The 72,089-nt window shown below is 38.8% G+C and overlaps 1 protein-coding gene across 2 annotated transcripts; it reads right to left on the reverse strand.

Moving 5' to 3' along the window:
- Nucleotides 1-11,505: 11,505 nt before the first annotated feature.
- Nucleotides 11,506-45,870, reverse strand: LOC149178589 (hexosyltransferase GAUT11-like). Of its 2 annotated transcripts, none has more exons than XM_089420393.1 (3): nt 45,163-45,870; nt 44,512-44,734; nt 11,506-13,466 (listed from the first exon to the last, which is right to left on the reverse strand). In XM_089420393.1, exon 3 carries the CDS (start codon nt 13,372-13,374, stop codon nt 12,019-12,021), a length of 1,356 nt encoding a protein of 451 aa, XP_089276519.1. In that variant the 5' UTR covers nt 13,375-13,466; nt 44,512-44,734; nt 45,163-45,870; the 3' UTR covers nt 11,506-12,018. The 2 variants fall into 2 exon arrangements, with proteins under 2 accessions (XP_089276519.1, XP_089276518.1); XM_089420392.1 differs by having other exon boundaries at nt 11,506-13,470; nt 45,163-45,864.
- Between the last annotated feature and the right edge of the window lie 26,219 nt (nt 45,871-72,089).

Raw genomic sequence — 72,089 nt, forward strand, 5'->3', positions numbered from 1 at the left:
CACCTTCTATGTGAGATATCAAGAATTCAATCCCTTGTGAGTATTGCTAGGAACTATTGCCTCAAAATCTAGCAGCTCTTGTGAGATACCTCACAAGGCAAAAGCCAGATTAAGATACAACAATGAGGTGGATCCCATTATCACCTCAACAATCCACCTCCTGCTCTTTCATGGAATTTCACCACACGAGAGGCTTCCCAGTTTGGGTCACCTAAAAGATATTCTAGGTCTAGGGTTCAAAAGTGACACTTCAATAAGCTTACCCAAGGTACTCCATGTTAAAAAATCAGAAAGGCAGAAAGATTTTCTTATACTTGATAATCACTTGTAATGTTCTTGATTTCTTATTAGGTTTCTTTATATCTTCTTTCTTTAGCTCATCAAGCAATTACCAAATCAATAGCAAATAAATCAATGGACACCAGATATAGGCACACAACCAGGGCAAAGCCCCTCTCTAGGGGAAAACCCAATCACCAATTCTTCCTTCAATAGTTTTCCTGAGATATTTCAAGGCTCTAGACCTTAACACAATTTTTTCTCTACACCAAGTCAACGTTATTTTTCCTTTGCAAATGATCCTACTTGACCTGGCAACAGTAGTAGCACTAGCAACACTTTCTTGGACCCAGCAATTTCTATCTTGCTTTGGAGACTTTGAACTTCACTAAAAGACTTTGATCTTCATTTAGAAATTTCGATCTTGGCCCAATACAACTTCTTGAGGCAACAACACCCAATAATAGCAACTTCGACCTATACTTGATCTAACCGCAACAACTGGCAGCAGCATCAACAAGAGAACTTTGATCTTCTAAACTAGGGCACGAGATAGAGAGAGACTCGAGAGATGTACCAAAATTTCATTTTTCCTTCCTTCTTTCTCCTAGACCAAACTCGCACTCCTTTTGCCTTCTTCCTTCACTTCGTACTTTTCCCAACTTCAAAGAGATATCGAACTTGCTAGAGATGATGTCCTCCAAATGGAATTTGAACTGCTTCATTTATAGCCTTTAGGTGAGGTCGAATAGCCTTCCTTGAGGCCGACTTGGTGTGGAGGTAACATAAATCATTTATGACTCAATACTAAACCTTTTTACATGATTCAAAATCCCAAGAAGGGTCTCATTAAATGTACAATGACTCTATTAACTCAGAATAAATCATAAAGGTCCTCAATGGGGACTTTCCTAAAACATGATGACCCAAACATGAAACCTATGCTTTAATAAGTCATAAAAATAATAAAAATTATTATTTTCTTTATTCATTACATAATGACTCAAATACATTTAATGAAGACCACACCTAGTTATATTTTCCAACACTCCCTTTTAACTAGAGAGGTATTCATCACATACAAGTACCTGGAAGATCTCAACTATATGAACCATGAAGAACTTTTAAGCACCGCAATGCTATGGACTAGATTCCTAACTAGGGCAATCTATCCATTGGTCTCTTATCAATTTTGGCACTGCAATGCCATGGACTAGATTCCTGACCAAGGCAATCTATCCAAGTGGGACTAAGATGGACTCAAGCTTTTAGCCTCTTTAGGTACCATCAAGCTTACTTGCTAACCATCAACCTAGGGACCCAAGTGTGTATCTAAGGTCAGAGCTCTATGACCAACACCACCTTTCCAACTTCAGGACCTAGACATCAACACAAAGTGTCGGCCAGATGTCCTCCTAGGCAATGCTTCACTCACAAAGCCTCAACATTCCTTGATCCAGCAGATCAAGGACAACAAATCTCTCCCAATCAAACTGATCGGTAACCAGCATGCTATCAAAACTTCGAGAGATTTACAAACACAACCCCAATCAATAATATACTTTCACATGTACATAATCAAATACATACCTCTGGGGTCTTTCAAAAAATTGATGTTGCTTCTCAACACAATAGGACTATCAACCGAATCTTTGACAAAAGATTCCACAATCATACACTTTCCTTTCCTGCTTCACATGCAGCAACATATCCTTCAAAATGCATTCTCCAATCAAAACCATGTTATGTCCTCCCTCTCAACCAGGGATTTTTCCTCTATCCAAGCTCCCTCTTAATCTCAGGAAGATCTTTTCTATCCGGGCTCCCTCTAAACCCAAGGAGATCAGCTTCTTCTTTTCGACATCGAAGAATCTTTCATGGCTTTCATTCATCTCATTAGAGTTATTATTACCATCACCATTCACATCATGCTTATCACATCAACTTTACTTTACAAACATCTTCACCATTTTGAAGATGATGTACCTGCACAACTTAGATAGCAAGTACAACCAAAACTATAGAAGCATGAAGTTAGCCATATCAAAATCTTATAATAACGAAGCATTAGACTTTATAAACATAATCAACAAGAGACTATACTTCAATACTTCAACTTCTTGCCCAGGTTTTGTTACAAACCCAAGTCACATCCATAGCTCATCAAGATATCAAACTCATTATATCTAGGGTTTCAATATTTTTTCAATGCCATAACAAGTTCTTTCACATAGCAAACCCTAGAAACAAATTAGATCAAAGAATCTAACAACTTTCAGAATTCGTAAGTTAGACTCCTCACTAGGATTTTATACATGAGCTTCAATAATCAAAACCAATCATAGCTTAATTAACATAACTAGCTTCTACTAGGGTTTGATGTACACCCCATATTTCATATTTGCACAATCTCAACAATCACTATATAGATAGATTCCAAATTGTCATATTTAACTACTACTAGAGTTTAGCTGCAAAACCCTAGATTTCTCAAACAACATCATCCTAGAATATTAAACTCTAAGACTTATGACCATCAATAATTAAGTCAACACACATCTAGGAATTCATTATCAGGTATAAGCATATCATATGACAGAGAATATTAATACATTAGATATACACTAACCTAGACCAAGCTAGGGTTTCAACCAATGGACACATATATATACCTAGGGTTTCATTCCTAGGACTTCAAATAAATAACAAGGGTTTTGCTTATAGGCCCATCCAAACCCTAAAGGTCTAGGGTTTCATAACATAGCAAAGCAAACCCTACTATATCAAAACTTCAAAGGTTCGGGATTTCAGACAACACCATCTCAACCCTTAACAAGTTATGGTTTTCATGATCATATCAAAATCCCAAACATGACATCAACAATATATCAAACATAATTTTCTTTAGACTTCATAAATAACCCTATGTAGGTTAGGGTTTCATTCATTGTCAACATACCATTAGATTAGGGTTTTCCACAAAACATATCTAGGGTTTTATAAGAGAAATCAAGAATGTAGGGAGGGTAGCTTTATCAAATGATGAATTACCCAAAACAAGAATCATTATGATTTAATACAACTATACATAACGATGTTAGTAATAGATGATCAGATGAATAAACATTTATTACAAGGAGATCAATGTTTTGTGATTTAAGGCATACCTTTGTTCCTTAACAAACCTTGTCTTCGAAGGCCCTCTTTCATTCTCCTTGAGGATATAGCTAATGTTTTTCCTAATCGAGACAATAGAGGGAGAATGATGATTAGTATTTAATATAATCAAAACTTATTTAAGTACATGAAACCAGAAATTGAAAGGAAATGAGATACTTAGCTTTGAGAGATGTTGGGGGCTCCCTACAAAGCTCGAGGGATACCTATAAACTTATAAAAACAATAAAAATGTTTTTTCCAAAAACATGTTAAAACCTATAAATACTAAACATCAAAAATACAAAATAGAATATCTAAGACTAAAAGCAAAGGACTTAGTAGTGTAAGTCCCTTATGTCAGATTCTTCGGGTTTGGCTTTCTTTAGGTCTTCTTCTTTAACAATATTAGCTTGATCTCTTTCTCTCTTCTTATTCCTTGGATTGTCGGGACAGTCACTCCTGTAGTGACCCTTCTTATGACATTGGTAGCATTCTACCTTGGACATGTCTACCTTCCTTTTTGGTCCTTTCGATTTCTTGAAGTTTCCTTTGTGATGAGCAGTGTAGGCATTTGAAACTCCTTCAAGATTGGCAACTAATGAGATCCTTAATTCTTCTTGGCTGCAAGCAGTCCATAGTTCTTCAAAAGTGGGAGCTTCCTTCCAACTGTTAAGTCTTGCAGCAAATGCACCCCAAGTAGGTGGCAATCCTAATAGAGCAGTGATCACAAGTTCCTTATCTAGAACAATTTCATCAATGGCCAGAAGATCATCTCTGATTCTTGCTATTTTCACAAAGAAGGAGGCCATTGTGTCTTCTTTAGTCATCTTTGTGGTCCTTAGTTCATTCTTCAAGCTTGCTACTTGACCAATGTTCTTAATAGTGAATAACTTTGACAAGGCCTCATACATTTCTTGAGCATGATTAATGTTGGCTATAAATGGGACAAGGTTGTCCTTTACCATTAGAGTCATGGCCACTAATTCTAATTCTCTGAACTTCACTTTATCAGCATCACTGGAGTCTTCTGTAGGTTTCTTTACTTTTCCTTTGACCGAGTCTAGTACCTTGTTCTTTTCAAGGATGTGGTCAATCCTCTTTTTCCAAGACTTGTAGTTTGAGGCTCCTTCAAGTTTGTTCTCTCCCTTGATTGTGTTAGACATTGTCCTTGAAGATAGTAGACTTCTTCCCTTGAATAATCCTTTTGAATGATTCCTTGAACAAGTGCTTGAGAACACTTAAGTCTCAAAGATTATACTTAGGAAGCAATAAATTCTCTTATGACAGCAGCTAGATTTCTCACTAAAGACCTTCCACAACCAAACAGCGTCCCAAGAGGCCATACTTTCAGCTATGTATTTGGCCTCAACGGTGATCAAGGCAACCGACTTCTGTTTCCTGCTCATCCAGGATATCGAAGCAGAACCCAAGGAGAACTAGCACTCATAAGTGCTTTTGCGATCCTCCACACTACTTGACCAATCAACATCAGAATAATAATGCAGCCTCACAGCTCCAGCAGTGTATCTCAGTCCATAAGTGATTGTGCCCTGAAGATATCTCAGAAGATTCTTGGCACCAATCCAATGTGAGTGAAGAGGCTCAGCCATATGTTGGCTCAACATGCTAACTGCAAAACATATATCCGAACAGGAGTTCACCAAGAACATCAATGCTACTATGAATATATGAAACTCAAGGCATTTCCCAAATCAAATTCGGCAGCACTACCGCATAACTTCTTAAAGTTTAGCTCCATCGGGGTAGTCACGGGCTTACAGTCCATCATTCCAAATTCGAAATCATAGAGAGCTTGCTCTAAATCATAGAGAACTTTCTTCAACTTGCATACATGAGATTCTCGATCATGATTCGCAAACCCCTTGGATTGGTCCAGATCTGTGGTCTTGCTATTACATGAGGGGAATGGTCCCCTTGTAAGATTTCCTTTAGTACATCTCAAACATGTACCTTCATGCTCTTCTTTGAATTCAAGCATCCCTGTCACCATCTATCTCACATCGGGAAGGGCCTTACAATGAAGATGTGCAGACCTCCGGTGTCATTGAAGAGATGTGTCACAAGACATGGTCCCTAATGGACTTCCTGCAACTTGATACAAAGTGCCAACCATGAACCTAAGAGTAAAAGCCTCTTTAAAATTCCTTTTCCAAACATGTACCTTTCTATCGATGAATGCCACCTTGTAACCCTTGTCTTTCATTGCGGAAATGGACACTAGGTTCTTTTTAGATCAAGTACATAAAGAACCTTTTGTAAATGAATCATGTTGCCCTGATTCAATTGAAGGGTAACATTCCCTACACCCTTTACGGTATAGGTGGCATCATCTCCAAGAATAATGTCCAAGTTTGTTTTCCTTCTCTATCAGATTAGAGAGCGCTTCCTTGTATCCAGTGAAGTGCCTTGAAGCACCACTATCAATAAGCCAATTTCCCAACGAGTCCGGCGAAGAGGCAGTGGAGAGGGTCAAAATAAGATAATACTCATTTTGCTTGTCAAAAAAAACATTTGATTCTTCATACCTGGAGTTCCGTGCTTTCTTGGAGGGTCGACCATTCCCTTGATGTTCTGCATTCCTTTTTCCTTTGCCATTTAACCACTCATTCCTTCGATTGAAGTTTCCCCTAGAATGATTGTGATCATCATCATGTGATGTGTCCCTTTTATTTGGACACTCCCTCACATAATGGCCAAACTTATTGCAAGCAAAGCATCTTCCTTTTCTTCCACCCTTGAATCTGAGCTTTCCATTGAAATGACCTTTGCACCCTGCATTGTTTCTCCTTTTGGCATGAGCAGAGAAAGCAGTAGGGTTTCCTCTATTAGAAGGCATTTCTTGTTCCACCATCCTGGTTTCCTCTTGAATGCATCTCGACATCAATTCTTCAAACCCAATCTGTCGTAGATTTCCTTGGAGGTGTTTAGATCGGAGATGTAGGCCTCCAAACGCTTGTCAATGGAATCTCTGATAATCTTCTTTGCTTTGACTTCACCCTTGGTGTACTTGTTCTTTGAAGCAGTCGGTGCATTCGATGAAGGCTCAGGGATTTTACCCTTCACATAATCCAACACTTCCTGTTCTTCCAAAGTTGGATCAAGAGACATCTTCCATCCGTGATAGTCAGACTTTTCGCGGATCTTGTCTTCAGCCAGGAAGTGGGATGAGGAACCCATTGAGCCTTTGACCTTGTCCAATTGTCTTCAGTGATTGCTCTTTCACTCTTGCTTGGGCTTTGTCTTCACCTCAGCACTGATACCATGTTAAATTTTGGTATGTTCTATGCTTAGAGCAATTTACTTCAATTTTCTTATTAGCTCAACATCAATATCCAGATTAGCAATCACATTAGCATGATAGTAAAATAAACATAAAACATAAACACAAACAGTAGAAGACAAGCCAACACAAGAGAATACAAGATGTGGCACCAGCCAAGGACAAACCCCAATGTGGGGAAACCCTTGATCAATTCTTCTTATATTCTTCAATAGTTCAGCAGAGAGAGAGATAGTACAAATACATTTGGAGTCAATGCTTGACTTGCCAAAATAGGAGTACTGACATCAAAGATCTTCACCATGAAGATGACACAATGAGGTTGCAGGTCTGATGACAAGGACTGAAGATATGCAGCAGATGATTAGCCTAGAACAGCTCAACCAATTACCCCAAAATACTGAGGCTTTCCTTCAATGAGATTCTCCTTCCTTCATTGCTTCACTGATCATGACAAGGCTGCTCATCTTTCTGAATGCAACACTTAGAGACCTTCAACTGCTGGCTATGGCCTGCGGCCTAGCCCAGCAGTGGACTGTAGCTTTAGTCCCTCCAAACAATGATCCAAACAGCCCTTAAGCAGCAGTCCCTAGCTCCTCCCTATTGCGGATACTTTTGCCCAGCATACCGAGTTCAAGAACAGCTTGAACATACCCAAACAGTACTGAAATGGCCACGCTGTCACCTACAACAATGTGGCATTATCCATTATGACAGCGGCTAGGTGACTGCAGTTAGGTTGTGTGTAAGGCCTCCTTCTGGACTGCAACTAAGCCTTCTTATGACAGTTGTTAGGACTGCCTTTGACCATCCTCCTGTAGCTGCGTATTAGGGTCTAGATGCTGCGGAATAGGATCACTCTCTAGCTGTGAATTAGGGCTCAATAGTCTGCGGATTTAGGCCACCTTAGGACAGCGTATAAGGGCCTCTTTGAACAGCGAATAAGGGTCACCCTTAACTGCAGATTGAAGCCTCTAAAGACAGCGGATCAAGGTCTCCTTTATGCTGCGTTTGAGGGTCTCTTGTGACAGCGAGTTAAGGTCCCTTCATGACCTGCGGCTAGGGCATTTAGGACAGCATATGAGGGCTTCTCCTTCAGCTGTGTATAGGCCTCCTTTACTGCGGCTAGGTCTCCCTCTAGGACAAAGAATTAGGGCCTCCTTTGATCTGCGTTGAAGCTCCCTTAGACAGCGTATAGAAAGCCTTTTCTTGACAGCGTTTAGGGCTTACACTTCATTGCTAATTAGGCCTCCTCCTTGACTGCAGCTAGGGCACGTTTAACTCTAAGTTATCGAAAACAACTGAAGAATTTGCCGGAAATGCGGATCCCCATTTCCAATACAGAAACAGATACGATTCTTGCCTGAAACGCTGTAAAAACGGTTTTGTGCCGTTTCAAAAAATTGGAAACTTCAGATTTGGAATTGGATATGTTTCCAAGGGATTTAAATTTTTTTGGATCCGTTTCCAGAAATCCAAAAAAGGATCCACGAAATTCGTGATCTGAATCCACCCTTAAAATGTTAAAAAGCGTGAAAATTTGTATAGCATAAATAAATAATAAAAATAAAGAAATCAGATTTGCAAATAAACTCACTATAAACATAGTCTCATCAACAACACTCCATATATTTATCAAGGATTCTTACTAAGAAAAAGGTAGATGTTCAAAAATGCAAACAAAAGGGTTTGATCAATGTCTTTGTAAAGAGATTTATTTGAGCGATTTCAGTTTGGTTAAGGTTTTGTTATTTGTCATTGATTTTGCTCTTGATTTCATAAATCCCTCCAATATAAGAAATCTTCTCTAGCCAATCTTTTGCCTGCATATAGTCGAGACCAAGTTGACGTTAAGAAGATTGAAATGTTCAAATATGTCTTGACGGAATATCCCAATGATCCCATGGGTCTTTTAATTGCCATGCATGACACGTTCTCCAAAGGAGTTGGACTCAAAAGCACAAAGGCTGTAGAATTCTTGATTACCTTACTAACAATGATGATAATATGTTGAATGTTATAATAATCACTAATGATGATGACAATGTTTATGCTGAATTGATGATGATGATTTGTTTATGTTGAATTCATGACGATGATTATGTATTTTTAGATATAGATTCTAGATACTAAAAGATGAATAGTAATATATAGATACGCATGCCGTTTCCTTGCCATATCGTATCTTGATTTTTTGAAAATTTGCCGTATCTGTTTCAAACCGCGTATCCGCATCCGTTCCCGTATCTGTTTCAGTGCAACTTAGCTTTAACTGCAGCTAGGGCACCTCCAAGACTGCAGCTATGTCTCCTCCTTCAGGACTGCGTATAGGGCTATCCTTTAGACCTCACCTTCCACTAAAACCCAAACGAGTGGAGAATGAGATCACAAGAGATGAGTGTCAAAATGACTTGAAGACCTCTTCTATTAATAATAAAACGTTGAGGATAGGTTGGGGTAATTTGGTTGCTGGCCGACCTTGACGAATTGTCACATAACACAAATAAATTCATATCTCCATGAATACATGTCGGAATCAGATGATCTTTAAATCAATCCTACACCTCTCGACGAGAGGAATCCAAGAAAAATATCAGCTGCCATAAATAAATATACCCACATGGAGTTTGGCCCTAGTTGCAAAAATTCATTGCTGTTGTGACCATTTTGAGCTATGAACAGTGAGGAGTCAGGACAGTTTTCTGAGCTTGAAGTTCTAAGATGCCATGTTCCCAATAGCAGATAGATTTTGCAATCAATGAATATTTTCAAGTCACATGCCAGAAAACTCAAATAACAAATGACCCTTATAGAAGCAGTGGCACATATATGATAGAAGATGTTATTTTCTTTCAGTCTGTAATCCATAAGGTGGAATAAGGGTTTCGATGTATGAACAGTTTTCAGACTTTAGTATCAACACAGATCTTGTCCTAAATGACAAGGATACACACTTAATGAGGTCAAGCATGCCACCATTTTGTGTTTTTTTTCTTTTCCTAACTAGACCTCCTGGTAACACAGGAAGCTGGTGAGCCTAGAGTATCCATGGAAAGATGGTTCTTTATTGTGGCTTTCCCTCTCTGAAATATTTCTTCCCCTTTGGAGTCTCTCTGGAAAAGAAAAATAAACCAAGGAATTCACGTAAAATGTAGTAGCAGTTGAAAAAGCGAACGATGCCTCAACCTTTATATATATAGATAGTATAATTCAAAATTCTGTTTCAAACCTATGGAAGCATTTCCAGGTCTGTAAACCAAACTGGGAAGAAGAAAGTCAACCAGTATTACATGGCTGTTTGAGAGGATTTTGATCTTGTGAAGATTCAATCTTCTGTGGTGTCTTGGTCTATATGAACATTTGACTAAGGAATCTGTACAATATCAGAGAGAGTTAGAAGCCTTTTGTTCCTCCATGGGCTAGATTAGAGGTTTTTAACCTTAAAATTAATATTTAAATGTAAAGGACATCTCATTTTCTTATGGTGCTCAGGCCAGATATACCAATAACTTATAATTAGCCAGGAGTCAGGACCAAGACATCCCGAAGCCCACCAAAGTGGAAACTCTATCCCAGGGGGCACCCACCCTTCTAGCCTTATCATAACAGGCCAATATGTCATTTGTGATAATTGAACCTAGGTGGGAAGGAGAACAACCACAGGTTGACCAAGACTAGGGCCGGGAACCCTACGTCAAATACGCAACAATCAAGAAGAGGCAACCCCTGCCCTACACAACCGATGTCTAACAAGTAACAGTAGCACGGAGCTACAACAAGAAACTATTGAGGTAACAGAGCTTATAATTTGAAGTTTTGAACTGAGCAATAGGCCAATAGCCAAATGTTAATCCATGTTATAAAGAGTGCACTGTACAACCATAGAGGATGATAGAGAAAGAATACAAACCAGCAAGAAATTAGAGCTGCATATCACACAACAAAAAATTGTCTCCATGCAAAATTGAATGATAATCATGAAAGGATCAAGAAGTTGCATTACAATGCATAAAAAAGCTAAAAGAATCACTACTGAGATTCATATAGAGAAAAAGTAAAGCATCAAGCTGTAGAGTGACAAATAATTGTCCCATACTCATCGAAAAACAGAAAATTATGGAATAAATTCTAGCAAAGCACTACTCTAATTACAACAATCCTACAAGGACATCCACAGATGATTTCCACAGCTGGAAAGGACTGCAAGGGAAATTGCAAAGACCCTTTTACTTTAAGGGGCTAAAAATGATATAAATTGAGACATTGAAGCACACATCAAAATCACGGAGCTTTGAGTGAGCTTTAAAATCTCCACACCTGAATTATCTAAGCGGTAACCTGATGGAAAATCATTGTTATAACAATGATTCTCGATAGGTTGGATACATTCATATTGGGTTTCTGAGAACTGTCAATCACATTAAATTACAAGTAAACAGAAAGCTTATAATGCATAGCATGCCAAGATTGGTGTGAAATTGTGATGAATCTGAAAGGTGGACAGCAAGGAAGGTTTAATGGTTTACTTTTTATCAATGTCAATCTTTTACAGTCTAAATCAATCTGTTAATAAGCAAAATTTGATTAAAACAGCTAACCCTATATATGCACACTATTCTAATTGACTCACCAAATTCTCTACATGTCACATGGCTATATGTACAATTATTTAACATTGGAAAAGTTGTCTAGTATATGCATATATTTCAATTTTTGGATAGAAGATTTAACTGCATATTCTTATGCATATATGTGATTCATTGAAGTTGTCGCTAGACAAGAGCTTCCCACATTCTTTATTAAAACCCAAAGAGTGAAACCCCTAGCATGTACATAATAAATTACAATAGTAATTAATTAGTCTTGTACACAAAATCTGAGGCAAGGCAATCAATGAGTTTCTCTTAGCTTAATTGGAGGACGAACTCCAATACTAACGATGCAAGAGAAGGCCAAGCACATCCCATCACATATTCGATTATTGCTCCCAATAAATACAGTTCAATCAATCTAAGCAGTTGCTCCAAAATATTTTTGGCCTGGATATGAAAAATTCCTCATTAAAAAGAACAGAATAGAGATAGAAAATGATAAGGAAAAAAAAATGAAGTTGGGTTTAGAACCTCGTGACAATATAAAATTGGCGATTCAAAATTGCACCTGCAATTTCCTAAGCAACAAAACTGGCACAAATGGGTGATTTACAGAACCTATGAAAATCATAATTAGCCTTATAATGGTTGGCTAATAACAGAAGAGCATATGATGCTAGGCCAACATTAATGGATGTTGCACTTCTGCAGAAATGGATGCAAGTAATTCACATACTTTTCCCAAAAAGATTTGTACCTGTTCATTGCCAGTTTCAACCATGGTTTCATGTTCCCATTATAATGCAAAACAGCTCCACTTTCTATCAGTTGCATGTCCACATTTGGATCATAACCTAGGCCTAGTATATGCCAACGACGATCAAGTGGCTCAGTGAGACCATAGAAGGTAAGCAAGCCTGGAGGCAAAGTCCCAAGTTTCCAAAGTGTCCTATCAACATTCTGCTCTTGCCAATAGTGATATCGGCTTGTAACATTGAGCTTCTTCCATGTAACAAGGTCAAACACATTCATCCCAAAGGCCCATCCACAAGCATCTGCATCAAAGTGAGAACGAATCATGGGGTGGGAGAAATTGAGATATTTATGGTACCGGTGAAATGTCTCAAGGCAAGTTTCGACCGCCCCATTGACATTTCCATGCAAGTCTATAGAGAAAAGTGGTGTCAAGTCTTTCTGAACTACTACATCATCATCCAGAAAGATCACTTTTTCCAGAGCAGGATATACTTCAGGAATATAGAACCTTAAGTGGTTCAACATGGAAAGATATTTTGGGTTACGAAACTTAATTGCACTCTTCATATCTGGGGAACCTTTAAAGTAGTAACTTTGTGTTTCCTCGTCCCGTAGCTGCTTCAACACAGGAACATAAGATGCATTTAGCCAGTTAAAGTCATCCACATTCTGCACTTCTATGGTTGCTCCCCTATAGTCATTCATAGCAAACCAAGCTTGCATGGCCCCATGATTGATTTCATCTGTGACAACATGGAAGACGAGCTGTTCTGGATAATCGGCATTCTGAACTGTGGAGTTCACGACTACAGATGTAGCAAGCACATTATCAGAAAACACACAAAAGTGATATAATTTATTATCTGTGAGTTTAGGTGAATGAATCTGCTGATCCATGTGTTTTTGTAGTTTATGATTTTTGGACCATTCCTTAGATAGCATTGTGCCAAAACAGTAAAGACCCTTGGGCACTGCTTCTGCAGCCAATTGTCCAAATGTTGTACTTTGTATAGTTGCAGCATTTGCACGATCTTCCAGCGCTTGTATCTGAGCCTTCAATTTCATGATCATAGTAGCACTGTCATAGTGAAGCTCCTTAGCTTGATAAATCAACAATGATAACTGACGAATTATGGGTTCTGCTTCCTCCATGGTAACCTCGCTGCCCCTGGTAGCAGCTTTAGATAGTAATAGTTGGCAGCCCCTTATCTGAGCACTAAAATCCCATGCAAGTTGCAAATTGTTGTTTTCTTTTGCAATGACAACATATGCTTTAGCAAGGGTCATCTGATCCCCCAACTGCCTTGTAAGAGACTTGGCACTTAGCAACTCTTCTGTGACATCTTTGCCTTCTGTTACACTCCATCTTTTCACTCCATCTGTCTGCCAGGTACAGACATAGATGGGTCAAATCATTATTGCTATAGAAGAAAAGAAAGTTATATACAGGCACACGTGTTCAGTTCTATCCATGAAACAAAGGCTCTGGGCAAACACTTGACAATCTAGAAATATCCAATTTTCAGGCCTCAAACAGATATTAATTTAATTAAAAAAATCAGTTCCAAAAGCCTATGTTCTGAAAGTATTGCTACAAAAATGAATTGAATATTTAGAATGAGCATATAACCAGAAACTAAAAGGAATAGCACAGTATTCCGTAAGAACTCATACGATGAATATAAAGAGCAACGAAAGATGGCATAGCATTCAAAATTGGAAATTTCTCTTATCCAGCATGTTGAATGCACAATCCACCTGAAGTTATGAGTTAGGAATGACAATGAGACAGAATTAATCAAGAAACATTTTGTATGCACATGACTTGAATAAATAAGAGAGGAAAGAAACAAGCAGCATATCATTCACAGAATAAAAGAATTCTAATGAAGCTCATTAGTCAATTCATGGTCTATTTAAATCATCAAGTACACATGATCAACAGAGATGGAAGTGATGTATGATATACAATGAGAATGCTGCCATTAATGATTGTGCCGAGGGAAGCGAGGTGCATTCTACAGCCAGTATGAAGGATACAAATATCTTCCATGCCTCACAACATTGATGTGATACATGGTATAAGTAGACTCAATATAACATTTAAAACAACTGATAGCCCAATATGGATGAAATGTGTAACATGCATGCTCACAAATTAAAATATAAAATAAATAAAATCTATAATGTAAAAAATTTAAGAAAATAATAAGCATTAAATACAGACACACCAGCATAGACTCAACTCAACTCAGGATCTTTTAGGCATCAAGGATTTGCATTTCAAACTCTTTTTTATCACTCTTGTTGATTATCAGATTACTGGATCTAGAGATGAGATGGATCTAAACTGGTGATAAATCAAGATAGGAGGCCTCTTTATACACACAAATAATCATGAACCCAACGGTTCGAGAACAAAATCATTTACAGAACAAATTATGATTCCTAATGACACTATCAGAATCACCTCGTGACCTAACTAACAACCCACTTCAGAAAGCAATAATCTATTTCATCACATAATAATGAAATCATAATAAGATTTCCACTGACCACATACTCTCAAAGACAAAATAAACTACAAGATTGATTTGGGGCTAAAATCTGTCCCATCCATTATAACTGAGTCCCTGCTCAAGTCTTGGGTTGATCACAATCTTTCCATTAGAACATAACGCAAAAATATGAGTGAGTGTAATATGGTCTATTAATACGTTAGAAAATGTGAACAATGTAATATTATAATGTTGAGGGGAAAGGTAATGGTTAAAACATCATAACCAACTTAGGTGAAGTTGTCAGACCCAAGCTTAACAAAAACTCCACTGGTCTGGGACTTGGTAAAACTCAGTTCAAGACTCCGCAAAAACAAAAAGAAAAAACTCAAAATATATTAAATTTGGTGCACAAAAAATATATTAATCACATTTCCAGTCCATATATGTTATTAAAAAACTACGCAAAAGTTCATACAATCATCTCATTAAATACAATAACACAACATTTGATAGTCAATATTTGTTTGCAAAACAGTACACTGAGAGATGATTCCATTAACAAATCAACAAATAGTACCAAGTTCAACAATTATTAAAAAAGAGTCAACTAGATAACTCATATCTCCTCCTCTACTCCAAACACGGTCAGTAATGATGAGCCAGGCCTTTTATAATGATGAACTTGCCTTACTTCACATCTTGGCAAACACACAAAGCGAATGAAATCGCTACCCACAATCACAATTAAAGGAAATAATTGATGCAATGATGACTTATAAGAGCAAGAAAGGATGAGGTTGCCATTTAACAATGCATTTTAAAGTTAAAGATCATTACTTGCCTTTATCTTTCCCTCAGAAACATGGTTGATCCTTTAAATTCTGTGCATGGACAAAGTCTAGGTGCTGAGACAGACTCACAAGTCTAGGCAAGTGGGTTAAATGTTGGCAAGTTTGCTGTGTCTCGAGTCTCAAGCTAAGATTGAGCACTCAATTCAGTTGTGGCACGAGAAGACTCATAGGGATTCACAAGTATCCCACGAGTCAAACTTCACAGATAATAATGTAAAATTGGATGAGTAACTTGAGAGAGTGGTACTTGGATGTTGGGTATAGCCTACCTCAAACCCCTATGGATGCAAAAGTGGCAACATCATTAATATATGTGACACTAATAAGCACAAAGTTGCTATCACAAGATAAACACAACCATGCTTGCAATTCTAAGTTACGAGGAAAAGGAAACGGATATGGATACAGATACAGATCCACCAGATTTTTGAAAAGCCAGGATCTGGATACGGTGGGGAAACACCACATATACAAAATACACTAATATTTTTTTTAATTTTAAAAAACATATTCAATGTTAAAAATCAAAACCATTAATGAATGACAACATTAGAACTGAAATCATTAGTTAATTCATAAATTTGAAGATTGAAATGATGATGCACCATGCTTTATACAAAAAGAATAATTGTTAATACAAAATTGAGTGTCTCATCAATGATCACTCTATTGATATGATGATGTATGGTAGGTCTAACTACATGTCAAAAAATGGCTCTATATGCTCATCAATTGAATATTTCAACTCTACATCTTAATCAACCTATCATCTCCCTTGACATTTGGCTTAAAATCTAAAAGTTCCCATCTAGTTACAGTGGTAGATGAATATTGTACATTGTTTGAGAACATGTTATAGTCTATGTATCATATTGTTCTAAGAGGACTCTTGTTAATTTTAGGTATGTTCTATGCTTAGAGCAATTTATTTCAATTTTCATTGTTAGCTCAATATCTTTTCCAGATTAGCAATCACATCAGCATTAAAGTAAACTGCAAATAGAACATAAACATAAATCGCAGAAGACAAACCAAGACAAGAGGACACAAGATGTGGCACTAGCCAAGGACAAACCCCAATGTGGGGAAACCCTTGATCAATTCTTCTCATATGTTCTTCAATAGTTCAGCAGAGAGAGAGAGAGAGAGATAGTACATTTACAACAAAAGTCAACACTTTGACTTATCTAGATAAGAGCATAGATCATCTCTAAGAAACCAATACATGAGGTCAGTTGAAGACATGTTGCTTCAACTGATTCTCCAAGGTGACTCCTTCACCTATCGTTGTGTTGCATTTCATCATCATGTTACAACTCACCGTGCTGCACCATGTTGCACCCATCATCACTATGTTGCATCTCATCATGCTTCATTAATCATGACTGTACCCATCATTGTACTGCATTATGTGCCATTGCTACACCATGTTGCCATACTGACCTATGCTCTGGCTGCACCTTGCTTGCTTGTTGTCCCTTGCTTGCTTGTTGTCCCTAACATGCTTGTTGTCCCTAGCATGCTTGCTATTGCATGCTTGTTGACCTTAGCATGCTTGCTGTTGCATGTTAGCTGTCCCTTGCATGCTAGTTGTAACATTGCATGCTTGGTGTATTTGTTGCTAAGTACCATAAAAATGTCCCAATGTTAGTTGGTTGTCCCTTGCATGTTCCTCTCCTTCGGAGATAGTTGCTCCGACAGTTCCCGGCAGTTCCCGACAGTTCCCGCCAGTACCCAGCAATTCCAGCTGTTCCCGCCAGTTCCGGCAATTCCCCACAGTTCCAGCTTCTACCCTCTAGATTAGGGCAGCGTTATCCCTTAGGATCTCTCCTCCTACTAAAACCCAAAGACAAGTAGAGAGGAAGAGATCCCAAGTGTGTTGAAATGACTTGAAGGCTACCTCTATTTATACTAAAACAATGAGCACAAGTGGGGTTTATTTGGTTGTTGGCCGACCTTGACGAATTGTCCCATAACACAAATAAATTCATATCTCCATGAATACTTATCGGAATCGGATGATCTTTAGATCAATCTTACACCTCTCGATGAGAGGGATCCAAGCAAAATATCAGCTTCCATTAATAAGATGACCCACATGGAGTTTGGCCCTAGTTGCCAATTTTAACACTCCCTCTCAACTAGGGAAAACTCCATCCGCTGATCCATATGTCCGACTGTACTATCTCTGCCATCAGTGCCTTCCACTGCTCTGCTGAACCATGAAGAAGAAAAATTGATCAAGAATGTCTCATACCATTATCTACTAACCCGAAGTCAGTTTCATTTGAAAAGAGTGTGTCACATCACTCTTACTAGCCTGAAGTCAGTTTTATTGATCCCAGATCAATATCACAAGAGAGTGTCTCAAACCACTCATATTGATCCCAGATCAATGGAGATCATCCTAGCATAGGGAGTACGGCAGATACATCAATGCGTCCATCGATAGTATTACTATGGTCCCTAACCTCATTTCCCTACTCATTGATCAGAAGAGAGGTACTTCCCATGAGTCCCAAACTGCATGGGTAGGATGCCTCAAAAAGAGAACGAATCATCCTGCCCCACAGTCGCCACGGGAGAACTAATCATCCCGACCCACAGGAGAACTAATCATCTTACTCCACAGTTGCCACAAGAGAACTAATCATCCCGGCCCACAGGAGAACTAATTATCTTGCTTCATAGTTGCCACGGGAGAACTAATCATCCCGGCCCACAGGAGAAATAATCATCCTGTTCCATAGTTGCCACGGGAGAACTAATCATCCCGGCCCACAGGAGAACTAATCATCATGTTCCACAGTTGCCACGGGAGCTCTAATCATCCCAACGCACAAGAGAACTAATCATCATGTTCCACAGTCGCCACAGAGGTATCACAAGGGAAGGTTGAACCTGTCATCTTGTACATAACGCACCACCAGGGGAGGGTGAGTCGCCCTATGGGGGAGGGTGAGTTGCCCTGTGGTCGTATGTTGCTCCAGTAAGTACCCCAAGCCCCCCAAAGCTCTCAGAGCTCAATGCATGCAACATGCAGGACCCTTATAAGAGGGTCTCTCAACAACTCCAAGTCGTTCGAGAAAGTCACAGATTTGACCTTTCCCCGATGCTTTGACAAAATGTTATCGACCTGTACATCAATCTCAATGCGATGGAGCCTCCTCGCTCATTGACTTACCATATCCCAGACGAGGCAGTATCTGATGTCTATCTGCTGGAGCAATCATCGAATACGGGATTCCTCAATAATCGAATCCCCCCTCTGGTTGTCACAAAGAATCACAGTGGTATTCATCATGTGTACAAACATCTCACTTAAGAGCTTTTGCAACCATGCAACTTCACACGAGATCATACTCGTAGCTATGTATTCGGTCTCAGTGGTGCTTATAGCAACCGACTTTTACTTCCTGCTCATCCATGATATCGAAGCAGAATCCAAAGAGAACCAGCACTGAGAAGTGCTTTAGTGATCCTCCACACTGCCTACCTAGTCAGCATTCGAATAATCATGCAGTTTCATATTTACGGCAGTGTATCTCAATCCATGAGAGATTGTGCCCCGAAGATATCTCAGAAGATTCTTGGCACCAATCTAGTGAAGCTCAACCAAATATGAGCTCACCATGCTAACTGCAAAACATATGTCCGGACGGAAGTTCACCAAGAACATCAACACGAATGAGTTTATGAAACTCAGAGGCATTTCCCAAATCTGGTCCAACATCACTACCATATAACTTCTGAAAGTTAAGATCCTCGAGGTAGTCACAGGCTTGCAGTTTATCATTCCACATCCGGAATCCAACTCCCTCTTACTTCTGCAAATGAGAGGGTCTGCACCTGTCAGAAATAGGTCGTCCTCATAAGGTGTCGATATGAGAGGTCTATCATCCACAACCTTCAAGTAATGGTTTGGATTGGTTTCACTCCTATTGAATCTCAGCTTCATCAAACAGCTATCAATCCTCTCATACTACGCCCGGGTGCTTTGCTTCAAGCCATAGAGGGCTTTCTTCCACCTGTATACATGAGATTCCCGATCATGAATCTCAAACTCCTCGGGTTGTTCTAAACCTGTGGACCTGCTGCATGAGGGGAATGGTCCCCTTATAAGATTTTCCTTCGGTACATCTCAAACATGTACGTTCATGTTCTTCTTGAATTCAGGCATTCCTATCACCATCTAACCCACATCAGGTAGGGCTCCATAGGTAGACCTCTGGTGTTATAGATGCGATATGTCAATTGACATGATCCCCAATGGACCATCCTGCAACTTGATACAAATTGCCAACCCTGAACCCATGAGAAAAAGCATCTTTGAAAATTCTATTTTTTAACACGTACCTTTCCATCGATGAGTGGCACCCTGAAACCTTTGACTTCCATTTCCGAGATGGACACCAGGGTCTTATTGCGATTAGGTACATAAAAGAGATTCTTGTAAATGAATAGAGTTACCCTCATTCAATTGAGGGGTAACATTCCCTACACCCCTTCCGGGATAGGTGGCATCGACTCCAAGTATAATCCCACAATTGTTTCCATCTCTACCAAATTAGAGAGTGCACCCTACTATCCGATGAAGTGCCTTGAAGCACTACAATCAATAAGCCAAATTCCCAAAGAATCTGAAGGAGAGGGCCAATACAAGATAACGCTTCTTTATCTTATCAAAAACAACATTTGATTCTTCATACCTGGGGTTCCTTGCTTTCTTTGAAGAGTCAGCCATTTCCTTGATGACCTGCATTACCTGTCATTCCTTTGATCATTGAAGATGTCCATGGAATGATTGTTATCTTCATCAAGAGATGTGTCTCTGCCATTCGGACACTCCTTTGCATAATGGTCGAACTTATTGCAACCAAGGCATCTCCCTTTCCTTCCACCCTTAGGTCCAGACATCCCAATGAAATGATCTTTAGGTAGGCCATTAGAAACTTCTGTTGCGCCATTCTGATAATATTCTCTGCTTCGACTTCACCCTCGGTGAATTTAAAGAGGGATGAGGAATCCACTGATCCTTCTGTCCTTTCCCAACTATCTTCGGTGATTGCTCTTTCACTCTTGCTTGGGCATTGTCTTCACCTCAACTCTAATACCATGTTAATTTTAGGTATGTTCTATGCTTAAGAGCAATTTATTTCAATTTTCATTGTTAGCTCAATATCTTTTCCAGATTAGCAATCACATCAACATTAAAGTAAACTACAAATAGAACATAAACATAAATCGCAGAAGACAAACCAAGACAAGAGGACACAAGATGTGGCGCTAGCCAGGGACAAACCCCAATGTGGAGAAACCCTTGATCAATTCTTCTTATATGTTCTTCAATAGTTCAGCAGAGAGAGAGAGATAGTACGTTTACAACAGAAGTCAACACTTTGACTTATCTAGATAAAAGCATAGATCATCTCTAAGAAGATGATACATGAGATCAGTTGAAGACATGCTGCTTCAACTGATTCTCCAAGGTGACTCCTTCACCTATCATTGTGTTGCATTTCGTCATCATGCTGCACCTCACCGCGTTGCACCATGCTACACCCATCATCACTATGTTGCATCTCATCACGCTTCATTAATCATGACTGTACCCATCATTGTACTGCATTATGTGCCATTGCTACACCATGTTGTCGTACTGACCTATGCTCTGGTTGCACCTTGCTTGCTTGTTGTCCCTTGCTTGCTTGTTGTCCCTAGCATGCTTGTTGTCCTTAGCATGCTTGTTGTTGCATGCTAGTTGTCCCTTGCATGCTAGCTGTAACATTGCATGCTTGGTGTATTTGCTGCTAAGTACCATACAACTGTCCCAATGTTAGTTGGTTGTCCCTTGCATGCTGCTCTCCTTCGGAGATAGATGCTCCGATAGTTCCCGACAGTTCTGGCAGTTCCCGACAATTCCGGCATTCCCGACAGTTCCCGCAGTTCCAGCTGTTCTGGCTGTTCTAGTTGTTCCAGTAGCTCCGGCAATTCCGACAGTTACGGCAGTTCCCCGCAATTCCGGCTTCTGCCCTCCAGATTAGGGCAGCGTTATCCCTTAGGATCTCTCCTCCTACTAAAACCCAAAGACAAGTAGAGAGGAAGAGATCCCAAGTGTGTTGAAATGACTTGAAGGCCACCTCTATTTATACTAAAACGTTGAGCACAAGTGGGGTTTATTTGGTTGTTGGCCAACCTTGACGAATTGTCCCATAACACAAATAAATTCATATCTCCATGAATACTTATTGGAATCGGATGATCTTTAGATCAATCCTACACCTCTCGATGAGAGGGATCCAAGAAAAATATCAGCTTCCATTAATAAGATGACCCACATGGAGTTTAGCCCTAGTTGCCAATTTTAACAACTCTTAACTTAGATTTGGATGGGATTAATCTAATTATATTATTAATGGCACGACCATCCTTTTTACACTATATATTATTATCTATGTATTGTCTTAAAGCTTTCTTGTTAGGATTATCAAAAATTGAAAATTAACATTTTGATGTGTCAAACCCTTCCTAGGAGGTTTATCATTTGATATACAGCCTATAGGTATTTAATAACTTATACAACTATACAGCCTACAGATTAATAATAAGTGATCTAACAAAAAATCTAAAGACAATTTTTAAAAAAAAAACCAAAATCTCTAATGTTATTTGTATGGGATTCGGCGTGAGAGAGCTAGTTGACAGAAGATTCGTTTCAATAGCATGGGATTTGTTTCCCAGTTTGATGGATCTGTTCATGTGGTGGATCCTACATGGATTTGGGTGGATCTGTATCTGTATCCATATCCGAAACAGGGGTCCGCAAATCCGGCATCATGACCCCATGGATTTGGTAACGTAGTTGCAATTATAATAAATTAATGAATAATGATTGAATGATGACTAGAATAAGGCCCTTGATCGTATAAATATTGGTCAAGGGTTGAGTTATGGTGAGGATGTGACTTTTAATAGTTTGTCTTACATTACTATATATGTAATTAATGATGTCTATTTATGTATATCAGTGTATCATATGTGCCCCCCTTCAAAGTTGCTTTGCTCTCAAAGCATCATCAATAGCAGTTGCTGAAGAAAACCCACAAAATTTTGATCTGCTAATATGAGCAATCTAAAATATAATTTCTTCTCAAATAAACACAGAATTTCTCTACCAAATGCGGCAGAATAGGAATAGAAATAAAAGCACAATTCACACAATAGAACAACACATTTTTTCTAGGGAACCCAACTGGGAAAACCCTCGCTTGCTTGAGAATATTATTGAAGAAGAATGAGCAATAGATCTCTTACAAATAACCTTGCTTCAATAGAGAATACAAACTAATCTCTCAGCCTTGAACTAGGCTTGAAACAACCCTGCAAGAATACTGATCTGCTTCCCTCAAACTAGCCCACACTCAAGCCCAAAATCCTTGCGCAATTCCTTAGGAAATAGGCCCCTATTTCCTAGCGCATTTGGCCTCCTAAAAATAGGAATTTCTTCCTATTTTCGTGCGCACTTCCCAAGGGAAATCTCCTCCAATAATTCGCACAAGAAAAACCTTGGCTTCTTTCCCACACAAGCTCACACAAACCCATGCTCAATTATGATTACAAATTGTGCCTTCGATCTCCTTATAAGCACTTTGAATAGGCTATTGTTAGCAAGTTCTATGTTTGGAAAGTTGAATTGGTGGTTTCCTAGTTAACAATAGTTAACACATCTTGTTAACTAGTCCTTCCTAAAAATTAGGAGGCTAACTCCAACAATTCTTCCAGTTCCCAAACCAACTCACACTAGAAGACAAATAACTCGGTCTTCCACAAACTCGCACTAGTCAAACTGCTTCTTGAACTTGTCCACATCACTGGAACTCATACATGACTAAGGAGAACTCAAATTTGATTCCTTGAATTAAGGCACAAATCAAGGAATCCATTCCTTCGCTACTTTTCAACACTCCCTCTTAGTGAGGAAGGGATTTTGTACAACTCCCAACTTATCTTTGTGACGAACAAAACTACTTGGCAATGCCTTGGTCAAGATGTTTGTTATTTGTTCCCCTATTGGAATGTACAGTAGCTTCATTATCCCCTTCTGCATCCAATCTCTAAGATGGTGATATCGGATCTCAATATGCTTTGAGCGATCATGAAACACTGGGTTCTCAAAAAGCTTAATGCAACTCTGATTATCACAATGTATCATGGTAGGCTCCATCCTCTATCTGAAAAGTCCCACAAGCAACTTCCTCATCCAAATAGTCTCGCAAGCTACTTGACTAGAAGCCATGTACTCTGCTGAACTAAGTGCAACTAATCTCTGCTTCCTGTTGTACCAAGAAACCACTGTTGACCCAATGTTGAAGATGCCTCCTGGAGTACTTTTCCTGTCTGTGGAGCTCCCTGCCCAATCTGCATTTGTGAAGCCCTCAAGCCTCACTCCATCAACCTATATATACTACAATCCATAGTCTGTTGTGCCTCTAAGATATCTCAACACATGTTTTGCAGCAACCCAATGCACTCTAGTTGGTTCCACCATGAATTGACTCAGTTGGTTGACAGCAAAACAAATAGTGGGTCATGTGTTGACCAAGTATATCAACAACCCAATGAGCTACCTGTATACTGTAGGATCCACTCGCTCTCATCTACTAGCATCCACCTTCCTCCAGTTTGTGACTAAAGTTGTTACTATGGGCCTGCAATTCTACATATGAAATCTTTAGAGAATCTTTGTAGTGTACTTGCCCTGTCCCACAAAGATCTCACCATCACCCTTCCAACCCTCCAAGCCAAGGAAATATAGCATAAGCCCCATCATCTCAAACTCCCTTGCAAGGTCCTCCTTGCAAACTCGAATCAAGTTCTCATCTCCAGTCAGTTTAAGGTCATCGACATAGAGAACTAGAATGAGCGAAAGCCCTCCAACCATGATGTAGTATAGATTGGAATCCACCTCACTCTTAGTGAAGCCCAATCCTCAAAGGTAACTGTCAATCTGAGTGCGCCATGCTCTCGGAGCTTGCTTGAACCCATAAAGAGCTCTCTTCAGCCTAGACACGTGTGTCTCTATTGAATTGCTAAAAACCCCTCTAGTTGCTCCATATAGATCTCCTCCCCAACAACTTCATTGAGGAAGGTTGTCTTCACATCCATCTAGTGGATCTTCCACCCCATTTGTGTTGCAAGTGCCAAAATAGTCCTGATGGATGAATATCGTGCTACTGGGGCAAAAGTCTCCTCATAGTCTATGCCCTCAATCTGTGAGAAGCCCTTGGCCACAAACCTGGCCTTATACTTCTCCACACTCCCATCTGCTCCATGCTTCACCTTGTACACCCATCTCGATCCAACTATTGATTTCCCCTCTGGTCATGGAACAATCTCCCAAACATCATTCTTCATGATAGAGGAATACTCCTCCACCATGGCATCTTGCCAAACCTACTGAGAAGTTGTCTCCTTATAAGAAGAAGGCTCATTGTCCACCAACTCTATCATCAATGCCATAATCTGTGTACCTCTATGGTTGTTTACTCTGCCTAAACATTGAGCTAAATGTCTCGACCTACCCCTGAGCCTCTTGAATCAACCTCTCAACCCACTTGGCCTTCTTCCTCCCTGTGGTGGGTGGCTCTGGCTAATATTTTTGCTCTCATCCTGGTTTCTTCTCCTCATCTTACTGCAAATCCTGTTGCGCTACCCTCTTACCACTAGACTGTGGTTGTGGCTGACTCTGAGGTGTTGGTTGTGACTCCTGTTTGGGAGCAAGTAGCTCCTCCTCAGGTACTACAATCTGCTCACGCTCTAAGGAAACTCTCAGAGCCTGATCCTCCTGGAATCTCACATCTCGCCTAAGAACTATCTTCCTAAGTCCTGGAAGATACACCCGATATGCCTGTGTTGTCTCACTAAATCCATGAAAATTCCCTTTTCTACTATGGGATCCAGCTTCTTCCTACTATCCTTGAACACGTTGCAGTAGACTTGTGTGCCAAAGAACCAAAAGTGTGAAACATCAAGCTTCTTGTTTGTGAAAGCCTCCTCTGGTGTGACTCTTCCAAGCACCCTATGTGGACTCCTACTCTGCAGAAACACTGCAGTGTTGCATGCTTCTGCCCACAAGAACCTTGGCAACTCCTGATCATGCAACGTAGCCTTGGTCGCTCCAACAATACTCTTGTTCTTCCTCTTAGCCACTCCATTCTACTAAGGGTTATGAGGTGTTCTCAACTCTCTCCTAATACCTTCCTTTGCACAAAACTCCTTGAACGCATTAGAGATATATTCTCCACCATTATCACTTCTCACTACCTTGATTTTCTTCCCAATCTGCTTCTCTACCAAGGCCTTAAACTCAAAGTCATAATGAAAGTAACATAGTACCTATGCTTCATCTGTGATGGAGAAGAAAAGGGCCTACACACATCTCAATGCACCAGCTCGAAAATCCCTTTGGCTCTGCTATCCTGACCATGTAAAGAAGACTTGGCATACATGCCAAGCGTGCACCCCTTGCACACTCCACTCTTGTCAAGGCTGCCTACTGGTAATCCTGTGGTAGTCTACTGAAGAAACTTCAGTGCCCCATGATGAAAATGTCCTATGCGTCTTTGCCAAAGTTCACCAACATTTGCACATCCTGCCTTGTTGCTCAAGGCTACATCTGTCTCTACCTGCAACTCATAGAGATTCTTCACCCTCACACCTATTTGCTTCATTGTCCATGACGCTAGATGCTTGAGGTAAGCTTTACCTTTGTTGAAGATGATGTCATATCCTTTATCTTCAAGAACAACTATTGAAACCAGGTTCTTCTTCAACCCTAGAACATAGAGAAAATCTTTGAGATGAAGAGAATTACATGACTCCCTCTCAAAGCTTACAATAACAACTCCCTTGGTAGCACACTTGCCATTATCTCCAAGCTCAATATTCACCTGCAAACCCTTCTCAGCCAGTTGGCTAAAAAACTCCCTATTCCCAGTCATATGGAAGAAGGCTCCTGAATCAATATACCATGTATTGCTTCCTACTAAGCTTGCCATGCAAGCTATCAATGAGAAATCCTTTTCAAACTGAGAGGCAAACTCATCTACCTCAGCTGATGCAGCTACATGCTCCTTATTCGACCCCTTCTTCTGGTTAGGACACTTAGAAGCATAGTATCCAAAAACATGGCAATGGAGGCATTTGATATTTACTTAGATCTGTCTTCTTCTTGACACCCGTTTGATTGTTTTCACCCTTCCCTTTGTCTTTCTTGCCTTTGACTTTACCTGCAAGAGCAAGATTCTCCTCCTCCTTCTCAACCTTGGAACCCTTACCACTACTGCTAGAAGTCTCAACTAGTTTGACCCTTAGCTCTTCCCGAGTGAAGTCACTCCATAGGTGTTCCCAATTCGACAACTTATCTCGTCCAGTAATACTTTGAATGAAAGTATGCCAATCATTGGTAAACCCATTCAGAACCAAACGCACTAGCTCTATGTCCATGGGCTTCTCTCCAATAGCTGCTAGTTCATCAAGGGCTTCTTGAATTCTTGTGAGATAGGCAGCTACATTCTCACCCTTTTGCATCTTGATTGTTCTCAGCTTTCTCTTTGAGGACCATCTTCCAATTCTCGAAAGAATTCTGGTAGCATTGGAAATTTGGAATAAGGCATCCCACATTTCCTTAGTTGTATCTTTACCCTCAAAATGAGGGACTACATGATCCTGAAGTCCATCCACGATCATCCTCTTAGTCTTGGCCATCTACCTTTGGAAAAGCCTTAACTCATCTGAATCTGAAGGTTTTGCAACACATTTCTCAGCAAATTCCTTCAGCCTAAACTCATCCAACAAGAATAATATTTGGACCTTCCAAACACCAAAATTTGAGGCGCCATCCAGTGTATCCTTCTCTCTCAACCCTAATCCTGTGTGAGTTGTCATCTTTCAAACTTGAAGACTATGTGTTGGTCGATTCCTATTCACAACTCCGATACCATGTAGAAAATCCACGAAATTCTGATTTGCTAATATGAGTAATATGAAATATAATTTCTTCTCTATTAAACACAGAATTTATCTACTAGATGCATCGAAATAGGAACAAAAATAAAAGCACACTCCACACAATAGAACAACACAATTTTTCTAGGGAACTTAACTAGGAAAACCCTCATTTGCTAGAGAATATTGTTGGAGAAGAATGAGCAATAGATCTCTTACAAAAACATTGCTTCAATAGAGAACACAACCTGATCTCTCAACCTTGAACTAGGCTTGAAACAACCCTGCAAGTATATTGATCTGCTTCCCTCAAACCATAGTTTTAAAACTCCGACTCGGCGGAGGATCGACTCCGACTTCGACTCCGACTCCGACTCCGAAACGGTAATGACTCGGGCGGCTCGATTTCAACGACTCGGTCGTTGTAAAAAATACATTAAATATTTATTTTTTTATAAAAAACATAATTTTAAAGATTTTAAACATAATTTTAAAGATTTTCATTCATGTTTCCAAACACACAACATTATAATATAGATGGAAGACAACATATGATCAAAGTAGGCTCATGAACCAATCCATTATATCAAAATGGTACCCAATGGCAATACATAGTCAACTGTCATACATGATCAAAGACTCAAAACAAAAAACACATAACCAAGGAGGCTAGAAATGGCCTCTACAACAAAAGTAAACTGTGACCAGACTCCAGTACTAGTACTACAGCTACTGGCTAGTAGCTATTGCCAGAGGAGTCAAGATCATGTCGATCAATCTCTGGATCATCATCAGAGTCAGAAAGGGGGCCCCATGGCTCCTCCTCCTCATCATCATCTCCAACTGCAGCTGTAGAAGTGGTACCACTAGCAGGCTGTGCAACTGCAGCAGATGCAAGCTGAGATAGAGTAGATATGCGGCTGCGCTTCTGTCGTGGCTGAGCAGAGGAAGCACCTACAACTGGAATCCTTGTTGGCTGTGAGACTGAGGCTGGTGGATTGGGATCTGCATTCAACTGAACAGCATGTTCAAGTTCAACTGATGTCTCAATATCTAAATCTAAATCAAGATCCTCATCAGGATCAAACCCTGCTGGACGACTCTCCACTACCCAACCTGGTGTTGGATCAATGTCTTCCAACACAATGGGATCTGAATCAGGTCTTTTGTTCAGCAAATGGTTTCGTCTGAGCCGGAGGTTGTATTGGACATAAACTAGATCATTTAACCATTTTTTATCCAAAAAGTTTTTCTTCTTTGTGTTACTTAGGAGCAGGAGCGAAAACGGGTGCTGAAGCGACATTTTCAGAAGCTCTTGGTTTGGGAGCAAATCCCAGAGGAGTTCGACAACCAATGTCACTAACATCAAGGTACATAGAGGGATTGGTGCTCTTGATTAAATGCGAGTTCCATACCCTAATACATCACAAAATTCAATGGAAACACTGCAATCCTCCAATCCTGAAATCCTGAAAAACTGATAAGTCTGCTGGATTTTGAATGAAATCTAAAATTCTACTTTCTCCATATGAAATCCAATGAGGCCGAAACCACTCTTGAACATCCTGAGTCATTTCATGGTAATGTTAAAAATTTAAGTAAAAGGATGAAAATGAAGATTAAGGAGAATGTCACTTTTACTTTAAGAATTTAACATTACCATGAAATTTGAATAGCATATCAATAGTAGAGGGCATTTGAGTGTGTTAAATAGGGTTTGGGAGGGGGAAATGGACCCCAAATAACATTTAACTAATTCATAAAACACATTGGAGTTCAAACCAAGCAGCAAACACTTCAAAATTTCATTAAAAAAATGTCAAATCACTGTTTTGATGGGGTTACAGGCCACTGGTTATGACTCGGCCGAGTCAATACAGAAACGGCCGAGTTGGCCGAGTCATGGCTGACTCGGCCTACTAAACCATTTCCTCCACCGAGTCACATTTTCGGGCAATGAAACGGATCAACTCGGCCGTTTCCGTTTCGAATCGGCCGAATTTTAAAACTATGCCTCAAACTAGCTCACACTCGAGCCAGAAATCCTTGCGCAAGTCCTCCTAAAGAATAGGAATTTCTTCCTCTTTTCGTGCCCACTTCCCAAGGGAAATCTCCGCCAATAATTCGCACAAGAAAAACCTCGGCTTCTTTCCCACACAAGTTCACACAAATCCATGCTCAATTATAATTACAAATTGTGCCTTCGATCTCCTTACAAGCACTTTGAATAGGATATTGTTAGCAAGTTCTATGTTTGGAAAGTCGAACTGGTGGTTTCCTAGTTAACAATAGTTAACACATCTTGTTAACTAGTCCACATCACTGGAACTCATACATGACTAAGGAGAACCCAAATTCAATTCCTTGAATTAAGGCACAAATCAAGGAAATCATTCCTTTGCTACTTTTCAACATTTGCTACAATTGATCATGTCTTCCTCGAAGCATTTTTCTTATCTAGATGCAAGGATTTGAACCCAGTTCTTCATTTAATCTTAAACACTGGCAAGGTTCATTTGTAGTGTGTAAATCATGCTTTGAAGTTTAAGTTCTTCAACCTAGTTGTTTAACATGAAACCTTGATGTTCAAAAGTTATTCGATCCCCCAAATTTTGATGTGTCCAGACTCCACGTTAGGGGCACCGTGGTGCACCTAATGGTTATAGTGGTAGCAGACAAAATCCACATCATGTCACATGAGTACAACATTGTTCAATTGTCGGCTCCACTAGGAAGAAAAAAAACTACAATGTTAGGTTTTAAATTAAAGAAAATTAAAATTGAATTAAGAAAAATATAGTAATTTATTACATAAGAAAAAAGATATTGAAATTTTAAACAAAATGAAGCTTCCCTAGCCTTTTGGTCCTCATGTCTTGAATCACCATGTCAAAGCCAAATGTTCCAGCTATACATTTCCATTTCTTTAGAAATCTTCACATGCTCTTGCGAACTTGGCACCATCCTCTAAACACCTATGAGGAAAAGAAAATGTAGGGTTGAGGTAGATCCTTGTTACATATTGAAAGTGGGTAACACCTAGGAGAAAAAATTTCTCCCCATGGTCAACCAACCAACCAGTAACCCTATGATGAGCCACAGATAGGTTTACTTCAAAGCTCTCAACCTATGCTCTGGTCATTGCTATCTCCCATCTAGCATACTTCTTGATGGAAGGTAGGTCATCTATTGAAAGGTACAATAACCATTTTTGTAATCATGTGCTTTCATTTAATGTTTGGCTAATATGGATCACAAGCCAAGCTAGATCATTGACCACTCTTGACTGTACCCTTGTTCCTATACTTCACCTGGGAGGTTATCCTTTACCCCTAGTCTAATGTGACCTCCCTTGAAGCCCTTTTTCATCCATTGTTAGGACAGGAACTAATAGGAGGCATTAATTGATCTAGCATGCCCAAGGCAATCCATAGTTACCACCTTCCATGTTTCCTTTATATCCACTTCCATCCTTTGGGTTGATTGTCATATTGGTCATTGGGACAGGCACCCTACATCCTCATCTCTAAGTTTGGGCCCAAAAACTTGCCCTAAGAGGTTCACGTAGTAGAAAGAAAGATAAAAGCATATGAAGCCACAAATGAAAGAAAATGAAAAAGATGGCTAGGACATATATATGTGCATGAGAAAAACCCTAGCATGAGCTCTACCCCCCTCACCAGCGATTGCTCAATTCCTAAGAATTTCATGCTTTCTAAACAAAGGAACTTATGAACGTCCCAACCCCAATGAGCGATAAAATGTTAAATCTTTATAGGGTATTGGAAAAGCATAAAGCAAGTTGGGTCAAATAAAAAACATAAGAAAGAAAGATCGATCATTAAAGTAAAAAGCACACAAGAGGGGTGGAAAAAAGCAAGTTGAGGAAAAGGGGTAACTCATGCCTCCATGATTGCTCCCTCTTATCATCATTATACTCAAGATGTTGGACCTTCTTTAGTTGGTACCATGGTTATGGCCATCTTCCTTGAAGCCTTTCCCATTACATGACCACAATTTCACATGCATCTATGGATTGATGGGTCTATTTGTGAAATGTCCTAACCCTGGAGTGCTAGAAGCACCTAATAGGGCTAATTGCATAATCATCCCTAACATAAGTGTGGTAACTTGCTTATAAATCATGAGCTAGAAAAGCATTTGAAGGCAAGGTTTCTATGAAATATTTTTGTGCCCCTAACATTGAATATGGTCCACTATCATACTTTAATGGTTTTTATCCCTTGTGATGTTGATCTCAATTGATCTTGAGAGTATGTTTCAGGTGGTTCCAACACATGCAGCACAAATCCTTGGAGGGGTAGCTTGACACCCTTCCAACACAATGAAGAGGACATTTGGCCCAGTTTTGAGAGCACATAGGACATTGTAGCCCCAACATTGCCCCTCATGAGATGCGCATCGGACTTTAAGGAGCCTCCACATGGTTGTATGCCACTTGCTACATTTCCATATGCTAAAATGTTGAGCCAAGAAGCCAAGGCGTTGGCTTGATTGATGATATGCCTTAATGGACCCAAGACACCCCCAAGATGGCCTTGTATTTGTTTAATGGACATTGTGTTGATTTGGTGTAGCATCGGATGTGCTCTAGGCTTCAAATTTTGCTAGGAGGCTTAGACACATGCATTCTCCAATACCCAGAAATCATTTTGGGAAATTCCACCCAAAGACAGTTTTATTAAAATAATTAATATTTTTTAATGGGACCCTAAGTCTAAACTTAGGAAATCAAAAATATTAATGGGTATTAATCTAATTGTGGGTGTAACTTCTAGAACAATACAAGGATCAAGCTAAAATGATCTTAGCCATTGATTAGTTTTTAATCTAGGTCGTTGAATGTCAACGAGAAGATTATTTAAGGAAGCTTGAGGGTCATTTGGAAAACACACCAAGAGATCAAGAGATCGAATTTCTGAAGTGAGAAGTTCTCCGGAGAAAATTCTAATTGAGTAGATTTCTTACAGTTGAGGGGCAGGGATAGCATCCGAAGAGAGAGATTTTATCAGTCGAGGAAACATCAGCATAGAGAGGCAGAGAGTGATCCAGCAACTCTCACACAGAGGTTGATGCAAGGCCACGCAGAGGCAGTGCAGAGGGTGAGAGAGGGTCCGAAATTTTGCAGCAGAGTCGGCTTCAGAAGCCAAAAGCCGGGGTGTGAGACCAAGACGCTGAGAGCAATGACTCCAAGCAGCAAATCGATCAGCTGGCTAGGTGATGCAGTGCCTAGAGGGATTGACGCAGAGATTGCATGAGGATTGCACAGAGGCAGCGCAAGGCCTGCCAGAGGCACCTCATCCAATGTCCAGATTAGCCGCGATTTTTCTCAGTGATTGTGTGAGGTAATCTCTCAAATCTTTCTGCTAGTATTTCTCTCTGTAACTAAATAACCCTTGAGGTATTCAAAGATGTATTCAGAATTTTCTATTGCTTAATAATAATAAACCCTCAGATCTATTGTGTCGATTTTCCCACATTGGTTTTTTTCGTGGGACATTTGTCCAAAAATAACAGTGTCATTGTGTTGTATTTTCTTTCTTGCTCAGTCTCTTGTTTCCGCATAATATTTAATTAAGTGAAGGTTGTAGTGTATGTATTTCAATATTTGCCGTAGGAAACTGAAAATAACTTGTTCATGTAAATCTAACAAGTAGGAGAAACATCATCAGTTGTTGTAGTAAGAATTCCGTTTGGGAATTTTCACATTGTATAAGAGCTGCAGGTGCAACAAGAAGAGCAATGCCAGAGAACCCAGTGCTAAGTAGAAGAGGGAGATCGAACAAGCTGCAGGAGGCAGCAGTTCGAATCCCCAAAGGGGTTTGCGCAGTCCTAACCGATGGGCTGAAATTTCGAGGCAGTCTCTCTCCGAGTGAGTCGACGGAGAGAACAGCGTCCAAATCGAGTTTTTGTCAGGGCAGAGGGAGCAACGCAAAAGCCTCAGCGTGATGAGAGCTGGTGGGACACATATTTTCCTACAGGCAGTTTGCTAGGTAGAAAATCGTCAGAAGAAAGAGGAGAAGCACGACTGAGGGAATTTCTTCCTCAGAGAATTCCTAGCCAAGGAATTCGAATTCTCTAGAGCAAAGCAACAGTAAGAGGCAGCAGTTTTATTAGCTCCAGCAAGGAGTGAGTAGGCTAGCCTAGCAGCAGCACAGAGGAGAGAGGAGGTCATTCGACTTTCTATTTTTGGCAGAAAGGGCAACTAGTGGCTTAAGGGATCAAGACAGGTTGGACAAAGCATCCAACTATGTCATCTAGAAGGCTAGAATGTCATTCCTTCTAGATGAGCATGCCCTCAAGACATATGTCGACAGCATGGTGGTTGTGCCTGCAAGATGCAAATCCGTTGAAGAAGTACCAATTAGAAATGGCAAAGGCCAAGACGATGATTCTTGATGGAGTAAAGGATCACGTAGTGTGTCATGTCGCTAGCAAAGGGACTGCTAAGGAGATGTGGGATGCCTTCGCAACGTTATATCAAGGATCTTTCGAGCAGCGAAAGATGTACCTGGAACAGAAGCTGAGATCTGCTCAAATGCAAAAGGGGGAGCGTGTGGATCCATTCCTCACGAAGCTTAAGGAGACCCGTGATGAATTATCTGTTGCGGGGCATACACCTCAAGATTCAGAGTTGGTTAGATTGACCCTCAATTCTATCTCAGATGAGTGGCAAGTCTTTGTCCAGAGTATCCTGGGCAAAGCAGCATTGTCGAATTGGGATGAGATGTGGGCAGCTCTAAAACAAGAGGAGCTAAGGAGAGACTTAGTCAAGGTTAAACTTGACGGAAGCAACAGCAGTGGGTCGAAGCCCAAGGAGGAGGAGGATAATGCAGCCCTTGCATCGAAGGGACAGCAGGAGCAACGGAGACGTAAGAAGGACATCTCGAAGATCAAGTGTTTCAGGTGTGGTGAGATGGGTCACTACGCTACTCAATGTCCTCTCAAGAAGAAGGGCAAGGATGAGAAGCACGATCCAAAGGTTGCGCTCGCGAAGAACGAAGAGGAGAAGTTCACCATGATAATCGAGATACCTCCAAGAGAGAGGTGGGCTGATTTAGAACTGTAGTTTGAAAGAGCTACAGATATGCAAGATCCTTGAGGAGTCCACCTCTTGGGTCAATACCTTGCTACGGGAGCCCAATTTTGTGGTAGCAGGATGGACTCGTGTCGGATGGTGTCAAGGAGTGTCGGAGACACAGTTGCAGTGGCTAGGAGCGCTAGAGTCTGAGCAGTGCAGAGCAAAGTTGACAGCAGTGCAGATGGCACAAAGCAAAAGTCAGCAGCAACGCAATACTAAGTTACCGGAAACGGCTACCCTAAACCCCGAAACGGTGTTTTTCCCGTTTCAGATACAGATCCGGGAACGAAACGCCGGAAAAACGCCAGAAAAACGTTTTGGTGACGTTTTTTGCTTTTGGATACGAGACGTTTTTTTCAAATGGCGTTTTTGTAGAAAAACGTGCTGTTTTAAAAATTTGAAAACGTTTTCTGAAATTCTAGAACGTATTTGGAAAAAATTTAAACGTTTTACAGCAAAAAAAAACTGTTTTGAGGTCCGCAAATACCGCATCCATTTTTTCTGGCAGCGATATTCCATTATTGTATATCAAAAATTTTATCAGGGATCGCTTCTTAAACCGAATGAATGGTAATCTGGAAAATTTAATGGGCTGCCTTCACATTACAGCTAAGCACCTTGCCAATTCGCATTGTTTATGCAGCGGCCGAGTATGATAAATTGGAGGGACCATGTTACAAACAAGTTATGAGCTCGATATTTCATGGGTGGTCAGCTAAAGGGATTTTTTGATATAATTAATGCATCGAGCTTAGAAGGGGCCAAAAAGTATTTCAACGCTACATCTCTTTTCGTTGAACTCTGGTCTTTGAGGACGCGAATACAGGTTCAGTTTTTGGTTCCACGAAGATATGGTTTACAGGAGATGATTTAACCATGCGGTTGACCTGAGCGTTGTAGAGAGAGCCGTCCATATTATGGTGTTTTGGTCAACCTCATGATGGGGCCATCCCCATTATCTAGTATCAAGGGCATTGATGTGGCCACCAAGTCCATCTAATTTCTTCATGTTGTGTTTTGTGTAGGCTCTATTGATCTATTTCGCCCATTTAGGATACTTTTATAATTCTCTCAACATATGTTAGAATAAATAAAAATAATATTTTATTTTGTGAGGTAGGTTGAACTATTTATAGTTCTTTCCAACGTCTTGTAGAATAAATAAAAATAATAATTCATTTTGGACCTTAATGGCAATAAGCAAATCTTTTTCTGTCTGGAGAATCAGTGATTTGTTCTGGTGCAGATGTTTTTATAATACTATGCCATCATGTAGTTTTGATTAACGTGTGTTTGTTCCCGATGAAGTTCTTTCCAAGTTAGTAAATTCACTCTCTTAGTTTCGGATTGAGAAACCTCAACCCTGTTCTTGAAGTTATATAAAAAAAGTTAACTACTTGCCATTTTCTTGAAGTTTCATCGACCCTGTTTCACTGTTTTTGGATGTATTAATATATTATGCTTTTCTTTGAAGCACAATTCAAATTTTATCGATAATCGTTAATGATGTTGACAATGTTGAATGGTTATGGCATATGTTGAATTGATGATGATGATGAATCATGATAGATCATAGATGATAATCTAGATTCTGAAATATGAATGGTAATATGAAATTCTTATTTTTAAAATATATATATGTGTGTGTGTGTGTGTGTGTGTGTGCCGTTTCCTGCCGTATCGTATCCAGATTGTTTGAAAATTTGCCATATCTGTTTCAAACCCCGTACCCGTATCCGTTTTCTGGTAACTTAGACGCAATATATTCAGAGGGTTAGTGCAGAGACTAGCAGCAATCAGGCTCCATCATTCACATGGTATCATACTGAACACAGTTAGTTCAGTAATTTTGGATGTTTTTCCGTTGTTGATGGAGTAGCGGCAATAGTTTGCAGTGCAGTGGCAATGCTAGCAGCAGCACAGATGCAGCACTTGAGAGGGAGTTGTAATACAGTGTTCACAGTGGCAGTGTCAGCAGCAATATAGTTGCAGCAGCAGCGCAATAATTGGTGGACAACATGTCAGACATTAGCAACACAAAGGACAATGCTTCAAAGTCAGAGCAGTGTGCAATAGCGTATATTGCTAGAGCACATTCCTCGCTAAGAGAGTGTGTTGATTTGGGGTAGCATTGGATGTGCTCTAGGCCTCAAAATTTTCAGGGAGGCTTAGACACATGCATTCTCTAATACCCTTGGGAAATTCCACCCAGGAACAGTGTTATTAAAATAATTAATATTAATTAATGGGACCCTAAGTCTAAACTTAGGAAATTAAAAATATTAATGTGTATTAATCTAATTGTGGGTGTAACTTCTAGAAGAAGACGAGGATCAAGCTAAAATGATCTTAGCCATTGATTAGTTTTTAATTTGGACCATTGAATGTCAACGAGAAGATTATTTAAGGAAGCTTGAGGGTCATTTGGAAAACACACAAAGAGATCAAGAGATTGAATTTTTGAAGTCAGAAGTTCTTTGGAGGAAGTTTTGATCGAGTAGATTTCTTACAGTTGAGGGGCAAGGATAGCATCCAGAGAGAGAGATTTTCTCAGCCAGAGAATCATCACCAGAGAGAAACAAAGAGTGATCCAGCAGCGCTCACACAGAGGCTAACGCAGGGCCATGCAGAGACAGCGCAAAGGGTGAGAGAGAGTCTGAAATTTTGCAGTAGAGTCAGCTTCAGAAGCCAGGAGTCAGGGTGTGAGACCGGGAGGCTGAGAGCAGTGACTCCAGGCAACAAATCGATCAGTTGGCTGGGTGACGCAGTGCCTAGAGGGATTGACGCAGGGATTGCATGAGGACTGCGCAGAGGCAGTGCAGGGCCTGCCAGAGGCACCTCATCCAGTGTCCAGATCAACCGGGATTTTTCTTAGTGATTGTAAGGTAATCTCACAAATCTTTCTGCCAGTATTTCTCTCTGTAACTGAATAACCCTTGAGGTATTCAAAGATGTATTTAGAATTTGCTACTGCTTAATAATAGTAAACCCTCAGATCTGTTGCACCGGTTTTCCCACATTGGTTTTTTCCGGGGACATTTGTCCAAAAATAACGGTGTCATTGTGTTGCATTTTCTTTCTTGTTCAATCTCTTGTTTTCACATAATATTTAATTAAGTGAAGGTTGCAGTGTATGTATTTCAATATTTGTCGTAGGAAACTGCAAATAACTTGTTCATGTAAATCTAACAAGCATCAGTTGTTGTAGTAGGAATTCCGGTTTGGTAATTTTCACACATTGCCCTATTGCAAAGCATAGATGTTTATGTTGACCACTTGAGATGATCTAGGAGGGCTAGCACACCATGTTTTGATGATGACACTTGATCCTAGGGTTGCCACATCACCTATGCATGTCGTAGGAGGGTGATGTGAGCCTTCTTGGTGATGACGTCTCGGTGTAGGAGATGTTACTAGGAAATGTACCCATGCATTTCGATGATGTCCCTTGGAGTAAGAAACATTCTTAGACCCACTTTGCCACTTGCTTGACGGAGATGCCCATTTGTGGAGGATGACATAATCTGGAGAGACTCTCCTCCCATGTATGGAGGACATATGACATATTTCTTATGTTTTATCATATTGTTAAGCTATCTTGATGTTGGCTTGTGACTTTCAGGTCTAGTTGAACGCTTCAAACAAACTTTTAGGACTTTTTATTGTAAATTAGTGAAAAATGACTTGGTTGCCCTCATATAAATAGAGAAAAGTCATTTTCACTTATTCATCATCACACACACTCATCTCTTTTCTCTTGATTGAGTGTGCACTTGCATTATTATATTTTTCTCTTGGTCACTATGGATGAATGATGGAACAACTTGTCTTGGGAGGGATATTTTTGCATGGAGACACTATCTTTGGATTGATGAAGTGATTCTTGATTAATGGTGTAAGTTTATTGTCATTTTTCTTCCATTTTGCATGTTATTTTCTAAAATTAGGGTTTCTATTGTGCCATATTAAAAAGTACAAAATATTTCATGAAATCTTGTTTCGATGTGTTACACAAAATTTGTCATTCAAGAGTCTGTCAAAGGAACTTCTGGCATGCATCCTTTGACCTTAAATCTCATACTAAAAGAAGCGTTGGAAGTTTGAAGACAAGTTATGTAGCCTTCCACCCTCTTCATCCAAGTTCCTCTATCATTGACCTTGCGCTCTTTGACTCTATAGCCCCTTTGAATAAACTGCACTAGTCTAGTTGTGGGATCACCTTTTAAATTTCTCTTTATTTGTTTCTTGGTTACTAGGGTTAGGATTCGATTTAAATTTGCATTTAATAGCAATTTTGTTCCTATATTCCACAAGAGAATATACATCCTTCTGCAAAATGCGAATCCACGCAATGACCTCTATAGTGAACCCCGATGCAGTCAAAATCAGATGAGTTAATCTCACTCGCTTGATAATGAGTCCTAGCTTGCCTTGGCCTAAAAATGAGCAGAGTTGGTTCCCCAATGGTTTCTGGTTGATAATTGTCTCAGACAATTACCAAAATCGTATTTCAATTCAACAAAGTAAGAATCTAAATTGACCAAATCAGAGCTAACCTTCTAGCTTGACCGAGTTCATGTCAGTCTTACATGTAAGCTTATCAGTGGGGGCCCCAATGCAACAGCTCAATAAAAAACAAAAAAATATTACAAGGTAAAAAGAACAAATCCACAAAAACCCTGAACCTACCTTCCTATACTCCCCCCACCAAAACCTTTCTTACGTCATTTCACTTCTCAAAACATGCATATGGACTCCCAGGAACTGATGTAAACCCTACTTGGAACCTTGCTATTGAAGTTGATTTAGAGCTGATTTGGTACTGACTTGGAGTTGTTTTCATAGGGTAGTCCATCTATGATTGTTGACTACCCATTTTTTAACAAACTGAAAGGGGTTTTGCAGAATTTTGTGCCCACTAGAGTTAAAGCTAACAGTGTGCATTTCAAACCTAATTCTTGCCTCTTGTATTTTCAGATTTCCTTTTTATTGTTGAAAGACAAAATCTCATGGTTCCAACAGAAAAGAACGAACCCGCATAGAACCACTGCCAGTTTGTGTCCACAAGAAAAGTCACATGCAATTATTGTGGAAAATTATTAAATAGGGGTATACATGGACTCAAATGACACTTACTGCATACTTCAGTGAAGTTACAGGCAACATAAGTATGCTAGGTAATCTAAAACATCAAATGGCAGAATCTAAAACATTAAAAGAAAATAAGAGGAAAAAAAGATTCCCGAAAATTCCTATATAGATCCAAGAATTGGAAGGTTCCTCCAATCAACCCATTTGACCTTTAGCCCATTTCAGATCCCCGCCTCCAAAATAAATGGATTTGGACATCCCACCTAACACAAAGAGATCAAAGGTGGATAACCATTTTTGCACACTCCACAATACCTAGTTCTCAACCCATCATTAACAAGCAATGGAAAAGGCAAGCAAGGAAGGTTGTTTGGCAACTATTGGAAGTTTTTGGTATGATGCAAATATATCATTCAATGTTTGCCTACTCCGCCTATTATTAACCTATGATGAATGCTAGAGTTGTATGTCATATAGAGTTGAAAGACCCTAAATTATCATGAATTGAGGGGTTGGTTTACATGAAGAGGCCAAAGATTTCCATGCATCATTGAAGGAAGTCAGGCAACCTTGGGCACATGTGATGTACCATCATGTCCAATGGATGGACCAAAGGCAACTCACGCACCATCATTAAATCCCTCATTTGTTACCCAGAGGGAACCGTGTTTCTGAAATCGTTGGATGCATGCAATGAGGTGAAGAGTGAAAAATTATTATGTGATCCCTTGGACAGTGTGGTTATGGAGGTTCAAGGGGAGAATATAGTTCAAGCCATTATAAATAATGCAGCTATTTTTTGGCAAGCAAGATGTTTTAGGAAGACAACGCACTTTTTTTTTGGATTCCATGCACTTTCACTTCCTAGACTTCACACTTAAGGATACTGGTAAAATGTACTAGGTGAAGAAGGTTGTGGATCAGGCCAAACTCATTTACAATCACCAATGAATTTTCGATCTTATGAAGAAAAAATATAGAGGGGGAGGAGTTTTTCCAAACATCTATTACTCACTTTCCAACGAATTTTCTTTTGTTGCAATTTCTTGTAAGACAGAAAAAGAATTTGAAGAAAATCTTTTGTGGTGGTAAATCGGGTGCATCACAGTGAAACAACAAGCCAAAGGGGATTGAAATCTCTCACTGATTTATGAGGTTGCTTTTTGGATGAAACAAAATAGGCTATGGAGACCACTGGGCCTCTATTTATTGTCTTATGAATGGTGGACGTAAATGAACCCACAGTGGGTTATATTTATGAGGCCATGGATTGCACCAAAGAGGAAATTAAGAGTCTCAGTGTTATAAGGGCCAAACCAGACCAGTGGCTTCAAACCGGTCTGACCATTTTGAGGCAAAATCCGGTTTGAACCAGTGACTTGAACCATTTTTCTCCGGTTCGGTACGGTAAAGTCACGTAGAATGCAACAAGTGGGACCTGTTTTGATTTTTTTATTTTAATGTTTGTCTTAGTTGGCCACTAACCCAAAATAGGTGCCTAATATTCAAGCGTATGGCCCTACTATTGCTATGCATTTCATGGTAATGTTACTTTTACTTAAATTTTTAACATTACCATGAAATAACTCAGGATGTTTGAGAGTGGTTTTGACCTCATTGGATTTCATATGGAGAAAATTTATTTTTAGATCCCACTCAAAATCTAGCAGACTTAACAGTTTTCCAAAATTTCAGGATTGCAACGCTACATTGGATTTTCTCATGTATGAGGATATGTAACTATTATTTAATCAAGAGCACCAAGCCCTCTATGTACCTTGATATTAGTGGCATTGGTTGTTGAACTCCTCTATCATGAGCCCACTAAAAAAAATACACATCACTCAAACAAAATTTTGACTTGACATGCTATGATTTTTCTATCTTATTTTAATGCTTAGAGGGTGATATTGATGACGAAGATTGCAATATAGGCAATGATTTTGATGATATGTAAGTATTTGTTGTAGCATAATTTTTTTTGGATGCTAGAGGCCATGTGGAGCTTGTTTGCTGATGTATTTTCGGTTTAGAGATGAATTGCACTCAGTGCTATGTTGGTTATGTGCACCCTCACATGCTATATAAATGAAAACTTTTGCTTATTTGTGTATAACTGGTCTGCATTCATATGGATGCACATGAATATATATGTTTTTCTTTAAAATTTGAATATTTGTGTTTTTGGTTGAACGGTTTTTTGGTCTGGTTTTTTTACCGGTTTCCATACAGTTCTAACCGGTTCCCAGTCCAGGGGGGTCTATGGAACTGGTCTGAGGGTCTACTGGTTCAATGACTGGTACGGTTCTGATAACTATGATTAAGACTGCATATAAGAATTTAAAAAATAAGTATCTCCTGTTTTGAAAATTATTGATGAAAAATGGAACAAGCAGCTCCATCGAGCTCTACATACAGCTAGGTATTTGTTAAACCCAAAGTATCATAATTCATACAACTTCTCAACAGCTAACGAGGGCATTGATGAATTATATGATTGCATGGAAATGCATGGTCCCTAATTTTGATGGGCACAATACAATACACTCACAAATTCTCACTTATAAAGAATGTGTTGGTTCTTTTGGTAGAGAGTTGACCAGTAAATGAATCAAGTGTAGGAACTTCAAGGGTAGATCCTCCAGAGGGGAGTTCAACAGAAGCAAAGGACAAACTAGAAGATATTCCTAGGGACGGGAGTTCAACAGCAAAGACCAAACTAGAGGATATTCCTAGGGATCCAATGTAATATCCCCGAGGGATTAACTGGCCCAAGGGATGAAGTAGCCTACCGATCCCCGTAGGCTATAGTCCTCAATAAAAGGAAAAACCCCAAAATACCCAATGTTTGGGGCAAGTTTGGGGCATCTGGGGCAAAAAAGCCCAAAGTTGGGGTTTGATGTGAACCTCACTCAATTAATTAAGGAGAAAAATCCCCTCAAGGAAATCTATAAATACAAGAGGGTTGGATTCATTTGAGGCATCACTTGGATTGCATTATTTTTATTTCTATTTTGTTGAGCCTGAGGGTCTGAGGGTTTAAGACCCCAATTTCTCTCTTGGACTAGTTTCGGTGGAGGTGATCCCACCCTACCTAGTCACTTTTCTTTGTTCTGGCCAGTGGCCACAGGGAATTAACCATCTGAAGAAGCAGCGAAGTTTTGTGAGAAGGTCTGAGGCAAATCAACCTATTTTATCTTTTATTTTTTGTTCTGACACAGAAAGGCGTACATCTGAAGAATAGCGAAGGTCTATGGCAAGCCATCCAAATTTATCTTGGAAGCTGTCCTGATGCATTGTAGCGAGTTTCTTAAGGTAGACGAAACCCTGAGGCCGAATTTGTTCTGAGACAAGATATTCGCATTCCTTCTGAAGCTAGGAGCTGATCTGAAGCAAGCAGAAACTAATTCATGGAGCCAGTTGAAGAGGTCAAATCCTATGTGAGTTCATCATAAGACAGAATTCATGCGAGTCTGCCCTGAAACAGAAACAGAATAGTCTGGCAAGCAAGTTCATTCTGAGACCTAGGCGAATCTGTCTGGGGCCATTTAGTATCAAATCACTAAGGAAAACAGGTTTCTGAGACTAATTCCGTCCAAATTCTCCCCGGACATATAGGCCGAGGTATCACTGAGGCAGGACATCCATATTCAAGCCCTATTCTGATCCATCCTGAGGCCATTCAGAAGTCATATAGCAGACTGAAGTACCCAGGGCAATCTGAAGCGAGTGCGGAAGGGTTTTCCTGAGGCCATTCTGCCCTAACAGACATGAAACTTCTGAGACAAACTGCACTACTGTAGCAGGGATTCGGAGGGATCATCTGAAGCAGACGGAAGATTGAACAGACCCAGATTTTCTGAACTGAGGTGAATGCTGGAACGAATTTCTGAAAGAATTTTAAGGCAGAGGTACTCGCTCTGGACAAAACTCAAAGAGATTCCTCAGATCTTGGAATAGTCTAGAGTAACTCAGATTTTGGAATCATTAAAGGTTGTTTGGAACTATTCTGGAATTATTGAGTTTGGACTGTACTGGTTATTTGGTTTTGCTGGTTGAAAACATTACACAGTATGGTTATTGTGCTATTAAGAAAACAGTACTGCTTACTGAAGGTTTATATCATTTATTGGATAAGCTATCTGCATTATTTTCTTTACAAGAAGAAGGAATTTCATTAAAAACCTCGTTGCTTAAGAAAACCCTAGGGTAAAATTTCCCTAGAATATTACATCCCATCTGTGATGATGATCCTGATGAATCATGAGTCATGACTGAATATTATTCAATAGATTACAGTTTGCTGAGTTTTGGACACTTCAGGCCATTTAGAGTCTCAACGTATATGTACTTTAAACCAATATATCAATTACTTTCTATAGACTTTAATTTTGTAAGTCTCGGAGCTTATAATTTATGCAGCTCAACGTAGGTTTTTCTTTTTACACCCTTACATGCAATATGAATCAGCAAACTCAGCATACGTTAGATTGTTGTGCATATATATAGATTTTTTTTAAATGAAATGTTCAATACTTAATCTACTTCTAATTTTCTGTATTGACTCTAAACCAAAGGGCCCGCTGAGTCCAAGTCCGACTACTTTGCCAACTTTAATCTCAAAGATGCAACTTCTCCCAAAGGGAACGGATTAATCACTGCCTTGAAAACTTGCCTCTTCTGTGAACCAGATAATTCAACAACTATATCCAGACCCCGGTTTAGTGTTTTCACTGAACTGCAAATAAAACTATTTAACAAATATATTCTCCATGAAATAATTGCACAATCTTAATTTGTTTTAAAAAATCACATTTACAGAGGATTATTATAATAAACGAGATGTAGCAAAGTAGTAATATCAGTATTTTACCTGCGGATTTTTGGCATCAGAAGTTGGCTGCCGGTGATGGCTCAAAACTACAATGAAAAAAAGAATCAGCAATCCCCCAAAACCTGCCAGCAATCCACGGGAATATCGCCTCCGCACTGGACGTCGAAAATCTGTGTTTCTCCTCCTCATTGTATGCATGAAGAGGGGTCGATCTAAATATTGAGAAGTTGCCGCTGCCAACTGGGTAGTCACTAGATCAATTCTGGTGGATTCACACCACACCACACAAAATAAGCCCTAAGCCCATAAGTGGAATTTAATTTTTTCTTCACTTACCATCCAATCCCCTAACTTGTGACTCTTACAATCATATATTGTACTTCAAATCCCCCACTGTATATCAAAATATGACAATGGAACAACAAAACGCAAAACCCTCTGGGATTCAACAAATGAATAAGTTTGTAATCGATCGCAAAGCCCAACAACACTATCAAAGTCATTTAGAAATCAAAAAAAATAAATGGATTTGGTGATTTATGAAAGAATTCACAGCAGCATAATCAACGCCGTTAGGGGGCAAAAAATACTGAAAATATTAACCATGTTTTTATATCCTGTGCCCTTTTCTCCATCTTTTTCATTGTGTTTGCGAGAATAGTGAAGAAGGGAGCCGGTATATGAACAAACCTGTGATACCCAGATGGACAATGTCCGCACTTCTACGAAAAATCTATCCCGGTCTCCCTGTGCTGAATCAGATGAAAGTATCCCGGCCAGATGGTGCGCAGAACCAACCAGTCAAGGCCTAAACACCTGATGGGCACCCACATTCTTGCAGTCCTCACAGATCCAGTGTCCCTTGGCATTCCAATCTCACACCCGTGACTCAACTGAATAGAATTTAAAACTACTCAATCTGTCAGCAATTCTAAAGGCATTTATCCATTCAGAGATCACCACCTGGATAACCCTTTTGAAACTTTCTTCACCATTGAATTCAATGTGCCTGAGAACAAAACGCAGATCTAGTCCAGTGTGATTTGGTAGAAACTGATGTGACTTTGATAGCTCGGAGTCATTTCGTGGTGCAACAGGGGCAGGAGTACACCGCCTCTGGGTTGGGTCAAGGAGCAGGACAACAAAAAGACAAAGAACACACAGTGGGATTAAGAAAAACCACGGAGTTGAAGCCTCAGAGTTATATGCTTTTATTTTTGGGATGGCTGCAAACTAGCATCTTTCCCGACTAGCTTTACTTGCATCGGGAATGTTGCCTATGTGGCAGGACGTGTACAAAGATAATGAAGTATTCAAATTTTTTCAGTGCAAACCTGGAATCCAAATGTACAACTGAAATGGGAAAGGTGGCTGAAATTTGATGGGGTCAGATTGCTTCTGGTCGGTTCACAGTTTTAATGGTGCGCGTTAAACGAGGAAAAATTTATTATTTCTTACGAAATTCCAAATTTATTGAGTGATAGTGTCGTCAATTTATTGTTTCGACTTTATCTTTTAAGATCCTACCTTTCAGCCGGACGCCAATTGTTATAAATGATGATGTGTAATGGTGATGTCATCCTAAGTTTATATATTATAAATTAAATATTTATATAATTAAAAAATAATTTGTATTAGTAAAAATCGTTGAAATTAAAATCTCTATTTTATATAGAGAAAAGAAAAAAGAAATGGGGAAAAATAAAAATTTAGTTTTAACTTAAAGAAAATGAGAAAAATAAAAATTTAGTTTTATAAATTAAAAATTAACTATGTAAAATTGAAAATACTTGAGGAAAGATAGAGAATTTGTATGAATGTGAAGAGTTATAGTATTGTAGGAGTATATATTTATATTTATTAATTTATGTTAACCTTGTATTTATTGAGTGTCTAAAGGAGTCAAATCTTGTAAATCTCTTTCAAAGTGTAAAATTTGAAAAAAAAAATTAGATTTCAAAAGATTTGATTTCTTGGATTTTATAGATTTAGTGTTAATACAGATCATTAACATATATATTATGTGTCAATTTCCCATGGTGTTACATTTCTTTCATTTTAATCAATACATTAATGAAATATTTTACCCATTAAGAAATATATTTTTATTTGTTTTATATGACATAAATATACTTTACATTGAAATATTTTATTCAATATGACATTTGAAATATATTATTTATGTTTCGTATTATTCACATTAAAATGTTTTTTTAGCTATTAATATATTTTTAAGTACAAGTATAAACTACATGTTAAAGTTTTTTTCTTCTTTATATACATATATATATGTGTGTATGATGTTGAAATGTTTTATTCAATGTGAATATTTTTTTCCCGAAGGTGGCAAAACCTATCAAACTCAGGTGTCAAACCAACAGTGAGGACAGCCATCTCTGGCTGCTATCCGCGAATGTCGGTTTGACTCATCACTGTTATCAAGGAAAACCACGCCACCTGTAATAACCCGCTGGTGGTCGAATATTGAAATATAAGTCAAATTGATTTCTTTTTGCTATTAATATTTTTTAAATCCCACATATCAACTTCATTTTAAGAATTTCCTTCACAATGGAAAATGAAAATATTTAAAAGTTTTTAATTTCAATAACTTTATCTTTCTCTATATAAAATTGACATAAAGTTATGTTACTTGTATATTACTTCATATGATTTTTTTTGGGGAATTAAGGTTTTATATTAATCAAAAATGAGATTTACATGGATTTAAAAGTGAACATGGAGGATACAGCCTCTCCTTTACATGTTGCAACTGACAACCAGAACAACAGTCCCCATGCCCATCAAAAAATTAAAAACTCCCATAACCCAAATTACAATAAAGTCAATGCTAGCCCTGAGGGTTAGCTCAATCGGTTGAGTTCTCGTTGCTAAAGCATCTCCCTAATGGGAGGTCACGAGGTCAATTCTCATCAATGTCCTTAGCGTTAGGATCTACTAATAAGCTGACAGGATGTGATTGCTTTGGCTAGATATGCCTGGAGATTTCCTCTAAAAAATATAAATAAATACAATAAGGGCAATGTCAAAGTTGGTTTGTCTCATTACCCAATAGTCACATACACAATTCACAACCAAATTACCTAGAAACAAATGCCCCAACGGCTTTAAAACAACAAAGGTTCTACCCAAAATTTAATGATAAAACCATAAAAAATTGCCACGACCATTACACAAATAACCATACTAAGATTGATACACCACGACTGACCATTGTCCATACGACAAAGAGACCAAAACAGATGACAAGTGCCTTGCTTAACGGGACAAGAACCACCACAAATACCAACATACGATAAGGAGACCAAAAGAAATGACAAGCGCCCTACATAACGAGCCAAGAACCACCACGAAAACCATCATACTACATCGCTAACCCATTGAGCTCACTGGTCATTATTCAAGGAAGAAATATTTTCTAGAGCCCTCGCACTAGAACTAGGAGGATCCTTCAGGTCCCCCCATCTGATTTGTAGGCAATATGGCTTTCCACATGCGCCAAGCGGAACTCAATTTTCTCCAAGCAAAATCATTGATTTCTAAGCATCCTCTTGATGTCTTCTAGAGATGAAAAACATTGTACTTCTCCACTTGTTTATCCTTCAAGACCAGGCCTAACAAGGTCTTCATTTGCCAATGAAGAGCCACAAAGTTTAAGTATTGCTTCTTCCTACCCCTGGTATGCCCAGGGTCAGGAACCCAAGCCAACATATCCTCCATGAGCTGAGAATCTGAGAGAGATTATCTTTCAATACCGCCTTGGGTCTTAAGCTTGTTAATTTCCCTCTGAGTGTTTGGCAAAACAACATTGAAATATGTGGTAGTCGAGTCATGAGCAAAGAGTCTAGCACCTCATTTCCCTTGTTGTGCTTTACCACACCCCCCCCCCTGCCCCGCCTACACCTCATTCTTTGTCTCGACAACATAGTTAAGACTCAGGGGGCACACTTACTTTCGTTGCTATGAATACCTCAACTTGCAAAAAAAACAACATTGAAATAGGTGGCAGTCGAGTCATGAGCAAAGAGTTTAGCTCCTTGTTGCCCTTGTTGTGCTTTACCACCCCTCCCAACTACACCACATTATTTGTCTCTGCAGCATAGTTGAGACCTAGGGGACTATGAATACCTCAACCTGCAAAAAAAACAGGAGAATGGACAAGACCCACCACCTACACTATCGGGAACTAATAGACAAGATCATCACAAAATCTCCATATTGCCCCGAACTCTACAGACAACCCGACAATTGAGACAGAGGGTAGAGCTTCCTCAACCAGGACCCTTTCACTATTGACCATTGAACAAGAGAGAAATAATGAAAAGACTAGAAGAACTCGAAACCCATAAGTGTGTGGTCACACACCATGCTTTACCAACCAAAGCATATCCTGCTAGGGAACAAACCTAACCCATAAAACCCCCATAATTCACTTCGAACTAGACTCACATTCCCCAATTTAAGTGGCCCATAACAATACCTAATAACAAATTGATAAAACACCCCAAACTAATGCCATGGACTAAAATTGAAAGTTTATATGAATTTTAAATGACACTAAAATAAAAAATTTTGGATTGTCATATCAATATTATTAGTCCCTACCTCCCATGGACTATAGCACTCGCCTCAAGTCAATGTGTGTTGACTTTCCCATTATTTTGCCAAGTTTTTTGCAATTTTAACCAAAGTTTCAAGAAAATGCTCAATATTCCTATTTTCCCATAAATTCAAAAATAATTTATATCTTTATGTAAATCTTATTTCTTATTTTCTATTGGTTGAGCAAGCTCTGATGAGACATAATTCCCTTGGTGGAAGGCGTTTTATTTTCGTTATTTGTCAGTCACTGACAATTAATTTTAAAATAATAATAATAAATCTAATTTTGTGAGTGGTCATTCTGTTAGTGAATGCTCTCACACTAACATTGTTACTCTATTGCTCTACCCAATGATGTCATAACTGACACAATTACAGGTCCCTTATGTAGGTGTGGGGAGTAGGTGCTAAACAAATATCTATAAAGTTGATACATTGTGTGGAGTGTGGTGGAAGAAACGAGGGGGTGAGGGGGGGCTGAACAAATCTTCCTCTGCACCTCCACACTCTGCACAATGTATCAACTGGAAAGGTAGTTGGCCATAATAATTGTGAATTAAATCGTTGTTAGTGTAATGGCGAAAATGTATATCGATATCATGATCTCTTCGCAAGAACACCACTTGGCTAGGTTTGATCTCCATGGGTTAAAAGTAATTTTCCAACTCTGGTTCAAAGTGACCAGGATTAGATTGTGCAAAGTTTTGTTGTTATTGTTAGAGTTCAAGTAAGGTATGTATTTTCCAATACTAAACAAGTTGAGTAACAGTAAACTTTCTTTGATCATTGAACTGAATGCTCTTGAATCCTGGTCCGAATACTTTTTACAGAAGGTCATCCTCAAGACTACAGTTGTCACAAGCGATGATGCAAGTTGCTTGATGTTGACAGGACGAGAGTCCTTGTGGGCATCTGAATTAACAATAGAGCGAATCATAGCGGAGACTTCATCTTCTCTAATAAAACGAGAGTAATCTAAGCGCCTGGAGTTGAGCATCTCCATAGCGCAAAGCTTACGCATTTGCTGCGAGTAAACCCTATACAAAGAAAAGATGATGTCTGTAAAATTAAAATACAAATGTTTAGAAGTGGTCGACCAACATTTTGCATGCAAAAAGCTCATTTTGGGTCTTGAGAAACTCCCTAGCCATTTTTGGACGAGAGACAACTAGGATGAGGGTGGAGTCGAAGCAGAGGGACATGAGAGGTTTGTATTTCATAAAGAGAGCAACCAACATTCGATGGGGAAAATTTCCTAGCAAGTGAAGGTTATAGATAGTGGGCAACGAAAAAGGCCCTTAGCTCCAAAGGAAATTAATTATGTCTCTATCCAATGGTTCATATTCTTGTTATTTAGTCATTATCCTTACTCCAATTTGTGTGGAATGGGCCCTGAATATAGAGGTTGTTGGTTGAAACTCACCCCACCCTGCAGTGACCTATGAGCCAACCATTGAGATTTTAGATCGTAGATATTCCATAATAATCCACATTCCTTTAAGAAATTACTCAAAATCTCCACAAATCCATGCGGTCGAGGAAAATGTTCGTTTGTTGCTCCTCCTGTTCATGTTGCTAGCAAATACTACCAAGAAGTTCCAACGCCCAAATTTCCTCAATCAATGGAATTCTCTCCTAATTCAGTCTCAGGAACCCTTCATAATTGTTGTTTGATACCTAAAACCACTACAAGGAAAATACCTTATAACAGAGGTTTTTAGTGTGATAAAATTTGCAAAACATGTCAAAAAAACCTCTCCTACAACATCTACTTGCAGTATCGAATGCTTTTTTGGAGTTGATAACGAAACTTCATCACAACTAAAAAAATATCGGTGCCTGAAGGTTTTAGCAAATGTTTTTTTAACAATGCGCTTAATGGAAAATAACACATGTTTGCTCGAAATATTAAAGCATCAATAATGTAAATTCGAATCAAAGCACCGAGACTGGAACCAGAGGTTTGGAGCACTGATACATTATCATTAACAAAGCATTGGTGCTTTAAAAATAAAAAATGCACCAACTCGGACAATCTATGATACCATGCATTGGGGCGTTGAATGCTAACAACACCGGTGCCTGAAAAGTATACCAACCCAGTGTGTATGTCTTCAACAAACATCCAGGGTCGTACTTTTTACAAACAACACATGGGAAGAAAAAAAAGCTTGGAGTCTAGTGTTGTTAATTTGAATAACGCATTGGGTCACATACAATATTTTGGAGCATCGGGACGTTTGATGAAGACATACGCACCGGGGCGGTAGACTTTTCAGCATCGATGTTCTTTACATTCACTTGGACGTACAATCTATGATACCATGCACTGGGCGTTAAATGCAAACAACAACGGTGCTTGACAAGTATAACACACTGGGTGACACAAAAAACTTTTCGTCCAGTGCTTTTACGTCATATAACACACTAGTATTTTGTATGAGATACCATTTCTTTATTATTATAAATATAATCGCTGAAAAAACTCGTATTCGGAGTAGTGCGCATTAATATACAATGTCCCAGTATCCATTTTCTCTTTGTTAGAAACATCGACCTGTGATAGCGTTATTATTGTAATTTTTTTAATTTATTATTCATCGAAAAATTGGCATCTATTCTATAACAGTATTTGTATAAATTAAATTTTGGTTAGTGCATTTGTATATGATGTTTGGATTAATTTTTTATATCATCAAATTTCGCATCTCTTCATTATATTTTTTAAACATCCATATATTTAATCAATGATGTAACATTTCACAGCAACATTGGACAACAAAATAAAATAAATTAAAATGTATTTTATTATATATGAATAAGAATTGCTTTCTCATACTAAATGGGATAGTTATTGTTAACTCCTTGTCTTTCAATTGAGACACTATGTTCATTATATTAAACAAAATGCTTGATTTTCACAAACAATTATTTTAAAAAATACAACAACTTGCATTAATATCCAAATAGATCATCATTCTTCGTTGGAATTGTTGTCAGTGCTCGAGTTACTTCCATGACTTGGATTATTTAAACAAGTGTTTGTTGATTACATTGATTATTTTCATCTTCTTCAACTTCCATATGCAAACATAAAAATAGTGTAATGAGTGTATCTACATTGGTGAGAAATTGAATAACAATGTACCATAACAAGAAGTGAGTCATGATTTGTACACATGGTTTTAAAACCAAGTCTCATGCTTTGTTGCAATAACTCTTATGTTGGCGTAGTTTCATACTTTGTTTCCTGCAAATTTTATACCCCATAATAAATCATAGATGTAATGTAAAGGATTTTTTTGTTATATTAATTATAAAATCAGAGAACTAAAATAGCATAGATACTTACAAATTTCACAATTAATTTTTTATATGCCAACATATACTCACAACCCATATTTAACCCAATATCAATCAATTCTTATGATGGCTCTTCTTTGTATGTTAGCGCCTATTTGAAGACATTCAAGGATGGTTGTTGTAAAACGACTTAAAATATACAAAAATGAAATCCTAAGTTGTCATAAGGAAATATTAACAATTTCTCCCAACTCTTATATCAACCTTTTACTTCCTTGTCGTCTTGTTTTATTTGTTGAATAGGCTCCATTTTGTTTTGTTTTCTATAAGAAAATACTTGAAAAATAATATTTAATGCTAAATTATTTGTTTATATGTACCTAATAGAAAAATTCAATGATTACATACATTTGAAGCACGTGTTATTAAGGTGGCTCCTCCTGTGATGCAATTATGTCCATTTCTTTGACTATCTCCTTGTACTTTTTTAAACATTCTTATTGGCATGCTTCTCATTTCAGCGCATTGATCATTTGGGATTTTCATAATTTTCCTAAAACGGTAATAAACTATTTTTATTTGATATATGAAAACTAAATATAACAAAATTGCTATTAATAAATGAATGTTTTGTAGTAATATATATATAGAAAAACATTTTAATTAGGAATATTCCCTTTTGAATGATTCTTTTTATTATTGTATGTTTTTGTTATTACAAGTTTGACAGGTTTCATTAACCATTGCTCTAGAACGCTTCCTGTAGTTTAGATATAACTTGGTTCTTGGAATCATTGGATTGATTTTGTATTGTAAGTTGAAAGTAAGTCTACATGTTTGTTCCACTATATCCTTCATAGTTTTGTAAAAGTTTTTCCCCCTTTCGTTAACCTCCAACGCCACTCAAGATGAGTTAAGGACCAATTCATCATCATTTACATGTTCTATAACATTTTTTTTCTTTGAACAACATTATTTTCCTTCTTTGTTGCTCCCTGTAGAACATTAAACATATGTGAATTAAAAGAATGTTTGAAACATATTATCTAATATTATTAAATATATTATTAATGAAAAAAAAAACTGATATTGAATAATATTTTTTCATTCACCTAATTCATCATTCTGCAATTTTTTTATTAGACTTTTACGCTCTTCTGTACTTAGATTAGAAATAATCTTATCGAGCTTCCTCATTTTGTGGTTCTGCATGACACACACTAACCATTACATATTAGTTAAACTTATATATAGTTCAAACATATTAATTTTTTAAAGAATTTACAAAGAACTTGTCTTTTCTGCTTTTTTGGACGTGTTATTATTGTGTTGATCAATATTTTTGTTACTTGACAACTTATTAGATATGTTTTTACCAATATACAACATGTATCATTCAATACAAAAGCCATTAAATATATTTTACAAATAAATCACATAATTTTCAGCTAAAAAGATATATGGTAAAATGGTGTGGTTATGTGCATAAACACCCTGGTGCGTTGAATATCGTTAACACACCGGGACATTTAATTGTTTAGCACTGACATCGAAAATTGTTGTTTTTTAAATAACTTTAAATTATGACAGCACAATATGTAACTACAAAAGCACCACCATCATAGTGAAAAATGAAAACATAAAAAATTAAATACAAGGTTTTTGGACTTAACGGTGCTATTTGGAAGAGGCACATTAGTGTGTTATATTACACAAGGCGCGCCGATAAACATACGTTGTTTCAAAAAAATGGACAGGGACGACAAGGTTCAGTGTGATATGTAACGATAAAAGCATCGTCATCATAGTAAAAAAATAAATACAAGTTTTTTTAGACTTAACGATGCTATTTGGCAAAGGCGCACCAACATGTTATTTTACACATGGAACACCGATAAACAAACACCATTTTTTAAAAGAACAGACAAGGCCAACATGGTTTGGATCAAATTCAATAAGTGGTCCCCCTACTTTACATGTCAAACACCCTATATATAGTGAGTACACAAACCCATTAAATCTAAAATGCCCAAAATGAAAAGCCCTAATTGTGAAGTGGTAGAGGGAGATAAACTCTAAGGTGAAATTTTGTTGTCACATAAGCAAGAAGAAGCAAGGGTTTATGACAAGTATTGAATTTTTGTTGTTGTTGTTGTTGTTGTTTTTTTTAAATTAAATCTAACTAGAAACATAGATCATAAATATTTTTATTAGTAAAATCAATTGTAAAATTTTTATTATGCAGGAATTTTCATTTTTCTCCTGAATTTTGAATAAATCTAACAAATTTTGTAAAAAAAAAAGTTAACAGTAAAATCAATAGTAAAATTTAAAATTTTTACTATGCAATTTTTGAGTGAATCACCATACCTTTCGAATCCTGATCTTTTCTATAGTTCCTAAGGATTTTTCTACTCCACAATGCTCCCAGTATGTCTCTCTTGCAAATCTCTTTATAATTAAATCTAACAGAAATTGTAAAAAAAAATATTAGTAAAATCAACAATGAAATTTAATTTCTTTACTACGTAGGGTTATGAGTGAATCACCATACCTTTCAACTTCTGATCTTTTGAATAGTTTTGTTGTTTCAAAGTATTTTGCTGCTCCACAGTGCTCCCAATATGTTTCTCTTGCAAGTCTCTCCCTTGAAATTTTGGGAGAAATAATGAAATAGTGAATAATTTCTTACTATTTAAAATATTTTATGAAATTAGATTTTGAAAAAACAATTGTTGCTCATTTTACAATTTGAAAAAAACAAATTCGCGTTTTTTTGCGATACATAGTAAACAACATTGGTACATTTACAAGTAACGCGTACTAATTATGCTAAGTTATTGGTGTGCAAAATTTGTTAAATGCATCGTTATGGTAGATTTTTTTTTTTCAAATCCTAGAAACAAGTGTGGTTATTATTTTAATACATTAGTGTGATCGTTATTTAAATGCATCAATGTGGTTTTTTTTACAAAAACACTCACATGATAGAATTCCCTTTTTATTTTCGAAATCCTCAAAACAAGTGTGGTTATTATTTTAACGTATCAATGCGTTAATTATTTAAATGCACCGGTGCTGTTAATTTTATAAGAGCACCAATATGATAAAATTCCTATTTTCTATTATCATTTATTATTTTAACAGATCGATGGTTTTACAAAAGCACCGATATGACAGAATTTCTTTTTTATTTTTGAAATATGGGAAACAAGTGCAATTATTATTTATGTTGAAAATGCAACAAGATGATGGAGCTTAGTGAAAAGAAGTCGCCTTCACTAAGTGGGCCCGCAGGCTATTTTTGGCGCAAAGTCTATTTTTAGACATATGGATCATGGTCTATGAGTTGCAGGATGCTATTTATGGATGATTGGTCATGTTGGTAAAAATAGATGGACCTCTATTTTTAGACATATGGGCGGAGTTTATTTTTAGACTGCCAGTCTAAAAATAGAACAGTCGAATATTATTAGCTCTTAATAATATTTGGACTATAAACATTATCTTATCCTCTTGCAGCACTTCAGTTCGAGCTACAGATGTGGTACATGCAACTGCTAGAAGGAAATACGCTTTTCCTATGGGTTAGTTGAGCTATTGCATGATGGACTTCAGTTAGAACTCAAGTGATTGAGTTTGGTGGAGTTGATTGGAGTTGTGTTCAGTTTGACTTAGTTGAACTAGTTTTATTTAGTCTAACTGCCAAATAAACTAGTGATGAGTGATGTGAATTACTTATTAATTAATTCACTAATTATTAACTCATAAATCAACTAAAGAATACATCAGTTAACTCAGTGCATGGACAGTTCAGTGGAGACAAGTGTTAGAGGTGGGTGAAAGGGTGAGACTACTATCAGTTGTGACTATAGCTATGCATGAGATTTGCACAATCATTGATTGAGATTGCCAATGAGGATTGCTCAGTACAAGCCAAGGGAATTCAAACTTGGATCTGATCTATTCTCGTTTTGGATTGCGCAGCAGAGGCAGGCAAACAATGGAGGAGATTTGAACCCGTGACTTGTTCAGATCTGAGCTAGTTTGTGTGTAGCAGGTGGAGATAGTACTGAGTACTTGTGAGGAGTATTGTACTATGTATTGTTACATGTTCTCTATCATTATAATATACAGATAGTTCGGGGTTTTCAGCTGTATGCTTTCCCCATTACATACTATGTTGATATGTGTGATTGATGTTTCAATGTGCGCATGCGATCGTTTTTAATTTCGCAAAATTGATGATCAATGGTAGAGGAGGTTATGTATTATGCATGCATTCCGTAAATAGTGTATAATCAGGATAATCTTTGTGAATAAGTTTTATATTATTCAAAATGTCTACATGGTATCAGAGCGAAATTGATCATCAGATCTATTATTCAGAAAGTGATTACATTTTATTTCTTCAAGCAGAGTCTGTAATCAGGCCAGGTAGCCTCTGGATTCATCCTTCTTTTGGAAGGTGAGATATCCAGTAAATGCCCATACAGTCAATCTCTGTACGAGAAATACTTTGTTCTCACGAATTTTAGATCAAAAGCGGTTGAGTTTTGAGCTGGTGGAATTCGAATTTGCAGCAGTGTTTTCTTAGTGTCGAAGTTGAAATGTCTTTCAACGGATTGCGATTGGAGTATGCTCTTGAAGGCAACTCGAATTATATTGCATGGAAAGACAGGATGGAGGCGGTGTTAGATGACAATGGGTTGAAGGAGTTCATAGAGGCTGAGGTCCCAAAGTCTACTGATGCTGCTCACATTGAGGCTTGGCAAAAGAAGACAGCAAAGTGTCGAAGGATTCTGTTGGAGGGCGTGAAGGATCACATTGTATCCAGCCTGCATGGAGAGGCTTCTCCATACTTGATGTGGAAAGCGTTGACAGATTTATTCCAAAGCAAGAGCGACCAGAGGAAGTTGACGCTCAAGGATAAACTCAGAAACATTAAGTGTGAGAAAGGAGACAGTATACCCAAGTATCTCACGAAGTTCACCCAATGCCGGGATGAGCTGGGAAGTGTGGGGGTGACTGTCGATGATGAAGACTTGGTGAGCTTAGCTCTCCTTGGTCTTCCAAAGAGTTGGCATTCCTATCAGGACTATGTCAATGGTAGGGAGAAATTGCCAGGATGGGAGAGACTTTGGTATGATCTTGTGCAAGAGGAGATCAGGCGGAATACCAGGGAGGATCTTCATCAAAGGCATCTGATGAAGAAAATTGCGCTTTGGCTGCCAAAGCAAAGAAGTGGAAGAACAAGAAAGCTTCTCATTCCGGTGCGAAAGCCAAGAAGTAGGACATGTCCAAGGTGAAGTGCTTTCACTGTCACCAGCACAGACATTATGCCACAAATTGTCCGCAGAAGAAGAAAAATAAGCAAGCTGCTGGATCTGCAGCGGGAGAGGCCTTAGCCTCGCAGTTTGAGCTATATTTTTCGCTGATCGCATGCTTGGTATCAAGTGTGATGGGATCGGTATGGTTCTTCGACAGTGGTGCATCTTTTCACATGACAGGAGATCGAGATTTATTTTCTGATCTGGATGAGAAAGATCTTGGAGTGCACATCGAGATGGGCGATGATGGTAGATACAGTGCGACCGGTATCAGTACCATTTCCTTTGAGAGGGAGTCTGGTAAACCCTTCGTGTTGAAGGAAGTGATGCATGTTCCAGGATTGAAGAAGAATCTTATCTCTCTGGCGATGTTAGAAGACAAGGGATATGATGTTGTCTTCAGCGAGGGAAAGGCTTTCTTGCGCAGTAAGACAACTGGAGAAACCCGGAAGATAGGGGTTTGAGTCAAGAACCTTTATCAATTGCATGTAGATGGCTGCGCAGTAATGGCATGCAAGGCAAAAGGATTGGTGAACCGGGATGATGGCGAGCTATGGCACCGGAGATTGGGCCACCTTCACCATGGAGCCTTGAAGATACTGTAGTAGATTTCTACTGGGCTTCCTAAAGGCACTCTTGCGTAGTCAGATCAGTGCAAGGGGTGTACTTTGGGAAAATTTGTGAAAGCCACCTTTCACGAGAAGGATAGTCGAGCCACGACGATCCTTGAGAGAATTCGCACAGACGTGTGTGGACCTTTCTCAGTAGCTTCGACAACAAAGCACAAGTACTATGTGATATTTGTTGATGATTTCTCTTGAAAGTGCTGGATCTTTTTCATGCAGAAGAAGAGCGAGACATACTCAAAGTTCTGTGAGTTCAAAGCACTGGTCGAGAAGGAATCGGGGAAGAAGGTGAAGGCTCTTGCGACAATGGTAGTGAATTCATCTCTAGCGAGTTCAAGGACTTCTGTAGTGCAGAAGGGATTCGAAGAGAGCTCATAGCTCCCCATAACCCACAGCAGAACGAGGTTGCTGAGCGGAAGGACAGAATGATCATGGGTGCTGCATGGGCGATGTTGCATGATCAGGGCCTACCCCTTCACTTGTGGGCGGAGGCATGCAATACTGCAATATATGTGCAGAATCGTTGTCCTCACAAGATACTTGGTGTGAGTACACCCGCGGAGGCTTATTCTGGTAAGAGGCCTGATATTTCCCATTTGAGGATTTTTGGTTCTCCTGTTTACATGCATGTGACGAAGGATGCTAGGAAGAAGCTGGAGCCGATCGCAGAGGTTGGGATATTTGTGGGGTACACTGATACGCCCCACAAATATCGTGTGTATTTGCCAGACAGTCGCAAGACTGTTGTGCGACGGGATATCAAATTCCGGGAGGAGAAAGCCATGAAGTGTTCGCTTGAGAGGGAGCCACACTTGCATGCAAATGAGGAGCTATTAGTTCATAAGAATGAGCTTCAGGATGTGGATTAGCCACAAGATGAAGTTCATGGGGTGGAAGAGACCACTCATGCAGCGCCAACCATCAGAGGGCGAAAGCGCACTACAGAAGCTGAGCGATTGGCTGAAGATGCAGAGAAGGTTGTAGGACCACCTACAGCACAACGCAGAGAGAGACAGTCACCTGATCAGTACACTGGATACATGACTCTTGTGAGCAAATGTGTCGTGACTAATCCATCCTCTTTCGACGAAGCTGTGGAGGATCCCGCATGGGTAGATGCCATGGTGGAAGAGTATGATTCGATTGTCAGAAACAGTGCATGGGAGATTGTCCCAAGACTAGAGGGGAAATCAGTGGTGGGTTCGAGATGGATCTACAAAGTGAAGCAGGCAGTTGACGGGAGTGTGGAGAAGTACAAGGCAAGATTTGTTGCCCGAGGCTTCTCACAGATAGAGGGGATCGATTATGAGGAGATCTTTGCACCTGTCACAAGGTATTCTTCCATACGGACGATTCTTGCTCTCTCAGCACAGATGGGGTGGCACATCCATCAGATGGATGTGAAGATTGCATTCCTCAACAGAGTCATTGAGGAGGAGGTGTACATAGAGCAGCCTGAAGGTTTCGAGATCTTCAGTAGCGAGTCACATGTGTGCAGGCTCAAGAGAGCGTTGTATGGGTTGAAACAAGCACCTCGTGCTTGGTACACACAGATAGACAGTTATTTCACCGGACTTGGATTCTCCAAGAGTGAGGCGGATCCTAACCTATACCAGATTGTGGTGGAGGGTAAGTTGCTGATCATTGTACTTTATGTAGATGATTTGATTTTGACGGGAGATGAGCTGTTGATACTTTCATGCAAGGAGGATCTTGCTAGAGAGTTTGAGATGAAGGACTTGGGCCTCCTTCATTATTTCCTGGAATTGGAAATTTGGAAACGCAGTGATGGACTATTTATTTCTCAGGGTGCCCAGGAGATACTGGAGAAGTTCAACATGCATGGTTGCAAGCCTGTTGATACTCCTCTTCCTGGAGGTTGGAGGAAGGAGGATGCTACTTCAGCGGAGGTAGTGGATGCCACTGTTTATTGACAGTTGGTGGGGTCGCTTATGTATCTGGTCAATACACGACCCGATATATGCTATGCTGTTAACCAGCTTTCACATGCTATGGTTAAGCCAACCAAGCTCTTCTGGAAGGCAGGCAAGCATGTATTGCGTTATCTTAGAGGCACATTAGGATATGGATTGTGGTACAGACAGGAGGATGAGGTGAAGCTATGTGGGTTCACGGATGCAGATTGGGCAGGGAGCCCAACGGACAGAAAGAGCACATCTGGAGGGATCTTCAGTATCGGGTCGACAGCAGTTTCTTGGTACAGCAGGAAGCGGAGATCCGTGGCACTCAATTCAGCAGAGGCCAAGTATATGGCAACAAGTTTGGCTGCATGCGAGGCTATATGGATGAGGAAGATCCTGGTCGGGTTGTTCGGGTCACACTTGGAGCCTACTGTGATTTATTGTGATAACCAGAGTTGCATTAAACTCTCGGCTAATCCAGTATTTCATGATAGATCCAAGCACATCGACATCAGGTACCATCATATCAGAGATTGTGTGCAGCAGAGAATCATGTTACTTTCATACATTCCCACGGAGGATCAGGATGCTGATATCTTGACGAAGGCGCTCACCAGGAGCAAATTTGAATACCACAGAGGCAGGATAGGGGTTGCAGATAATCCATATCTTGTTGAGAGGGAGTGTTGAAAATGCAACAAGATGATGGAGCTTAGTGAAAAGAAGTCGCCTTCACTAAGTGGGCCCGTAGGCTATTTTTGGCGCAAAGTCTATTTTTAGACATATGGATCATGGTCTATGAGTTGCAGGATGCTATTTATGGATGATTGGTCATGTTGGTAAAAATAGATGGACCTAGTCTAAAAATAGAACAATCGAATATTATTAGCTCTTAATAATATTTGGACTATAAACATTATCTTATCCTCTTGCATCACTTCAGTTCGAGCTACGAATGTGGTACATGCAACTGCCAGAAGGAAATACGCTTTTCCTATGGGTTAGTTGAGCTATTGCATGATGGACTTCAGTTAGAACTCAAGTGATTGAGTTTGGTGGAGTTGATTGAGGAGTTGATGGAGTTGTGTTCAGTTTGACTTAGTTGAACTAGTTGTATTTAGTCTAACTGCCAAAGACACTAGTGATGAGTGATGTGAATTAATTATTAATTAATTCACTAATTATTAACTCATAAATCAACTAAAGAATACATTAGTTAACTCAGTGCATGGATTGTTCAGTGGAGACAAGTGTTAGAGGTGGGTGAAAGGGTGAGAATACTATCAGTTGTGACTATAGTTGTGCATGAGATTTGCACAATCATTGATTGAGATTTCCAATGAGGATTGCATAATACAAGCCAAGGGAATTCGAACTTGGATCTGATCTATTCTCGTTTTGGATTGCGCAGTAGAGGCAGGCAAACAGTGGAGGAGATTTGAACCCGTGACTTGTTCAGATCTGAGCTAGTTTGTGTATAGCAGGTGGAGATAGTACTGAGTACTTGTGAGGAGTATTGTACTATGTATTGCTACATGTTCTCTATCATTATAATATACAGATAGTTCGGGGTTTTTAGCTATATGCTTTCCCCATTACATACTGTGTTGATATGTGTGATTGATGTTTCAATGTGCGCATGCGATTGTTTTTAATTCCGCAAAATTAATGATCAGTGGTAGAGGAGGTTATGTATTATGCATGCATTCTGCAAATAGTGTATAATCAAGATAATCTCTGTGAATAAGTGTTATATTATTCAAAATTTCTACAATTTAAACACATCAGTGCGGTTAGTTTTAAAAGAGCTCCGATATAATAGAATTCCTTTTTTTAATTGTTGAAATCCCAAAAACAGGTGTGTTTATTATTTTAACAGATCGGTGTGGTTTTTAGTTAAACACATCGGTGGAGTTAGTTTTACAAGAGCGTTGATACGATATAATTCCTTTTCTTTATTTTTTTAAATCCTTGAAACTGGTGCAGTTATTATTTTAACACGTAAGTGCAGTTATTTTTAGAAGAGCACCGATATGCTTTAAAAGTTTTTAGAATTTTTATTTTTACATAAAATGGCATCTTCATCTCAAATTATCATTTATGACGCATCCACATGAGTTACAGTGGTTCATAGTATACATTTTTCTGCTTAAAGTCACCTTATTCTTGAAAAATAGTTTGAAAACTATATTGAAATTCAAATTGTGGTTATATGGTTCTTGAAATTAATTTTAGGTACGTACACAAAATTTTATTGTTGATTTTGATCAAATCAAGGGAGAAAATCTCATAATATCAAATGGCCAATTCTTTAAATTATGGCTCATTCCATATTGCTCAAAGTCTTTCGTTGAGTTCCCCCTTTCCATCTCCAGTAAGTTTATATTTTATTTATATTTCGGTTATTGATTTTTTTTATATGCAAAAAATATTCCACCATTTCAAAAACATTGGAAGCTCTTATCAGGAGTAGCATAGCCCAAGCATTTATTAGATGAAGATGGATAACCACTTCACTCTGCCAATTGGAACATGGCATCTTCCAGCTGCAATCCTAGGTCAATGATGATAATAATTGTTTGGTATAATGTAATTTCAACAAACCAATTGCTTTATGCTTACTAATATCATTGTTGTACTAATGCTCAATACTTTTTGAAATTAAGATTCTAGTGATGATGAGCGACCGACCTACCATCTTGCGGTGCACATCACTACAATGTCAAATAGAGATAAGGTTGCATTAAGAGCAAGACTCGGAGAGGAGACGTACAAAGAATGGTTGAATCGACCACCTATTCAATTGCCATTACATCCAGACTCACCAATTAGGAATGACTACAACAATAGTAGTTATTCATCACAAGTTGGCAGTGGAGGCAATCAAATAGAGGTTGGTATGGATGATTACTTATGAGATACAACTGCCATGAAGGCAATGTTGCTAGATGCATTCAAGAACAATGAATTAGGGGATGATGCTCATATTATGGATATCTTATTCAAAAGCCTACAATCTACTTCCACAACCCCTCTCTTCAGACCTGGTGACTAGCCAAAGTCTACCCAGCTGGGACAACGATATTACTGTACAACTTGAAAGCAAATTTTGGCATGTCAAATGCATGTTTCTCGACAATATTGAGGTAATTGACCATGATCGATCAAGTCCCTTATATTTTGAGAATTTTTGTCACACAATGAACATTAAAAATGGTCAACTTTATGAACATTAAATATTGACATTGTACATGTATATTACCCACCAACTGCAGGTTATTCAAAGATAAGGTTATTCTGAGTGATAATGTCTTGTCGGGTAGCTGCAAAGAGGCAAAGCAGTTGTTGAAAATGTTGGGTGTTGAGTACATAACATATCATGCATGCTTGGATGATTGTATTATATATAGGGGATAATATTTAGACAAAGAGATATGTCTGAAATGTGGGCATGACAGGCACCATTTAAAAAAAAAAGAAAAAAAAAACAGGGAAATCACATGGTCCTCCTCATAAGATATTGAGGCACATGCTTATAATCCCAAGGATCCAAAGGCTCTTTTTTTGCAAAGAATTAGCTATGTTGCAGGAATAGCATGCCTCACACAAAAGTGACTTGGGAGTTATGTGAATCCCAACAGATTCAATAGCGATGAAGCATATAGAGGATACATGGCCCGAAAAATTCAAGGATGAAGTACGAAGTCTATGACTCAGCATAGGCATGTATGGTGTCAATCCATATTCCCTCCACAACACCAACTATTTTGTTTGGCCTATAGTAGTGATCAATAACAATATCCCTACCATGGTTGTATGTGAAGAATGAAATCTTATGTTAGTTCTCATAGTTTGTGGTAGAAGACAAGTGAAGAATATGGATGTCTACTTACAACCATTGGTAGATGAATTGAAGGAATTATGGGAAGGCATACATGTATATGATGTATCAAGACCCATCGCAATAGACTGGAATTTACGTTGTATGGCATATGTGCTTGCACCATACATGATTATCCAGGCTTAGGAGTTTGTTCTGGTAAATTACATGTTTATTAGTTTGTTTATATATATATAAATAATGTTTTAGATATTAATTTCATTCGCTGCAATTGTTCTGATCTTCATGATCACTAACATGCCCTGTATATAATAATTTCGCAGGTCTTGTAACAAAAGGGTATCATGGAGGTAAATGTTATGTAACTTCTTTGAAGGCTAGGTGGTTCGATCACCTACGAAAGCCAATGTATGATTGATCCAGGCTATTCCTCCTAGAAGAACACACTTATAGAAAAGAAACATCCTCTTTCAATGGTAAATGAGAGAGAACCTAAAGGCCTGCAATAATGACACTAGTTGAATGGATTAGAGCATATGAGAGAGAGCAAGAGAAGGAGTTTACAAAAATGTTCGATTCAAATTAGGAGCCTATGTTCAATGATCCAAAAAAATTTGAAACCTATGTTGAGAAATTGTCCATTGGGATGAAAAGGAAATTTGTCTTTTATGAGCTCCCATATTGAGAGCATCTTAAGGTTGCCCACTTACTAGATCTCATGCATATTTTGAAAACATTTCAATCATATTTATGGAGGCACATATCATCGAAATAAAATGACACATCAGTTGTTAGGAGAGATATTATTTCTTCAAAAACTAAAAAGAAACATTGGCTAAGACAAGAAAGTGGAGGAGAGGTTGGTCCCTTTTGGTCTTTCAAAGAAGGCAATGTCCCATTGATTTTAAAGAAAGATGCTATTTCTTTGGCAAAGGAAGTTATAATGGGTGTGAGGGTGCCTTATTTATATGGGTCTTCACTATTGCATTGCTTCACTGTGGAAGACCATTTGTCGGGGATGAAATCACACGACCATTTGAACCTTCTAAGAGTACGTATGTCAAAAACATGATTTTATTATTTGTTATTATTTTTACGCAATGGGATAAAATATAATTAATTTTGTATGTGTTTAATTTGTAGTGTCATTATCCTCAGCGCGTGTGTGGATGTGTGAACTATGACTTCCCCCGAGACCTACGATGTGCCATATCTAAATTATTTACATTTGTACATTGGATCACATCAAATGAGATTCATATGGCTAGCATTTCATGGTGGCATCAAGAAAAAGTTGAGATTGTTTGTATGTTTGAGAAGAAACTATCGACGAGTTTCATGGGCTTGTAGGTTCATCTTATAATTCACCTAGTAGATGAGGTTGAATTAGTTGGGGTGGTTTATTGTCGTTGGATGTTCTTCTTAGAGCGGTACATGTAGAAATTGAATGGTTTTGTTCGACAAAGGGAAAAAACCAAGGGGTCTATTGCAGAAGGGCACATATCGTATGCATCTTTCTATTATGCGAGTGAGTACATCAAGCAGATCATTAACACACTAGGTGTGGTGATTTGGGATGACGAAAAGGATGAAGACAAAAGAGAAGGGGAGCTTCTCTAAACGAATGGAAAAAAGCGCATGATAAAAAGTAAGTGACTTATCATTTTTCAAATTTGTACACAGAAACTATTCACATTAAACTTCATATTAATACATATTTTGATTTCATATGTACTATATATGTTGGTTTTAATTCATCTGCGAATTCCTAAATTGAAGCCATTAACAAATTCATTACTTACAATTCAGAGGCGACACAACCGTGGGTCGCATTGTACGAACAAAAGACGAGGAAATGGGACAGTGACATGAAAAAATTTATACGGTTGAACAGTAGAAGTGTGCCTTATCTTGATCATTTAAAAGAAAATATGCCAATGACATGCCTTAATAGTTGAGTTGTTGATCAAGTCAGAGAAAAATACGATGCATCTAGTAGTTGCCCACGTGCCAGAAAGGATGCGCTAAACATAGGGATTCGATGCAACAACTCGGTAATAATCTCTTTCAATACATTTTTAAATTCATAATGCACCTTTGAATTGTAACATCTATATTTTATATTTTAATTATGATCATGTTTTTAGACACATGACACTGTGATTTTTTCACTTTTTTTATAGGTGCATTTGTTCCCATCTATGTGGGCATATGGACATCATTTTCATGCAAAGGATGTTGATGATAGATGCATGACACAAGACTATGGAGTGGAAGTCGAGTTCAACCAATCTAGTCGTGTTAGCCATCACGATCAAAACCTAATACAGGGGATGTTAGGTTACGTCGGAAAGATACAAGAGATTGTTGAAGTGGACTTATCTTCGTTCCAATGTGTTATTTTTAGGTGCAAGTGGTGGGACACCTTTGATCAAAATAATGTAAAGGAAGACCATGATAGTGGGTTGATATCTATCAACTCTATAAAGATGTGGAATGAAGCTAGGGAGCCTTATGTTTTCCACAAACATTGTAAGCAAGTGTTTTTTACCCATATGTGTTGGATAGGGTTTGGTGGTTCGTATTAAGACACGACCCTAGATTAAAACATATTTTTGAGAACAACAGTGTTATCATGCCAAGTGAGGAATATAATTAGGGTGATGACAACGGAGAGTGATATGTACTTGTGTTATTTCATCATTTATACCATTGTTGTATGTTTTTGTTTTCTTTATTTTGCTAATTATATTTTTTTTTTTTCTTGTTGAAATTTTATATAATTGGTAAGCTTCACAAACGTTTTTACACATTTTTTTCGAGTGGAAACATTTTTACATTTAAAACTAAGTATTTCCAATTGTGTAATTTATAATTTAAAAATTAAAATTTTAACATATTTGTTTAATTTGTTTAAATCTAATTTATTATAGACTTCTTCTATAGGCTTTGGATAGACACCAGGATGGATAAAAAAGATTGTAATTCTAAACACGAGATATCAATTTTGTACTATTCTGTTATACTTTTGAGACCCCAAACATATATTTTTAATATAAAACATTTTTAATCTAGATAATATAAAAGCCCACCTTGAATCCTAAAGGTGAGCACTCCTTTAAAAATGCTTATTTATAATTATATATTTTAAGATATCAATCTGAATATACTCATTATCTCCTTTCTCAAATGATAATGTGAGTATCAATCTAAAATAACTCACAAAGTGATAGAAAAAGGAGAAGAAAAATCATATGTGTGTACTAAAAGGCCTACTACAAACATCGTCAAAGTTTTTCAATAGAGTAAACTAATCTCCCTTATTTTCACTGTGCAATATATCTCCATAAATATAAATGCAGTTTATACATGGTGTACAATATCTATGAAAATGCAAATTCAAGGCGACAATCCTTCTCAAGTAGGAAAATGAGAAGAATATAACCAAAATGAGAAAATAGGGAATTTGGAAACAACATTGAAGATTTATTCTAGATTTAGATACTTATTGGTTTATTAATCATTTCACATGTTTTTTCTTCAGGGGTATATCAAAATCAATATAAATCATGTAGTGATAAATCTATGAGGACTTTAAATTGAAAAAAATGTGTATTAATATATAAGATTAAATTCTTGACATGGGAGGTAAACTCATGTTTACTATATTTAAATTCCAGTTCTTGCAACATTATATAAACTAAAAGGAGGTCTTATGTGCATGTGTAAAATGTTGATTACATCTCCATATGCCTCTTCTGCAAAACCCAAGGGGTCTATTGCAAAAGGGTACATATCGTATGCATCTTTCTATCATGTGAGTGAGTACATCAAACAGACCGACAACACACTAGGTGCGGTTGCAAAAGGGTGCATATCGTGTGCATCTTTCTATTATGTGTGTGAGTACATCAAGTGGATAGACAACCCACTAGGTGCAATTGATCCAGTTTAAACAGGAACACAACAAATTACAGATATAACCATAAATGCAGAGATGCAACAAAAATAATACTTCATTTCATTAATATGAAATACTGAAATATGCTTACAAACAAAATGGAAATAAGACTAACTCAGGCGATGGTCGCATATCTCTGAGAAGAGATGTGGCAGCTACATGTCATTGAATTGTGTTACAATGAGGCTCAAAGGCGTATTTATTATTGAGAAATAATGGGAAACCCTAAACATCCAAAAGCTTGACCCTAAGAGATGAAGTGCCAAACCATGGGCCCCGTTTGGGTAAATTGACACATCAACTTCCCGGGGTCATAACTTTGGCATACAATCTCCGTTTGACGCGCACAATACCTCGTCAGAAAGATCTATCTGAGGACTACAACTTTCGAGTGGCCAACATCAATCACTATATGCAATTTTGGCCCCAGTTTTCCCAAAAATGTCGTTCAGGGCCTCAAAACAACTCTAGAAGTTTAGGACCCAAAAAACTACCAAAAATAGTAAATTGTGCTACAAATAAGGAAACTGAAAAATTGAAAGAAACAATGGTGGGGGTCCAAATGGAATAGGTGGGTGGACACCAATATCCACCCGGATCATCCCTCCCCCCTTAGGAAGTAATGGTCCCCATTGTGTTGAGTTCCTCCATGAGATGAGGAAACTTCTGTTGAGCTTGGTCCCTGGTGAGCCACTTGCCTTAGTGGAGGAGTTGGCCTGCTTTGACAACTCGATATAATTGGATCCTTTATTGTCGGATGTTCTTCATCTACATGTCCATGATCCGATCAGTTGTGGCTTGTTCCATGGAGTCTGGATTTAACTCTATAGGTGTGAGTTGTTATGCAATGTCTGATGTGTCCACCAATGTTGGGAAGTATGGTTGAAGGCGGTCCACATTGAACACTGGGTGGAGGCCAAGGAATGGGGGAATCTTGAGCTCAAATGCATTGTCTCCCATAGCCTTAGTAATGGTGTAAGGACCATAGTGGAGTGGTTTGAGTTTCTGATAGGCTCCGGTAAGGCGTTCCTTCTGCAAATGCAATCAGATTTTTTCACCCACCTGAAACTTGTGTGGCACCCGATGTTGATCATGTCGCTGCTTGTACCTGGCACTTGATTTCTCCATAATGTCGTGGACTTGCTGGTGGATGTTTTGGATGTGCTCAATGAATTTGTTTGCCTTATTGGCTTCAGACTGGACATGCGCTGAATATGCCTGAGTAGTTGCAAATGGTATGGCCAGATCAATGGGACATAATGGATGGAATCCCAAGCCCACCTAAAAAGGGCTTTGGCCAATTGAGCTGTGGAGAGCCCGGTTATAGCTGTGTTAGACATAGGGGAGGCTCTCATCCCATTTGCGTGGATGCTTTGAGTTGTACATGCGCAAAATGTGTGCGATCATCCTGTTGACGACCTCTGTCTAGCAATCAGTTTGGGGATGAAAAGTTGTGGACTTAGTGAGCTTGGTGTCCAACATCGACCAGAGACTGGACCAAAACTGAGGAACGTGTTGTCTCAATCTGAGATGATAGACTGTGGGATCCCAAAGTGTACCCACACTCGTTCAAAGAAGAGTTTAGCAGTGGCTTCTATTGTGATATTCTTCTTGCAGGCCACCATAATGGCCATCTTCAAGAATCTGTTGATGAACACAAAAACACAGTCATTTCCATTCTTAGTAGAAGAAAGGCCCGACACGTAATCCATGGAGATGGATTCCCAAGGTCGACTAAGGGTAGTCAGCGGAGTATAAGACCTTGCTTCTTGATGGTCGGTTTGGAAATGGCGCAGGCAATGCATGATCTGATGTACTTCTCGACATCTTGTCAAAGATTCGGCCAATAGAAATACTTTTGTAGTAATGCCACCATTTTCTTGACCCCGAAATTCCCAACGACCCGACTATATTATGCTTCTCAAATCATCTTGGCACGCTCGCTTGAAGGAACACAAAGGTGTCACATGTGGCGTAACATGGTATCCTCGAGGTGAAAATTTGGAACTTGCTAACCCTCCAAGAGTGTCTGGTATGTATGGCCAAATTTTGGGTCTCTTTTGTATAGAAGTGACCAATCAGAAGTCTCATGCCCATAAGATTTGAGCACGGTGGTTAATGCCATGATCGATGGTCAGCTGAGGTAGTCTGCAACATTATTGGTGTTGCCCTTCTTGAACTTGATATTCAAATGGAACTGTTGCAAGTACGTGGACCACTTCTGATGGTGATCATTCTGCAACTTCCTTTGCATCTATATGAACTGCAGGGGTCGGTGGTATGTGTGGATGACCGTTTCCTTCCCCAAAATGTAATGCTTCCATTTTCGGCAAGCTTAAGCAATGGAATACATCTCTTTGTCATAAGTGGGATACTTCCAGACTATGTCTGAAAGTTTATCACTGTGGTATGCCACTAGATGCCCGTGTTGAGTAAGGACTACCCCAATAGCATAGTTAGAGGTATTTGTCTCTATCTCAAACGGTTGTTGCAAGTCTGGTAATGTGAGCACTGGTGCAGAGCAAAGGCGATGTTTCAACTTTGCGAATGCCTTCTGTTGAGATTCAAACCAAAATAATTTTTCTTTCGCTCTTCCCTTGGTGGCATGATTCAAGGGCCAAGGGATATGAGAGAACCCCAACATAAACCTACGGTAGAAATTGGAAAAACCCAGAAAGCTACGGAGCTCTGTCAGAGTGGTTAGGGCTGGCCAATCCCAAATGACTTAGATCTTGGCTAGATCCACATGCACCCCCCATTCATCAATAATATATCTGCCAAAAGTGTATTTCTCTAAATTGGCACACAACTTGTGTTGCTGCAATGTTTGGAGAACTTGTTGGATGTGGTGGAGGTTCTCTTCCCAACTCTGGTTGAAGATCAAGATGTCATCCAAGTATACCACTACAAATGAGTTGGTGAATGGTCGCAAGATTTCATCCATCAGCCTCATGAAGGTTGTCAGAGCATTCATCAACCTGAAAGGCATAACCAACCATTTGAAAAGGCCCTCCTTGGCTTTGAAGGTAGTCTTCCACACATCAGAGGGTTCAATTGGTACCTAGTGATATCCAAACTTTAAGTTAATCTTGCTGAAATATTTTGCCCCCCTTGACTTGGTCCAGAAGGTCATTAATCCGTGGGATCGGGTACCTATTTCGGACAGTGATCCTGTTCAACGCCCGATAGTTAATACAGAGTCTTCAAGTCCCATCCTTCTTCTGTACCAACACGATCGGGCTCCCATAGGGCGAAGAACTCGGCCAGATGTGACCTTTCTGCAACAGCTCCTGAATTTTCCTCTTGATTTTGTCGTTCTTCAGAATAGAGCGCCGAGAGATTGACCCATTGGGAAACGATGCACCTAGGGTCATATTGATGGAGTGCTTGACCTATTGATGGAGTGCTTGACCTGATAGTGCAAAGGCACCCCTACGGTGGAGGTGAAGATGTCCTCGTACTCCTCCACGACCTTGTCCATCTGTTGTTGTCATGCAGAGGGACCCCGTCTGAAGGTCGTGGCCACCGTCTTCTTCTTTCCTTGAGGGCGTATCATTAAGAAAATAAATTTCCCGGTTTTGGAAATGAGATTATTGCATTGTTTTGCAGTAACCAAAGAGATGGCGGTAGGCGGTGCTACCTCCAGTATCATGTACAACTTATTTCCCAAGGTAACAATAATAGGGCGAGGCTTTGACTCATACACAACATGTCACTTCCACAAGTATGGTTGGTCTAATAATACATCACACACATCAAGGGGAGAAACGTCACATAATACCTCATTCGTGAAGGGCTTGATGCTTTATGGAAGGCGACATTGATGGCTCACACGAAGGTCCCGTCTTTGGTGAAGCCACCCGATGGTGTACGGTTATAGGTTTTTTGTGGTCGATAAGCCCAACCACTTCATGACCTCTACTAAAATGAGGTTCTTTTGGCTCCCACTATCGACAATGAACTGTAGCGGGGAACCCTTTACCACATCTGGGAGTGGAAGAGGCGCTCCTC

Source organism: Pinus tabuliformis, chromosome 4_1, assembly GCF_031772625.1.
Source record: "Pinus tabuliformis cultivar Carrire ecotype Pingquan chromosome 4_1, CPIR1, whole genome shotgun sequence".
NCBI classification, from domain to species: Eukaryota; Viridiplantae; Streptophyta; class Pinopsida; order Pinales; family Pinaceae; genus Pinus; species Pinus tabuliformis.

What these genes read in the sequence shown, in the direction of transcription:
- LOC149178589 (XM_089420392.1), bottom strand. Translation starts at nt 44,670, where the DNA reads ATGCATACAATGAGGAGGAGAAACACAGATTTTCGACGTCCAGTGCGG. An exon ending in CTGATGCCAAAAATCCGCAG is followed by an intron (nt 13,471 to 44,511) that starts GTAAAATACTGA and finishes TGTACCTGGCAG; the next exon opens with ACAGATGGAGTGAAAAGATG.